The following is a 72,089-nucleotide window of genomic DNA, read 5'->3' on the forward strand; positions in this document are numbered from 1 at the left end:
AATCCAGCATGTGTATGCCTAGGTAGCAGCAGGGCTTTTTAACTGCCTCTTGGCAAAGCTCAGATTGAGTTTCCTTGCGTTTCCTCTTGCCAATGGTGGGCTTTTCTTCTGCCGTGACCTTGTTCCCTGGCTGCTTACACTCCTTAGTTTTCTTAGAGTTTTCACTGGTGTTTTTTATCTTCTCCTGCCCATGGCTCTTTGTCTTGCTGATACTGCTGGAGGCAGCTGTTTGAGATTTGCTGTTAGTTTTGGCTTTGGTCTTAGGACACCTATCACTGACTGCAGCATTACGAAAAATCCCCGCTCCGCTTAGCATGCATTCTCGGACGTTTGGCTGGATTGTGGCCTTGGGTTCTCCCTCCAGAGTTTCAGAAGCCTCCTTTTTGTTGTTCTGTTTTGCATGGGAGGTCCCCTTAGTTCCACTTGAGTTTTCTTGCACCTGCTTCAGAGTGATTGTGTCAGTGGTGTTCATTACCTGCAGATCTTTGCATTGATCTAAGTCTACTGGCATCTGGTAGGTCTCCAGAGGTTTTGAAAGCCCAGTTTTCATTTGATCAAATTTCTTAACTTTTTGTTCCTGAGTTGGAGTTGGGGTCAGCGCCAGGTTACTTTGGCTGGAGATATTATGGGAACTTCCCGAAGCTCAGGTGCTGGATTACACTCAGGTCTTTGAATCCTGCTACTGCAACATGGGGGCAATTCGGAAATTTGTTGGAGACCAAATGTCTTCCCTGAAGGTTGCAATGCCTGGGAAGTCTTCCTCCCCAGAAAATTCAACACTTAAAAGAACCATGGAAGAAATCAGTGCCTGCGAAATGAGATATTCACTCCACAAAACTAATGGTGCAACAACAGTGCACCTACCAGCAATAGGCAAGGCTTTGTTACTGGCTATTCTAAGGAAAATGGACAAGTCCCTGTGCTTGAAGATTGGAGGTAAATATTGTAGTTCTTACTGTTTGTCATGTGGTGCTCTTGTTTTTTGGTTTTCTTTGTTTTTGAAAGTGTTTCTGTGTAAACTAACTTGAAAAATAAGAGACTTGGGACAGAGGGATAGTACAGTTAGTAAGGCAATGGCCCTGCACACAGCTGACCTCAGTTTGATCTTTCGTATCACTTATGATCTCCTAAGCATCTTCAGCAGTGATCCCTAGCACAGATCCAGGAGTAATTCCTGAGCCCTTCGGTCTCTGACACAACTTCAACGTCCTCCAAACAGAAGGTTTTTTTTAAAAAATTATAGATTTTCAAACTAATAAATGCCATACAGAGCTTAGCATTGTAATGTATTGTACTCTCAATTTATTCACTTTCATGGAAAAATAAGAGGACGTTAATATCATAGAATAAGAGTGTGAATGAAGCACTACTTCAGCATGATATTTGTGCTGGAGTACAGATTCTAGGTTTCATGATTTGAGTCATAATCTCTGAACCATAAGTGTATTCAGAACCTTGCTATTCATTAATGGAAGGGAAAGTTAAAGTGTACCATTACAATAAGAGTTCTGAAACTTCTTAAGAAAATAACGAAATACTAGTTTAAGACATGTTTTTTACATTTATTGTGGTAATTCTTGAGGACTGCTGAAATAGAATGTGAAAAATGTGGCATTCCCTGCCACAGAGGTTGAGTGGGATGGGGGTTATGGTGGTCGGAGGAATACTGGGAACCGTGGTGCTGGAGAATGGGCACTGGTGGAGGGATAGGCACTACATCATTGTATAAATGAAACCAAGCACAATAATTTTAAGTCTACATCTGTCCCTCCTTATGTTTAACTAATAAAAATTAAAAAAATAAATGAAATAACTAGGGAAAAATGTCGCATTCTTTTGTGTGCTCCTGAAGTTTCATGATATGAAACCTAGATGTCTATTTAACATCATACCTTCCAATCTCCATTAGGAGCTCTTATGTTGAGAGTGAAAATAACATGCTCTAAAAGGAGTTACGGAAGTAAGCATGAACTGAGTTTAGTTAAGTTCTTTTCATAAACTTAAAAATCTCAGTGTATATGAATACCAACTGTCTAAGGACAGTTTTCCTCTTTTTTGATCCCGATTTTTGAATTTTCCTTCCCTTCTCTCCGTTTTACTCACCTTGATAACTCGATTCTGTGATGGGTTGAGCAGACAGAGAGAAGTCGATTCCAGAGGAGGAGGTTGGTATTTGGTTATTTGGCGGCTGGACCTCCTTCAGAGCCATAAATATTTCTCTAGATGAGTTGTTGTAAGCTTGGGGGGCAGAGCCATTTTGACCTATGTATGACATGGAGTCATAGGACTGCAGGCCAGAAAGGAGAGTTACCAGAGTGCCTTGATGATTGTAATACACCTGGCTTCGTTCCTGGTAGGGAAGTCACAGGCTTCGTCTCTGATGTGGAACCAGACATGGTGTTCTCTCAACAAGACTGGCAGAAATTGATGGGTACACAGACACCGTGTTGTTGGTATCTAGGATTTTCTCATAGCGAGCTGCCATAGACATGGAAGAGACAGCGGTGTCTTGGGCAAGGACAGTCACAGAAAAGTCTCCCATGGAAGACTTCTCTTCAGCACTTCCTGCAAGATCCCATTCCAAAACACTCGGGTAGGAAGCAGCTGAGGTGGATATATGACTCTGGTGAAACACTCCAGATAGCATTGTTGTGCTGAAATGTTGGTAAAGATAGGCACTACCCATCAGTGGTTGGAAAGAGGTGCCAGAGGCTGAGGGCAGGAGCCAAGCAGAAATACCAGCTGAAGCAGATACACTGGAGTATTTGCAGACACTTCCTGTTATGGAAGCTGCATCCTTAACCATGGGAAGGGAAAGCTGCAGAGTATGTGCTTTTCCCAATAAAGATGGAATTTGAAAATTTTCTGTAAGGAACAAGAGGGTGATAAACAAAATCTGTGAGAATAATAATCTCCTTCAACACTGAGAGGAACAATATGAACTTAAATTTTAAGCCATCAAGATGCTTCTAGTACAAACAGTCAACTGAATTTCCAAAATTCCAACAATTTGGGGTGATTCAAAGCCGGGAACATTTTGGCACTTTGTGTATTTGGTATCGTGCTCCCAAAGTGAACACAGAACTGTAGAAGAACCAGGTGATTGTGTCTGTACCTGGATTTCTTGCTTACAGATAGTCTCTCCTTACCCTAGAAAAGCCTGTAGCTTGCTATCCTATTGACTCCTATGATATCTCTGAGAATGGAAGCTTTTTCAAACTAGGAAGTATAAGAGAATGGGAAACATTCTCTGGACAAGAAGAAACCTGAGGCCCAGAAAAGGCAAAAAGATTTCATATATTCCAATAATTTTTATTGGGAGGGGCATGGGGTGGTGTAGAGTATGGACCAATAACTGACAGTGATCTTGGTTCTTCCTGGCTCTACACTCTGGAGTAACCCCTTATAACATTCAGGAGAGTGTATGCTGTGACAGAGATTCAACTGGATTGGCTGTGTACAGGGCAAGTGCATTATCCCCTCCAGTACTATATATCTCTGTCCCTTAGGAATTTCCATGTTACACAAACTAAAGCATGTGTTCTTTTGTCCAGGACCCTGCATGATCACTACAAGGCCAGAAACCGGAAGAAAGATACCTTACATTAATATAAGCATTTGTGGTCTTTACAACTATTACCATTGTAATCATCAGGTTTCCATTTGACTTGTGCGATGAGTACCTGTTACTTTCGGTTCACATACGACTTAATCTTGTGGATGCACTGAAGGTTACCCTCATTTTTGATCCACTTCAAAAATGACTACTTGAGTTTCTCCCAAGAAATGTTTTTGGAAGGAAAATTTTATTTAAACTCTGTGCCTTACGTTGTTTATCTACTGTGAAGTTACTAATAATTCTGAGAATAATAATGCATACATGAATATAATTTTTCTATTTCATATGATTTACATAGGAGGAAGTGTACAGAAAATATCATGAAAAATATGTATCATAGAACTGAAAAAGAAGTATATAGACAGTAATGAAATCTGGGCTCTGTAGCAAGCAGCATAGTACAGTAAGTTATGGAGAGCAGACCCAAGAGAAAGCCCTGAATAACAGTGGATGTGATTCCAAACAAAACCAAATAAAACAGTACAATAAGGTTATTAATAAATTGTTCCACATATACAATATGAAGACAGTATTCTATTTTAGAAAAAACTGCTAGCCAAAAAATGGAACAGAAGGTGATTTTTGAGGGCACACTTTAGCACTCCATTAAAGAGAAAGGATTTACCAGTAACTACATAACAAAAAGAAAATAGGAGTAATCGTGATTGTATTTCAAAGACAAGAACTGTTTGAAATGAGTAAAATACAGAAAGAAATTTCGAAAGTACAAAAAATTATTCTCATCAGAACCTTTGAATATTAACCAGCAAACAACACGTGTTAAACATAGCAGAGGATTTCACTTGATCACACAAGAAACAGAAAAGACCATTTAAAAAGTGATCACAAAATATTGCAAATTTATTTTCAACCCCTAGATTAGAATTATATTCATCAACCAGGAAAACGTTCTTCTCAATGTTTAATAAATGAGCACCAAAATCTAATAAAATATCTTTAATGTAGGAAAAATCATAATTAACAAATATGACAAAAATGTGTAATTAGATATGTGAGACTTGATTTTTCTATTTCCTCTTAGGATCTAAAAACAGAAGTTGACTATTATCAAAATACTCTCATGTTAGGAAGAAAAAATTACATGAAATAATATTTGGAAATATGACAAGCAGCTTTAACCTGGAACCTACTTACCACACAAATGTATCAAATCTCCTGATTCAAGTTAGAATATACCATTTTTTTATTTAACAGGCAGCGCGTACATGTACTTAAAAACCAGAAAGTAATAAAAACATTGAAGATTCTGTATCTTCCACCACCCTAGAGAAGCACTATTAGCTATTCATGGGAAGTATCATTTCTGAAGCATATTTGTACTAAAATTGTCAAGTACCAAGTACTGTGTTCTAAGAGATAATAAGGGAAAAAACCAGCAAGGATGGCTTTCTGATAAACTGCTTTTCCTAATGGTACCCTATTCAAGGCATAGTATCCTTTCTAGTCCTGGCATTTATTGAAGTATATTGCTTGGACTTACCCTCAGTGTATTTATATCAGAATATTTAATATATATTCTTTCTTTGTTGATTTTAAATCTTTGGTTCTCTTCAACATTCTTTCCAAACGTTTTCCCTTTCCTTCATACCTGACGTTCCTATTCTTTCTCTCTTTCTTTCTTTCTTTCTTTCTTTCTTTCTTTCTTTCTTTCCAATTTTATTGTCCCTCATATCATCTTGGATACTATTGGTCAATTCTTGATGAAAGTGATCCCAAACTTTGTTACCTTTGAGGGCTTGCCTCCCTACCACTCAGCACTCCACACCTTTCCAATGCCCCATATTTTTTATTACCTGGTTTAAATAGAAAAATCAAAGGTCAATGATTATTACTATGTAATATCACTATATTTAAAATACTGAAGTATAAATACAAGTGGAGAGACCATTACAGAGAACTCATGCTAGTATATATTGACAGTTTTCCACAGCATCTATATTTTCTGTTTCTGTAAAAATACTGTCTCTGATTTACTTGTTTTCAATGGATATCATGTAAAATTTACTATTAATAGTAAAAAGAAACACAGAGAATCAACACTCATATATATGTGTGTGTGTGTGTTTGAGAATGTGTGTATTTGAGCTCCTACGTATGTCTAAAATATAATGTAATCAATGAGGAAAAACACTTTGTATGTGAGAGAAAGTAAGCTAATGTCTAAAATCACACAGCAAATGTCAAAGTGAAGCTAAAGTGAGGCTTATAAAATTCTACTTGAATACTTTCTTTCATTACTCCGTGCTGTTTTTACTTGACTGCTAAGTTTAGGGATAATAAATCCTTACCTGACATGGTCAGAGAAGAGGAAATACCGATAAAAGGTAGACGAGAAGAGGAGACGGTACGAGAGTGCATCTGAGCACTGAAGCGGCTTAAGACCACAAGAGTTCAGTACAGACGACTGCTCACTGGTGATTGGTCATTGGTCACTCATCTCTTGCCATGATGATTCACATTTGTTTACAAACAACTGCATGGCACCCCCAAGATTCTACCAGTTGGTGGTTGGTTTGGTGAAAAAATGATGTCATAAAGTAGGCAGTTGAAAGGTAGAGGCTTGTCAATCAGGAGGTCAGAATCCCAAGAAGAAGACCGGATTGGATAGAGAGCGGGGTAGAATGAAGCATGCTAGGGAGATGGAATCCTACATGACTGTTATAACAGTTTAACATTCCTCAGACTCTTCTGTTAGAAAAATACTCCCATTATACTCAAGAGCTTAAATATCTCATTAACAAATCAAGAAAATTACTAAATAATCGATTATATTGCACTGCTAAAGAAACACAATTTGGTATTACTAGTATATTTTAGATAACGTTCACAGCACAGCGGGTCAGGCATTTGCCTTGAAGGAGGCCAGCCCTGATTCCGATTCCTCTGTCGGTCAAGCTACCCAGAGTATCTCGTCCACATAGCAAAAGCCTGGCAAGCTCCCCATGACCTATTCGATAGGCCAAAACCAGTGACAACAAGTCTCACAATTTGTTGTAAGATATTACTGGTTCCTGTTTCAGCAAATGGAAGAACCGCTGGAGGACAGGGCTACAGTGCTCTGATTGAAAAAATGGTGGTTTCTTTCAATATGACAACACTTACTAGGATAAGTTGTAGATGAATCGAGATGTGTTAAAAAGTAAATAAAATGAGAAGAAATAGTAAATGCACAGGTATCTTATTTGTACAAAAGAAACAGTTGTTCTCAGTTTAAAACTGTAGAAGATAAAGAAAAACATACACTCATTTGTCTCAAAATTTTACAATCTAAAAGAAAAGGACAAAAACCAAATTAAGTAATCAAAAAACAAGCAAAACCAACAAATACTGGCAATTAATATGATATATGATGGGCCAAGTGTGAATGCTTTGAATAAATTTGTGCTTTAAAAAAATCAGTATTTAGCTATTAAACTTGAATCGAAAAAATAAGCATAAACCATGATCATATAATCTGTATTGAAAAAAGTGTAAATGACTAGTAAACACAAGCGCAATTTTCTTTTTTTTAATTTTTGTTTTGTTTTGTTTTATTAGTGAAAAACCATGAAGTACAGTTATAGACTTACAAGTTGTTGTGCTTGTGTTTCAGTTATACAGTGATCGAGTACGCATCCCACCACCAGTGCCCAATCTCCATTCCCACCAATCCCAGTATCCGTCCCACCCCCCATCCCCCATCCCAGCCTGCCTCTTTGGTAGGGAACTCCCTTTTGTTCTGTCTCCCCCTTTGGGTGCTGTGGTCTGCAGAAGAGACATTGGGTGGCAATCCTGTTCGGTCCATAGACTACTTTCAGCAGGCATCTCCCACCTTGGGCAGATCTTCCCAGCACCCTTTATTGTGTACTCCATTCTCTATCTGCGCTGCCTTTACCCCTAGACAGTGCAGCTGACCTCTAAGCCATGGAGTGAACAACCTGTTATGTATCACAGCTGTTCTTGGGTGTTAGTCTCTTGTTTTGTTCCTTTATGTTACCCAGAAAAATGCAATCTTTCTATGTCTGTCCCTCTCTTTCTGACTCATTTCCCATAGCATAATATTTTCCATGTAGTACCACACAAGAGCAATTTTCAAGCTCACTAGTCGACAAAGAGCACAAAATAAATGAGAAATTAAAATGTCCCCCCAAATTACAAATATTGAAAAATCAGGTGCTATCTTTCCCTAGCAAAGATGCTAGAAAATAGACCTTTTAAAGTTATTTTATTGAGAATTAAATCTGTATAATAGTTAGGCAATATATAGTTTAAAGCAGTTTAATGTTCTTTAAGTCACTGTCACTGGCACTGTCCTCCCGTTGTTCATCGATTTTCTCGAGTGGGCCCAGTTAGGTCTCCAGTGTGAGACTTTGTTGTAAGTTAACTTTTGTGTGTGTCTATGGAAATTCAGGGATCAAACCCATAACCTCAGAAATGTGAGCCAAATACTTTATCACTGAGGCATATTTCCAACCGAAGTTCATGATTTTGCCTTTGTTTCTATAGTGCGAAGAATAGAAACCAAAGTTTCATACATGCAAGCCAAGTTCTTTTGTCCTGAGCGATATATCACGTCACAAGTAAGTTATATTTTAATAATTGATCTTAAGTAAACAATTACAAAAGTAGACAAATAGATATAGAGTTCACATCAATGTTATCTTCTTAGTAAAACATTACAATTATAAAAGCTCAATTAACATTTTATACTAACTGAAATTGGTTATTTAAAAATCATACTTATATATAGACTAATATAAATACATAATTGAAAGACTCCAAAAAATGTACTTCCATTTTACTTATATGTTTATTGTGGTTCTATTTTATTCTTAATATATTTATCCCAGGAACAATACAAATTTGCACTTCTGTGAGATTTTTTTTCAATAATTATATTTTATAAATTTTTGGACATTGATATGGATGTGAAATAATTAAAGATGATCAATATATCCTAGAAATATAAAAAAAATCTAAGGAAAAGTATGCCATGCATGTATAAAATATATGCAGATAGTTTATTTGATTGAAACCCAGATTTAGTATAGGGGTTAAAGCACTTACCATGCACACAGTCAACCCAAATTAATGGCTGGCACCACCAGGAATGACCCTTGAGCACAGAGTCTGAAGTCCCAAGCAACACATACTATGGCCCAAATACCCCACAAAAATAGAATTATAAATTATCACTTACTATCATAAAATACAAATTTATTTTAAAGTCTATTATAAAATCCATTATAAGTTTTTAAATGTATCAAAATTCACAGATTGACAGGCCACACATATCAGTACTTGCAGACAATGGAATTAAATACTATTAGAAAACCATCTTCTTGGTCAATAGCAGACTATCTATTAAATTTGGGGGTTTTCAAACATTATAGAGGAGTTAGCACCCTTTTTTTTGATTTGAAATTTGATCAAGTCTGATCAAATTTTTTTGATTTGATATTTGATCAAGTCTGATCAAATAATTCTGTTATCCAGCAGATGTTTAAGATGCTTACACAAGTGAAAAGAATATTGAGAAAGAAATGAACACTCCAAATTGTCATTGAATTATGCAAAGAATACATGTTGTAATTGACCATATAAAAGAAAGAAAATTAAAGTAAATTCCTTGTTAAATTCTGGTAGTCTTGGAACCATGTTGCCCATGGGGTAATCAGCTAATTAAGTCTTCCTTAATTTGGATGTTCCTTGTTCACATCCTTGATATCACTATTTTCCTCTCAGATCCCATTCCCAGTAAATCATGTGCTCACCAGATCTTGTTGTTTCAAGCTTTGTTTTCAGAGGAACCCAAATGTCAAGTCCTTCCTTTTGCACTTATTGTCTCTTTTCCCATCATTTCAGACTTTTCTCCCAGCATTTTTTCCACATTTTATACAACTTTCCTTCAAGGGAGTTGAAGCTTGTTAATTTTGAGAGTTTACTTGGATCATTTTCCTTTAGCCATACATGAAAGGTAGCAAAACACTTTTCAAGGTTTTCTGTTCCCAGCCAGTCAACTACCCTTTCCTGGGAAAATTTGTTAGCAGTTTATTCTCAAGTCTGTCAGAAACTGTATTCGTTTTCCTCCATTTCCACAAAAGTAGTTACTGGTACCAAGCAGACTTAATTAAATATATGTTCCTGTTAACCCACTTGCATTTGGGATCCATGTGAACACCTTTCACCTGGCTTTTATGAAAGGTGGTCATCCAGTTTGCTTTTCTGGTGGCATTCTGTTTCTCACTATTCCTCTCCACAGCTAAGTAACATGAAAATACCAAATTTCGTAAATGGTATGATTGAAAGCTCCAGAAGGAATGCCAGCCCTTTCAGCTATCTCGATCTTATATGTAACCTGTTCTTTGGAACCTATCTTGTTTTCATATTTTTGTTTTGCTTATCATTTCTGAAAAACATATTATCGTAATTAAAACACATCTACCAACTCTCCTATGATGATCACCAGCTGTCCAGTTCCCTACCCTTCCCGGTTTCCTTGCCATCCATCCATCACCCCATTAACTTTCCCAGGACCATCTCTTTCCACTACCACCTTCCAGGCTTAAGGTTTAGCGGAACCAACCGCTTTGGTCGTGGTGACCTAGTGCGCATGTCTTAGTCCAGTACATCCCCCAAGGCAGTCCCAACGACACTGATAACGTTGGTTCTTGTGTGAGCTCCAGTTAACAGCGATGTTTAGAGAGGGCTACAGGCACCAGGGACCATGGAAGACCACAGAGCAGCCCTTCAAGGTAATATAATTTGAGCTCCCCCTGCCAGAAATGTCCAGATGCCATTGCCTGAAAGCAGGCTTGCCCACAGCGGGAAGGTTACAAATGCAAAGACTTACAGAGGCAATGGACCTCATTGTTGATACTAGCTAGCAAAGTGTCACCGTGATAGCGACTCTGAATATTGTTGGGAATAAAGGAAATGGTGCAGGTAGGGGTGCTGAACAGAGGGCCAGAGGACATGGTGACTTATCTTTGCATCTTCCAGGAGCTCATCTTCAGGCTTCATGCTGCAACAGTTCTCTTGGCTTGGTCCCTGTTAAGAGTCATCCTTGAATGACTCTGAGGCGGTTGACCACTCATCTGGAAGGTTCATTCCCCAGTCTATGTGTTCACAACCCCCAGCCATCATTTATGATTAGACCACCCGAACCTTTTAGAGATGTGTCTCAAATTTCGTTATTTCCCAAAAGTGGCCATGAGGCATAAACACAGACTCCATGAAAGAATTTTAACTTTATTTTCGGTCACCTTTGACTCATCTGCCTTCTTTAGCCTATTCCAAATTTTTTCTTTTAATCCTAATCCCCAGACTGTGCCATTTCTCCCATTTTTTTTTTTGGAGGACACCAGGGTGGGGCATACTTGACTGTGCTCTGGTCTTACTCCTGGCTCTGCGCTCAAGTTTCACATCTGGTGGTTCTCTGAGGACCATAAATGATTGCAAGAATTGAACTGGGTCCTTCTTGCTTGCAGAGAAAATGCCCTGTCAGCAATACTGTTCCTCTGACTCTACCCCACACTTCATCAGGCCCATGCAATTTCTCCTCTTATGGGTTTATAACCCTGTACCAAGTTTATCTTTCTTAGAGTCTTGTGTATTCCCCCTTTGACCTCTCTATAACTCCCCATTCTTTCCCATGCCATTCTTCAACCCCCAGCCTTTCCTCAAAACAACCACAGCATCTCAAACTTCATAACTTTTATTTACAACCAATTAACTACGATGCATCATTTCAATTTGTTAAAATTATATTAGAATAAATAAAATTTGTATGGCATTTCAGTGTTTGTCTAAGGTAACCATCTGGTACCTAAAGTGGAACCCACTATTCCAACTATTGTTCACTGGTCACTTGCCAGGATGATTCAAATTTTTTACAAACAACCGCATGGGAACCCCAAGGTTCTTCCAGTTGGTGGTTGGTTTGGTGGGAGAATGATGTCATAAAGTAGGCAGTTGAAAGGTAGAGGCTAGTCAATCAGGAGGTCAGATTCCCAAGAAGAAGACCGGATTGGATAGAGAGAGGGGTAGAATGAAGCATGCTAGTGAGATGGAATCCTACAAGACAGTTTTAATAGTTTGAAATTCCTCAGAATATTGTGTTAGAAAACTACTCCCATTATACTCACGAGCTTACATATTTCATTAATAAATCCAGAAAATTACTAAATAATCATTTATATTGCACTGTTCACCAATATCATTAGCTCTTATTTTTAGTATATTTTATATAATGTTTACAGCACAGTGGGTAGGGCATTTGCCTTGCAGGAGGCCAACCTAAAGTTTTATACATGCAACCCAAGTGCTTTAGCCCTGAGCCACATACCCTGTCATCAGTAAGTTAGCTTTTAACTACAGATCTTAAGTAAACAATCAGAAAAATAGACAAATATATATATATATATATAAATGTTCACATAAATATAGGCTTAGCAGTACAACATTACAATTAACAAAACTCAAAAATTTTATTGTCACTGAAATTTATTTTTTAAAAATTATACTTGTATATATACTAATATAAATACATAATTTAAAGACTCCAAAGAAATGTACCTTCATTTTACTTGTATGTTTCTTGTGGTTCTATTTCTTCTTAATATAGTTATCTCATGAACAACACAAATTTGAACTTCTATATAATTTTTTTTCAATAATTATATTTTGAAACATTTTTGGTCATTGGTATTGATGTGGAATAATTAAAGATGATCAGTATATCCTAGAATAATCAAAAATCTAAGAAAATTATGGCATGCATGTATAAAATATATGCAGATAATTGATTTGATTGGACCCCAGGCTTAGTATAGGGGTTAAAGCACGTACCATGCACACAGTCAACCCAAATTAATGGCTGGCTCCACCAGAAATGACCATTGAGCACAGTGTCAGAAATCCCAAGCACCACATACTATGGCCCAAATAACCCACAAAGTAGAGATATAATTTATCACTTATTAAACATAAAATACCAATGTATTTTAAAGTCTATTATAAAATCCATTGTAAATTTTTTAAATGTATCAAATTTACAGATTTACAGACCACACATAGCACCACTAGCAGACAATGTAAGTAAATACTATTAATAAACCATCTTCTTGGTCAATAGCAGACTCTCTATTAAATTTGGGGGTTTTCAAACGTTATATAGGAGTTAGCACCCTTAATCTCTATTTTACTCAAGAATCAGTTATATGTTTTCTTTTCTTTTCTTCCTTTCTTGTGGGGAGGGGAGTGCACCTAGATGTGCTCCGGGCTCACTTCTGATTTTCTATTCAGAATTACTTCTGGCAGGCTCAGGGTTCTGGGGATTTAACTCAGATTAGCTGCATACAATGTAAACACCCTCTACACACTGCACTAGCTCATTGCCCCATATGTTTCTTTTTTTAATAAATTTTTAAATTTTTTTAATAGTGAAGCATCATGATGTACAGTTGTAGATTTACGAATCTTTGTGCTTGGGTTTCGGTCATACAATGATCAAATACCCATCCCTCCACCAGTACCCACCATGGATAATATCCCCCCACCCCCCCCACCCTGCCTCTTTGGCAGGGCATCCTCTTTTTTTCTCTCTTTCTTTTGGATGTTGTGGTCTGCAAAAGAGGCATTGAGTGGCAAACATGTTCAGTCCATAGTCTACTTTTAACATGCATCTCCCCTCCTTGGAGGATCCTCCAAACACCCTTCATTTGGTGCCCCTTTCTCTACCTGAACTGCCCTTTCCCCTAGAATACCCGGCTGGCCTCTAAGCTATGAAGTAATCCTCCTGGTGTTGATCTCAGCTATTCTTGGGTATTAATCTCATATTTTGTTACTTTATATCCCCCAGATGAATGCAATCTTTCTATTTCTATCCCACTCTTTCTGACTCTTTTCGCTTAGCATGATACTTTCCATGTTGTACCACTTGTATGTAAATTTCATGACTTCATCTTTTCTAAGAGCTACATAGTACTCCATTGTGTAGATGTACCAAAGTTTCTTTAACCAGTCATCTCTTCTTGGGCACTCAGGTTTCTTCCAGTTTCTGGCTATTGTAAAGAGTGCTGCAATGAACAAATAAGTGCAGATGTCACTTCGACTACACATTTATACCTCTCTGGGATATATTCCCAGGAGTGGTGTCGCTGGGTCAAATTGGAGCTCAATTTCTAATTTTTTGAGAAACGTCCATACTGTTTTCCAAAAGGGCTGAACCAGTCGGCATTCCCACCAACTGCGAAGGAGTGTCCCTATCTCGCCACATCTGCGCCAGTATTGGTTGCTTTTGTTATTTTGAATGTGGTCCAGTCTCTGAGGTGTGAGATGGTATCTCATTGGATTTTGATCTGCATCTCTCTGATGATTAATGATGTAGAACATTTTCTCATGTGCTTTTTTGCCATTCGGATTTCTTCTTTGAGAGAGTTTCTGTTCATTGCATTGCCCCATTTTTGGATAGGGTTGGATGTTTTCTTCTTGTGGAGTTCAACCAGTATTTTGTATATCCTTGATATCAACCCCTTGTCAGATGTGTATTCGGTGAATATCCTTTCCCATTCTGTAGACTGTCTTTGTATTTTGGTCACTGTTTCTTTGGAGGTGCAGAAGCTTCTTAGTTTAAGATAGTCCCATTTATCTATCTCTGTTTTCACTTGCTCAGACAGTGGCGTGACATCTTTGAAAATACCTTTAAATAACATTTTAATAAAACATTTTTTAAAATTTTTTAAAAAAAAATTTTAATAAAACATTCCATTAAAAGTTTAATGTTGGCAAATACTGTTTGAATCATTAAATTAAATATAAAATTAGAATAATACTTCGTAAAGCATAGGAACACAGCAGAAATAGATGGTATATATCTTATTTGTAAATTTGTAAATGTAACACATTGTCGTTTTCCATTTCAAGGATGAGATTAATCCATAGAGTAGATTTGTTCACTCACAATACTATATACTCTCCTTGATGCTTTTTAAAACTAATTGTCAATATGTCTGTTTCTAATTTTTTTGAGTACTATAACTCTCTTTGCTATTGTTAGATATTTCTCTTGTTTTATTTTTACTTTATGTTCCAATCTTAATGGTACCACCATCTACTCAGTCAACCTAGCTATACATAGCTAGCTATACATAGCTAGCTATACAACCTACCTATATATAGATAGTTTCTCCTTACCCTAGCAATGCCTGTAGCTTGTTCTCCTATTGACTCATATCTTATTTCCTATAAGGCAAACTTTTCCAAACTAGGAAGTCTAAGAGAATGGGTAACATTCTCTGGACAAGAAGAAACCTGAGGGTCAGAAATGACAAAGAGACTTCATGTTTTTAAATAATTTTTATTGGGCATTGTAAGGAGTATAGTTTCGACCAATAACTGACAGTGATCTTGGGTTCTTCTGGCTCTGCACTGTGGAGTGACCCCTTGTAATATTCAGAAGAGTGTCTGCAGTAACAGAGACCCAAAAAATTGGCTGTGTACAAGGCAAGTGCCTTATCCCCTCCAGTACTATATCTCTGCCACTTATGAATTTCCAAGTTACGGACCCTAAGCATGTGGACATTTTTCCAGGACTCTGCATGATCACTACAAGGCCAAAAACCGGAAGGAAGATACCTTACATTAATATAGGCATTTGGGGTCTTTACAACTATTACCATTGTAATCATCAGGTTTCCATTTGACTTGTGCAATGAATATCTGCTAGTACGGTTCACTTATGACTTAATCTTGTTGATGCATTGAAGGTTACCCTGATTTTTGATCCAATTCAAAAATGATTACTTGAGTTTTTCCCAAGAAATGTTTTTGGAAGGAAAACTTTATTTAAATTCTGTGTCTTAAATTGTTTATCTACAATGTAGTTACTAATAACTCTAAGAATAATTATGTATACATAAATATAATATTTCCATGTCACGTGGTTTACATAGGAGGAAGTATAAAGAAAACATCGTGGAAAAATATGTATCATAGAATTGAAAAAGAAGTATATAGATATCAATGAAATCTGGGCTCTGTAGCAAGCAGCATAGTACAGTAAGTTATGGAGTGCAGACCCAAGAGTAAACCCTTAATAACTGTGGATGTGGTCTCAAACAAAACCAAATAAAACAGTCCAATAAGGTTATTAATGAATTGTTCCACATATACAATATGAAGAGTGTATTCTATTTTAGAAAGAACTTCTAGCCAAAAAACGGAATAGAAGGTGATTTTTGAGTGCACACTTTACCAGTCCATTAAAGAGAAAGGATTTAGCAGTAACTACATAACAAATAGAATAGGAATAAACGTGATTGTATTTATAGGTAAGAAATGTTCTAAATGAGTAAAATAGAGAAACTTTGTAATTACAAAAAATTATTCTCATCAATACCTCTGAATATTAACCACCAAACAACACGTTTTAAACATAGCATATGATTTCAGTTTATCACACAAACAACAGAAAAGACCATATAAAAAATGATCACAAAATATTGCAAATGTACTTTAAAAACCTAGAGTAGAATTAACTTTATTAACCTGGAAAACGTTCTTCTCAATGTTTAATAAATGACCACCAAAATCCCATTAAATGTTTTTAATGTAGGAACAATCAAAATTAACAAATATGACAAAAATGTGTAATTCGACATGGGAGGCTTGATTTTCCTATTTCCTCTTAGGATCTAAAACAGAAGTTGACTACTATCAAAATACTCTCATATTAGGAAGAAAAAAATCACATGAAATAATATTTGTAAAGATGACAGCAACTTTAACCTGGAACCTAACTACCACACAAATGAATCAAATCTCCTGAATCAAGTTAGAAAATACCATTTTTTTTTATTTCATCAGGCAACACGTAAATGTACTTAAAAACCAGAACGTCATAAAACATTGAAGATTCTATTTCTTCCACCCACCTAGATAACCACTATTAGCTATTTATGGGATGCATCATTTCTGATGCATGTTTATATTCCAAACTGTCAAGTACCATGTACAGTGTTCTAAGAGATAGTAAGGAAAAAAGTCACCAAGGATGGCTTTCTGATATACTGGTTTTCCTACTGGTACCCTACTCAAGGAACAGTATACTTTCTAGTCCTGGCATTTATTGAAGTAAATTGCTTTGACTTGCTCTCAGTGTATTTACCTCATCATATTTAACATATATTCTTTCTTTTTTGATTTTAAATCCTTGGTTTTCTTCAACATTCAATCCAGACAGTTTCCCCTTCCTTGATAATTGCCGTCCATATTTTTTCATTCTTTCTTTCCTATTTTATTCTCCCTCATATCGTCTTGGTTTCGATTGGTCAATGTTTGATGAAAGTGATCCCAAACTTTCTTACCTTTGAGGGCTTGCCTCCCTATCGCTCAGCACTCCACACCTTCCCCATGCCCCAAATTTTCTTATTACCTGGTTTCAATAGAAAACTCAAAGAAAAATGATTATTACTGTGTAATAGCACTATATTTAAAATACTGAAGTATAAATACAAGAGGAGAGACTATTACAGAGAAAACGTGCGAGTATGTATTATCAGGTTTCCACAGCATCTACATTTTCTTTTTCTGTAAAAATACTGTCTCTGATTTACTTTTTTCAAAGGATATTATGTAAAATACACGATGAAAAGTAAAAAGAAACACAGAGAATCAACATATATATATATGTTTGTATTTGAGCTCATAAATATTTCTAAAATATAAAGTAGTCAATGAGGAAAAACAGTTTGTATGTGAGAGAAAGAAAGCCAATGTCTAAAATCACACAGCAAATGTCAAAGTCAACACAAATGAGGCTTATAAAATTCAACTTGAATACTTTCTTTCACTACTACATGTTGTTTTTACTAGACTGCTAAGTTTACGGATGATAAATCTAATGTAAATCTTTGAAAAGTATTATTCCTTACCTTACATGGTCAGAGAAGAAGAAATACTGATGAAAGGTAGACAAGAAGAGGAGACAGTACGAGAGTAAGTCAGTAAACTGCAGCGGCTTAAGACCACAAGTGTCCAGTACAGATGACTGGTCAATGGTGATTGGTCATTGGACACTGGTCACTTGCCGGGATGATTCAAATATTTTACAAACAACCGCATGGGAACCCCAAGGTTCTACCAGTTGGTGGTTGGTTTGGTGGGAGAATGATGTCATAAAGTAGGCAGTTGAAAGGTAGAGGCTAGCCAATCAGGAGTTCAGATTCCCAAGAAGAAGACCGGATTGGATAAAGAGAGGGGTACAATGAAGCAGGCTAGGGAGATGGAATCCTACAAAACAGTTAGAACAGTTTCAAATTCCTCAGACTATTGTGTTAGAAAACTACTCCCATTATACTCAAGAGCTTACATATTTCATTAATAAATCAAGAAAATTACTAAATAATCATTTATATTGCACTGTGAAAGAAACAACATTCGGTATTCCTAGTATTTTTATATACCGTTTACATAACAGCGGGTAGGGCATTTGCCTTGCAGTAGGCCAACCCTGATTCCTATTCCTCTGCCCGGCAAGATACCCAGATACCCAGAATATCTTGCCCTCATAGCAAAAGCCTGGCAAGCTACCCATGACGTATTCAATAGGCCAAAACCAGTAACAACAAGTCTCACAATCTGTTGTAAGATGTTACTGGTGCCCACTCCAGCAAATGGACGAAACACGGGAGGATAGTGCTACAGTGCTATGATTGAAAAAAATGGTGGTTTCTTTCAATATGACAACATTTACTGTGATAAGTTGTAGATGAATCGAGATGTGTTAAAATGTAAAAATAATGAGAAGAAATTGTAAATGCACAAGTATCTTATTTTACAAAACAAACAGTTGTTCTCAATGTAAAACTGTAGAATATAAAGAAAAATATATGCTCATTTGTGTGAAAATCTTACAATCTGAAAGAAAACATAAAAAGAAAATTAAGTGATCAAAAAACAAGCAAAACAAACAACTAATGGCAATTAATATGATAGGCAAATGATGAATGTTTTTAATAAATTACTGCTGTGAAATAAATCAGTATTTAGCTATTAAACTTGTATAGAAAAAATAAGCATAAACCATGATCATATAATCTCTATTGAAAGAAGTGTAAATTCCTCATAAACACAAGAGCAATTTTCAAGCTCACTAGTAGACAAAGAGCACAAATTAAAATGACAAATTAAAATGTGTCCCCAAATTACAAACATTTAAATATCAGGTAACATCTTTTCCTAGCAAAGATGCTATAAATGGATCTTTTCAAGTTATTTTATTGAGAATTAAATCTGTATAATAGTACGGCAATATATACTTGGTTTAAAGCCGTTTAATATTCTTTAAGTAAATTAGCTTTTGTGAGCGTATATGGAAATTCAGGGATCAAACCCATTACCTCACAAATGTGAGGCAAATATTTTACCACTGAGATATGTTTTCAACCACAGTTAGTGATTTTGTTTTTTTTTTCTATAGTGTGAGGAATAGAACCCAAAATTTCATACTTGCAAGCCAAGTGCTTTAGCCCTGGGCTACATACCCAGTCATAAGTAAGTTAGCTTTTTTTTTTTTCTTTTTGGGTCACACCTCGCGATGCACAGGGATTACTCCTGGCTCTGCACTCAGGAATTACCCCTTGCGGTGCTCAGGGAAACATATGGTATGCTGGGAATTGAACCCAGGTCGGGCGCTTGCAAGGTAAACATCCTACCAGCTGTGCTATCGCTCAAGCCCTAGTAAGGTAAAGGTAAAGGTAAAGGCCCTCCCGTTGATCGTCGATTTGCTCGAGCGGGCCCAGTAACGTCTCCATTGGAGACTTGTTGTTACTGTGTCTGGCATATCGAATACTCTCGGTAGCTTGCCAGGCTCTCCGAGAGGGGCGGAGGAATCGAACTCGGGTCAGCTATGTTGGCTGCGTGCAAGGCAGACGCCCTACCCGCTGTGCTTAAGTTAGCTTTTAATATCAGATCTTAAGTAAACAATCAGAAAAGTAGACAAATAGATATAAATGTTCACAACAATATCATCTTAACAGTAAAACATTGCAATTATAAAAAACTCAATAAAATGTTATAGTATCTGAGAATTATATTTTAAAGATTATACTTGTATATATACAGATATAAATACATAATTGAAAGACTCCTGCATTTTACTTGTATGTTTATTGTGGTTTTATTTTCTTCTTAATATAGTTATCCCATGAACAATACAAATTTGGATTTCTATATGATTTTATGTCAAAAATTATATTTTGAAACTTTTTTGGAGATTGGTATTGATGTGAAATGATTAAAGATGATCAATATATCCTAGAAATATCAAAAAATCTAAGACAAAGTATGCCATGCATGTATAAGGTATATGCAGATTATTTATTTGATTGGCCCCCAGAATTAGTAGAGGGGTTAAAGCACTTACCATGCACATAGTCAACCGAACTTAATGGCTGGCATCACCAGGAATGACCCTTGAGCACAGAGTCAGAAGTCCGAAGCACCACATACTATGGCCAAAATACCCCACAAAAACAGAAATACAATTTATCACTTATTACTCTAAAATACCAATTCATTATGAAGTCCATTATAAAATCCATTATAATTTTTTTAAATGTATCAAAATTTACAGATTTACAGGCCACAAATAGCACTAATTGCAGACAATGTGAGTAAATACTATTAAAAAACCAACTTCTAGGTCAACAGCAGACTATCTCTTAAATTTGGGGATTTTCAAAAGTTATATACCAGTTAGCACCATTAACCACTATGTCACTCAAGAATCAGTTATATGTTTTTCTTTTCTTTTCTTTTCTTTTCTTTCTTTTTTGTGGTAGGGGAGCGCACCCAGATGTGCACTGGGCTCACTTCTAACTCTGTATCCAGAGATCACTCCTGGCAGGATCAGGGTTCCGGGGACTGAACTCAGGTTAGCCGCATACAAGGTAAACACCCTCTACATACTGCACTAACTCCTTTGCCTATATGTTTCTTTTTAATAATGACATGTTAATACAACATTTTTTTAATTAAAAATTATTTCCAATCAAAAGCAAACGAAGCTGGCCCGGATGTGGTGAGAAAGGGACACTCCTTCACTTTTGGTGGGAATGTCGACTGGTTCAGGCCTTCTGGAAAACAGTATGGACGATTATCAAAAAATTAGAAATTGAGCTCCCATTTGACACAGCAATACCACTCCTGGGAATATATCCCAGAGAGGCAAAAATGTATAGTCGAAGTGACATCTGCACTTGTTTGTTCATTGCAGCACTCTTTACAATAGCCAGAAACTGGAAGAAACCTGAATGCCCAAGAACAGATGACTGGTTAAAGAAACTTTGGTACATCTACACAATGGAGTACTATGTAGCTGTTAGAAAAGATGAAGTCATGAAATTTACATACAAGTGGTACAATATGGAAAGTATCATGCTAAGCGAAATGAGTCAGAAAGAGAGGGATAGACATAGAAAGATTGCATTCATCTGGGGGATATAAAGTAACAAAATATGAGATTAATAGCCAAGAATAGCTGAGATCAGCACCAGGAGGATTACTCCATAGCTTAGTGGCCAGTCGGGCATTCTAGAGGAAAGGGCAGCTCAGACAGAGAAGGGAGCACCAAATAAAGGATGTTTGGAGGACCCTCCCAGGAGGGGAGATGCATGTCGAAAGTGGACTATGGACTGAACATGTTTGCCACTCAATGCCTCTTTTGCAGACCACAACACCCAAAAGGAGAGAGAGAACACAGGGGATTGCCCTGCCACAGAGGCAGGGGGGGATGGGAGGATGGGGGTGGGGGGGATATTATCCATGGTGGTGGAAAATGGGCACTGGTGGAGGAATGGGTATCTGGTAATTGTATAATCAAACCCAAGCACAAAAAATTGTAAATCTACAACTGTACCTCATGGTGTTTCACTAATAAAAAAATTTTAAAAAATCATTTCCAAAATGTATTTGAAGAAGCAAAGAATTCATGTTTTAAGTGACCATATAAAAGAAAGAAAATTGGTGGGACGGGCACAGAGGCCCAGCTCTGGGCAACAAAGCTGAACGGCTCCAATTCCAACAGGTACAGCCCGCCCCCAAGGGCCTGGGTCCCTCTCTGGGCACGCGCAGCTAGAAACAGCCCCTAGACAGCCGGTTTTCAACCCCTCATCTGTGTGGGACGGGCACAGAGGCCCAGCTCTGGGCAACAAAGCTGAACGGCTCCAATTCCAACAGGTACAGCCCGCCCCCAGGGGCCTGGGTCCCTCTCTGGGCACGCGCAGCTAGAAACAGCCCCTAGACAGCCGGTTTTCAACCCCTGATCTGCGTGGGATGGGCACAGAGGCCCTGCTCTGGGCAACAAAGCTGAACAGCTCCAATTCCAAACAGGAGACGTTCCCAACTCCTCGCCCAGTGCCAGGGACTCTTTCCGGAGCCGCGGCTGCTGACGTGGCCGCGAAATATTTTCCCACTACATATGCCATAGGAACCATAAGCTACCTTCTTAGATGGAAACTTCTCTATTTTAGCTCAGCCACTAGAAACACAGTAGCCAATAACTCATAAGCCTATCTTAACTCACACTGCATATCAAGCAGAATTGTAACAGTGAACGTGAAGGACTAAACCACACCTCTCACAATGGTAAAGCAATGCAAAAGCCCACCAAACTTTCATATTGAAGAGTCTAGCCAAGATGACACCAACAGTACTGTAGTGTTAGACAACCTCTCTGACAAGGAATTCAGGAGGGAGCTACTTAGGATGCTTAGGGAATTAAAAGAAACAATGGAAAGCAATGCCAATAGAAGACAAGAGGATTTGAAGGCAGAAATGAGGAAAATGCAATCAGAAATATCAGACCTGAAAAATCTCGTAGGCGAATTGAAAAGCTCAGTGGAAGGCCTCAGCAGCAGAGTAAGAGCTGCTGAGAACAGAATCAGTGAGCTCGAAGATGAAGTTCAGAGACTCTCTAGAAAAGAGCAGAAAATGGAAAAGAGACTCACAATTCGGGAACAGATGGCAAGAGAAGATCATAATGAAGCCAAGAGGGGTAACATAAGAATTATTGGAGTCCCAGAGGAACAGGAAGAAAACCTCGATGAAGAAGAAACTGTCAAAGAAATCATTGCTACAACATTTCCAGAGCTGAAGAAAACTTGTGACTACATTCAGGAGGCCCGAAGGATACCAGCTAGAAGAAATCCAAATAAAAATACCCCAAGACACATTCTGATCAAAATGACCAAAACCTTAGACAGAGACAAAATTCTGAAAGCAGCAAGATCGATGAAAGAAATCTCTTACAAAGGAGCATCCTTAAAATTCACAGCTGATTTTTCTGATGAAACCCTCATGGCCTGAAAACAGTGGTGGGACATAGTAAAAAAACTCAATGAAATAAATGCCTCCCCAAAAATACTTTTCCCAGCAAGACTCTCATTCATAATAGAAGGAACAACACACAGTTTCACAGACAAACAACAGCTCAGGAACTTCATAGACTCAAAACCATGGTTACAAGAACAACTGAATGGGCTACTTTAAGGCAAGAAAGGCCCCTCAAATACACCAAATTTTAACAGAACAATGGGACAAAATCCCATAACAATAATCTCTCTCAATGTCAATGGGCTAAACGCACCAATTAAAAGACATAGAGTGGCAGGATGGATTAGAAAATTGAACCCAACATTCTGCTGCCTGCAAGAAACGCATCTCAATAGTCAAAGCAAACACAGACTCAGAGTCAAAGGCTGGAAAACAATCCTACAGGCTAACAGCTCCCATAAAAAAGCTGGGGTAGCCATCCTTATATCAGACCACATCGATTTCAGAGTGAGGAAGGTCATAAGAGACAGTGAAGGCCATTTCTTATTGATCAGAGGATCTGTACAACAGGAAGAACTTACAATAATAAATGTATATGCACCTAATGAGAGACCAGCAAAGTACTTAAAACAACTACTCATAGATTTGGAAAAAGACATCAATAGCAACACAATACTAGTGGGAGACTTCAACACTGCTTTGTCACCTCTTGATAGATCAACCAGACTCAAGCTTAGCAAGGACATACCTCATTTGAGGGAAACAATGGAAGAAAGGGACTTAGTAGATATATACAGGACACTTCATCCACAAAAAGCTGAATACACATTCTTCTCAAGCGTACATGGAACATTCTCCAAGATAGACCACATGCTGAGCCACAAAACATGCCTCCATAAAATTAAGAAGGTGGGCTGGAGTGATAGCACAGCGGGTAGGGCGTTCGCCTTACAAGCGGCCAACATGGCCGACCCGAGTTCGATTCCTCCGCCCCTCTCGGAGAGCCCGGTAAGCTGCCGAGAGTATTCGATATGCCAGACACAGTAACAACAAGTCTCCAATGGAGACGTTACTGGGCCCGCTCGAGCAAATCGACGATCAACGGGAGGGCCTTTACCTTTACCTTTAGATATTGTATCAACAACCTTCTCAGACCATAATGCGCTGAAATTAGAAGTAAATCACACACAAAAACAGAAAACTAAATCAAACACCTGGAAATTAAACAGTGCACTATTGAACAATGAGTCGATTAGACAGGAAATCAAAGAGGAAATCAAAAGATTCCTAGAAACGAATGAAAATGAGAACACGAGTTACCAAAACTTATGGGACACAGCAAAGGCTGTGTTGAGAGGAAAGTTTATAGCTCTACAAGCATTCCTCAGGAAGGAGGAGCGAGCACACATAAGTAACCTAACCTCACAGCTTAAGAGCTTGGAGAAGGACCAAAAAAAGGAGCACAACCCGAACAGGAGAAAGGAAATAATATAACTCAGAGCAGAGATTAACGAGATGGAAACCCAAAAAACAATCCGAAAGATCAATGAAACCAAAAGCTGGTTCTTCGAGAAAATTAACAAGATCGATAAGCCTCTAGCAAAATTCACAAAGAAAGGGAGAGAGAAAACCCTAATAAACCGAATCAGAAATGAAAAGGGGGTCATTACAACAGAAATCACAGAAATTCAGAGGATCCTCAGGGAGTACTTTGAAAAGCTTTATGCCACGGAACATCAAAACCTCGAGGAAATGGATAAATTCCTAGATTCCTACAGACTCCGAAGGCTGAACCAAGAAGACCTGGAATACCTGAACAGACCTATCACCATCAAGGAAATTGAAATGGTAAAAAAAAGTCTCCCCACGCACAAAAGTCCTGGCCCGGATGGATTCACTAGTGAATTCTTCCAAATCTTTAAAGAGGACTTACTCCCGATGCTCTTTAAGCTTTTCCACGAAATTGAAATATCAAAAACACTTCCGAACAGTTTCTACGAAGCAAATATCACACTGATACCAAAAGCAGACAGAGATACCACAAAGAAAGAGAATTACAGACCGATATCCCTGATGAACACAGATGCAAAGATCCTCAACAAACTACTAGCAAATAGAATCCAACTACTCATCAAAAAGATCATACACCATGACCAAGTAGGATTCATCCCAGGGATGCAAGGATGGTTTAACATTCAGAAATCAATCAACATAATCCACCATATCAACAAAAGAAAAGATCAAAAGCATATGATCATATCAATAGATGCAGAGAAAGCATTTGATAAGATCCAGCACCCCTTTATGATGAAAACCCTAGCCAAAATGGGTATAGAGGGGACCTTCCTCAACATAATTAAAGCCATCTACCACAAGCCTACAGCAAGCATCATCCTCAATGGGGAAAAACTGAGAGCCTTCCCTCTAAGATCAGGGACGAGACAGGGATGCCCACTCTCTCCACTGCTGTTGAATATAGTACTGGAAGTACTTGCAATAGCGATTAGGCAGGAAAAAGATATTAAGTGCATTCAGGTAGGAAAGGAAGAAATCAAGCTCTCACTATTCGCAGATGATATGATACTCTACTTAGAGAACCCAATAACTTCCACCAACAAACTCCTAGAAACAATAGACTCGTATAGTAAAGTTTCAGGTTATAAAATCAATACCCAAAAGTCCATGGCTTTCCTATACACAAAGAGTGAGAGAGAAGAAAGCAACATGAAAAAAACAATCCCATTCACAATTGTGCCCCAGAAAATCAAGTACCTTGGAATCAGCTTAACTAAGGAAGTAAAGGACCTGTACAAAGAAAACTACAAAACGCTACTTCAGGAAATAAAAGAGGACATGAGGAAATGGAAAGATATCCCCTGCTTATGGGTCGGGAGACTTAACATTGTCAAAATGGCAATACTACCGAAAGCATTGTATAAATTCAATGCAATCCCTATAAGGATACCCACGACATTCTTCAAAGAAATGGAGCAAACACTCTTGAAATTTATATGGAACAATAAGCCCCCACGAATAGCTAGAGCAATTCTTGGGAAAAAGAAAATGGGAGGAATCAACCTCCCGAACTTCAAACTGTACTACAAAGCAGTAATAATTAAAACAGCATGGTACTGGAACAGAGGCAGAACTGCAGACCAATGGAACAGGGTTGAATACACTGACATCTCTCCTCAATCATATGCTCATCTAATATTTGATAAAGGTGCAAGTAATGTGAAGTGGAGTAAGGAAGACTCTTTAATAAATTGTGTTGGCATCACTGGATGGCTACATGCAAAAAATAGGCTCAGAACTCTGCCTAACACCATGTACAAAAGTAAGATCAAAATGGATTAAAGACCTCAACATCAGACCAGAAACCATAAGGTACATTGAAGATAAAGTTGGCAAAACCCTCCATGACATTGAAGCTAATGGTATCTTCAAAGATGCCACGCCACTGGCCGAGCAAGTGAAAACAGAGATAGATAAATGGGACTATCTTAAACTAAGAAGCTTCTGCACCTCCAAAGAAACAGTGACCAAACTACAAAGACAGTCTACAGAATGGGAAAGGATATTCACCGAATACACATCTGACAAGGGGTTGATATCCAGGATATACAAAATACTGGTTAAACTCCACAAGAAGAAAACATCCAACCCCATCAGAAAATGGGGCAATGAAATGAACAGAAACTTTCTCAAAGAAGAAATCCGAATGGCAAAAAAGCACATGAGAAAATGCTCTATATCATTAATCATCAGGGAGATGCAGATCAAAACCACAATGAGATACCGTCTCACACCTCAGAGACTGGCCCACATTTAAAAGAACAATAGCAACCCATGCTGGCGTGGATGTGGCGAGAAAGGGACACTCCTTCTCTGTTGGTAGGAATGTCGACTGGTTCAGCCCTTCTGGAAAACAGTATGGACGATTCTCAAAAAATTAGAAATTGAGCTCCCATGTGACCCAACAATACCACTCCTGGGAATATATCCCAGAGAGGCAAAAATGTATAGTCGAAGTGACATCTGCACTTGTTTGTTCATTGCAGCACTCTTTACAATAGCCAGAAACTGGAAGAAACCTGAATGCCCAAGAACAGATGACTGGTTAAAGAAACTTTGGTACATCTACACAATGGAGTACTATGTAGCTCTTAGAAAAGATGAAGTCATGAAATTTACATACAAGTGGTACAATATGGAAAGTATCATGCTAAGCGAAATGAGTCAGAAAGAGAGGGATAGACATAGAAAGATTGCATTCATCTGGGGGATATAAAGTAACAAAGTATGAGATTAATACCCAAGAATAGCTGAGATCAGCACCAGGAGGAATACTCCATAACTTAGAGGCCAGCCGGGTATCCTAGAGGAAAGGGCAGTTCAGATAGAGAAGGGAGCACCAAATAAAGGATGTTTGGAGGATCCTCCCAGGAGGGGAGATGCATGTCGAAAGTGGACTATGGACTGAACATGTTTGCCACTCAATGCCTCTTTTGCAGACCACAACACCCAAAAGGAGAGAGAGAACACAGGGGATTGCCCTGCCACAGAGACAGGGGGGGGTGGGGGGATGGGGGTGGGAGGGATATTATCCATGGTGGTGGAAAATGGGCACTGGTGGAGGGATGGGTATCTGATCATTGTATAATTGAAACCAAAGCACAAAATATTGTAAATCTACAACTTTAAAAAAAATAAAATAAAATAAATGGAAAAAAATAACAAACAAAAAGAAATAAATGGATCCTATACAAAAAAAAATGATCATTAATTTAAACCACTTGATATTGAAGTGCAATATTCTCACACTTCTCTTCACTGACATTGCACATGGCCTCATTCACTTTAATTGATAAAAATTGTTATCCAGTATTTCACAATTAAATGAATCAATTTAAAAAAAAAGAAAGAAAATTAAAATAAAGTCCTTGGTAAGTTCTGGTAGTCTTGGAACCATGTTGCCCATGGGGTAATCAGCTAGCTAAGTCTTCCTTAACCTGGATGTTCCTTGTTCACTTCCCTGACATCACTCTTTTCCTCCTCAGATCCCATTCCCAGTAAATCATGTGCTCACCAAATCTTGTTGTTTCAAGCTTTGTTTTCAGTGGAACCCAAATTTCAAGTCCTCCCTTTTGCACTTATTGTCTCTATGCCCATCATTTCAGACTTTTCTCCCAGCATTTTTTCCTCACTGAATACACCTGTCCTTCAAGAGAGTTGAAGCTTGTTAGTTTTAATAGATGCCTGGGATCATTTTCCTCTAGCCATATATGAAAGGTAGCAAAACACTTTTAAAGTTGTTCTGTTTCCAGCCAGTCAACTACCCTTTCCTGGGAAAATTGATTAGCAGTTTAGTCTCAGGTCTGTCAGAAACTGCATTTGTTTTCCTCCATTTCCACCAAAGAAGTTTCTGGTACCAATCAGACTTAGTATAATGTATGTTCCTGTTAATCCACTTGCTCTTGGGATCCATGTGAACACCTTCCACCTGGCCTTTATGAACCGTGGTCATCAAGTTTGCTTTTCTGGTGGCATTCTGTTTCTCACTATTCCTCTCCGCAGCTAAGTGATGTGAAAATACCATCTTTAGTAAATGGTATGATTGAAAGCTCCAGAAGGAATGCCAGCCCTTTCAGTTCTCTCGGTCTTTTATGTAACCTGTTCTTTGGAACCTATCTTATTTTCATATTTTTGTTTTGCTTATCATTTACGAAAAACATGTTAACGTACTTAGAAAATATCTACCAACTCTCCAATGCTGATCACCAGCTGTCAGTTCCCTACCCTTCCCCTTTTCCTTCCCATACATCCTTCACTCCATTAACTCTCCTAGGACCATCTATTTCCACCACCACCTTCCAGGCTCAAGGTCAAGCGGTACCAACCCCAAGATTCTACCAGTTTGTGGTTGGTTGGGTGGGAGAATGATGTCATAAAGTAGGCAGTTGAAAGGTAGAGGCTAGCCGATCAGGAGGTCAGATTCCCAAGAAGAAGACCGGATTGGATAGAGAGAGAGGTAGAATAAAGCAGGCTAGGGAGATGGAATCCTACACGACAGTTATAACAGTTTCACCTTCCTCAGACTCTTATGTTAGAAAACTGCTCCCATTATACTCAAGAGCTTACATATTTCATTAACAAATCAGGAAAATTACTAAATAATCATTTATATTGCACTGTTCACCAACATCATTAGGTTTTATTATTATTATATTTTATATAACTTTTACAGCACAGTGGGTAGGCCATTTGCCTTGCAGGATGCCAACCCAAAGTTTCATACACGCAAGTCAAGTGCTTTAACCCTGAGCCACATAATCAGTCATCAGCAAGTTAGCTTTTAACTACTGATCTTAAGTAAAGAATCAGAAAATTAGACAAATAGATAAAAATGTTCACATCAATATAGACTTAGCAGTAAAATATTACAATTATGAAAAACTCCAAAATTTTATGGTCACTGAAATTTATTTTTTAAAAATTATGCTTGTATATAGACTAATGTAAATACATAATTGAAAAACTCCAAAGAAATGTAGCTTCATTTTACATGTATGTTTCTTGTGGTTCTATTTCTTCTTAATATAGTTATCCCACGAACAATACAAATTTGAACTTCTATATGATTTTTTTCAATAATTACATTATGAAACATTTTTGGACATTGGTATTGATGTGGAATAATTAAAGATGATTAATATGGGGACGGGCACTGAGGCCCAGCTCTGGGCAACCAAGTTGAACGGCTCCTATTTCAACCAGGCACAGCCTGCCCCCAAGGCCCTGGACCCTCTGTGCGCATGCACAGCTAGGTCCACCTCCTAGAAAGCCGGTTTCACCCCTGATCTGCGCGGGACGGGCACGCAGGCCCAGCTCTGGGCAACCAAGCTGAACGGCTCTTATTCCAACCAGGTACAGTCCGCCCCCAAGGGCCTGGGACCCTCTCTGCGCATGCAAAGCTAGCTCCATCGTCGTTCCCAACATCTAGCTCAGTGCCAGGGACTCTTTCTGGAGCCACGGCCGCATTAGCGGCCGCGAAATATTTTCCCACTACATATACCATAGGAACCATAAGCTAACTTCTTCGATGGAAACTTCTCTAGTTTAGCTCAGTCACTAGAAACACAGTAGCCAATAACTCATAAGCCTATCTTAACTCACACTGCATATCAAGCAGAATAGTAACAGTGAATGTTAAGGACTAAACCACAGTTTTCACAATGGTAAAGCAACGCAAAAGCCCACCAAACTTTCTTATTGAAATGTCTAGCCCAGATGACACCAACAGTACTGCAGTGTTAGACAACCTCTCTGACAAGGAATTCAGGAGGGAGCTACTTAGGATGCTTAGGGAATTAAAAGAAACAATGGAAAGCAATGCCAATAGAAGACAAGAGGATTTGAAGGCAGAAATGAGGAAAATGCAATCAGAAATATCAGACCTGAAAAATCTCGCAGGCGAATTGAAAAGCTCAGTGGAAGGCCTCAGCAGCAGAGTAAGAGCTGCTGAGAACAGAATAAGTGAGCTCGAAGATGAAGTTCAGAGACTCTCTAGAAAAGAGCAGAAAATGGAAAAGAGACTCACAATTCGGGAACAGATGGCAAGAGAAGATCGTGATGAAGCCCAGAGGGGTAACATAAGAATTATTGGAGTCCCAGAGGTACAGGAAGAAAACCTTGATGAAGAAGAAACTGTCAAAGACATCATTGCTAAAACGTTTCCAGAGCTGAAGAAAACTTGTGACCATATTCAGGAGGCCCGAAGTGTACCAGCTAGAAGAAATCCGAATAAAAATACCCCAAGACACATTCTGATCAAAATGACCAAAACCTTAGACAGAGACAAAATTCTGAAAGCAGCAAGATCGATGAAAGAAATCTCTTACAAAGGAGCATCCTTAAAATTCACAGCTGATTTTTCTGATGAAACCCTCATGGCCCGAAAACAGTGGTGGGACATAGTGAAAAAACTCAATGAAATAAATGCCTCCCCAAAAATATTTACCCAGCGAGACTCTTATTCATAATAGAAGGAACAACACACAGTTTCACAGACAAACTACAGCTCAGGAACTTCATAGACTCAAAACCATGTTTACAAGTACAACTAAATGGGCTACATCAAGGCAAGACAGGCCTCTCAAATAAACCAAATTTCAACAGAATAATGGGACAAAATCCCATAACAATAATCTCTCTCAATGTCAATGGGCTAAACGCACCAATTAAAAGACATAGAGTGGCAGGATGGATTAGAAAATTGAACACAACATTCTGCTACCTGCAAGAAACACATCTCAATAGTCAAAGCAAACACAGACTCAGAGTCAAAGACTGGAAAACAATCCTACGGGCAAAGAGCTCCCATAAAAACGCTGGGGAAGCCATCCTAATATCAGACCACATCGATTTCAGAGTGAGGAAGGTCATAAGAGACAGTGAAGGCCATTTCTTATTGATCAAAGGATCTGTAAAACAGGAAGAACTTACAATAATAAATATATATGCACCTAATGACAGACCAGCAAAGAACTTAAAACAACTACTCATAGATTTGGAAAAAGCCGTCAACAGCAACACAATACTAGTGGGAGACTTCAACACTGCTTTGTCACCAATTGATAGATCAACCAGACTCAAGCTAAGCAAGGACATACTTCATCTGAGGGAAACAATGGAAGAAAGGGACTTGGTAGATATATACAGGACACTTCTTCCACAAAAAGCTGAATACACATTCTTCTCAAGCGTACATGGAGCATTCTCCAAGATAGACCACATGCTGAGCCACAAAACATGTCTCCAAAAAATTAAGAAGATAGAGATTGTATCGACAATCTTCCCAGACCATAATGCGCTGAAATTAGAAGTAAATCACATACAAAAACAGAAAACTAAATGAAACACCTGGAAATTAAACAGTGCTCAACTCAACAACGAGTGGCTTAGACAGGAAATCAAAAATGAAATCAAAAGATTCCTAGAAACGAATGAAAATGAGGACACGAGTTACCAAAACTTATGGGACACAGCAAAAGCTGTGTTAAGAGGAAAGTTTATAGCTCTACAAGCATTCCTCAGGAAGGAGGCGTGAGCACACATAAGTAACCTAACGTCACAGTTTAAGAGCTTGGAGAAGGACCAAAAAAAGGAGCACAACCCGAACAGGAGAAAGGAAATAATATAACTCAGAGCAGAGATTAACGAGATGGAAACCCAAAAAACAATCCGAAAGATAAATGAAACCAAGAGCTGGTTCTTCGAGAAAATTAACAAGATTGATAAGCCTTCAGCAAAACTCAAAGAAAGGGAGAGAGAAAACCCTAATAAACCGAATCAGAAATGAAAAGGGTGTCTTTACAACAGAAACTACAGAAATTCAAAGGATCCTCAGGGAGTACTTTGAAAAGCTTTATGCCACAGAACATCAAAACCTCGAGGAAATGGATAAATTCCTAGACTCCTACAGACTCCCAAGGCTGAACCAAGAAGACCTGGAATACCTGAACAGACCTATCACCATCAAGGAAATTGAAATGGTAATAAAAAGTCTCCCCAAGCACAAAAGCCCTGGCCCGGATGGATTCACCAGTGAATTCTTCCAAATCTTTAAAGAAGACTTACTCCCAATCCTCTTTAAGATTTTCCATGAAATTGAAATATCAAACACACTCCCGAACAGTTTCTATGAAGCAAATATCACACTGATACCAAAAGCAGACAGAGATAACACAAAGAAAGAGAACTACAGGCCAATATCCCTGAAGAACACAGATGCAAAGATCCTCAACAAACTACTAGCAAATAGAATCCAACTACTCATCAAAAAGATCATACACCATGACCAAGTAGGATTCATCCCAGGGATGCAAGGATGGTTCAACATTCGGAAATCAATCAACATAATCCATCATATCAACAAAAGAAAAGATAAAAAGCATATGATCATATCAATAGATGCAGAGAAAGCATTTGACAAGATCCAGCACCCCTTTATGATGAAAACCCTAGCCAAAATGGTCATAGAGGGGACTTTCCTCAACATAGTTAAAGCCATCTACCACAAGCCTACAGCAAGCATCATCCTCAATGGGGAAAAACAGAGAGCCTTCCCTTTAAGATCAGGGACGAGACTAGGATGCCCACTCTCTCCTCTGGTGTTCAATATAGTACTGGAAGTACTTGTAATAGCGATTAGGCAAGAAAAAGATATTAAGTGCATTCAGGTAGGAAAGGAAGAAATCAAGCTCTCACTATTCGCAGATGATATGACACTATACTTAGAGAACCCAATAACCTCCACCAAAAAACTCCTAGAAACAATAGACTCGTATAGTAAAGTTGCAGGCTATAAAATCAATACACAAAAGTCCATGGCTTTGCTATATGCAAACAGTGAGAGAGAAGAAAGCAACATGCAAAAAACAATCCAGTTCACAATTGTTCCCCAGAAAATCAAGTATCCAGGAATCATCTTACTAAGGAAGTCAAGGACCTGTACAAAGAAAACTACAAAACGCTACTTCAGGAAATAAAAGAGGACATGAGGAAATGGAAAGATATCCCCTGCTCATGGGTCAGGAGACTTAACATTGTCAAAATGGCAATACTACCAAAAGCATTGTATAAATTCAATGCAATCCCTATAAGGATACCCACGACATTCTTCAAAGAAATGGAGCAAACACTCCTGAAATTTATATGGAACAATAAGCCCCCACGAATAGCTAGAGCAATTCTTGGGAAAAAGAAAATGGGAGGAATCAACCTCCCGAACTTCAAACTGTACTACAAAGCAGTAATAATTAAAACAGCATGGTACTGGAACAAAGGCAGAACTGCAGACCAATGGAACAGGGTTGAATACACTGATATCTCCCCTCAATCATATGATCATCTAATCTTTGATCAAGGTGCAAGTAATGTGAGGTGGAGTAAGGAAAGCCTCTTTAACAAATTTTGCTGGCATCACTGGACGACTACATGCAAAAAAATGGGCTCAGAACTCTGCCTAACACCGTGTACAAAAGTAAGATCAAAATGGATTAAAGACCTAAAGATCAGACCAGAAACCATAAGGTACATTGAAGACAAAGTTGGCAAAACCCTCCATGACATTGAAGCTAATCGTATCTTCAAAGACCCCACGCCACTGGCAGAGCAAGTGAAAACAGAGATAGATGAATGGGACTATCTTAAACTAAGAAGCTTCTGCACCTCCAAAGAAACAGTGACCAAAATACAAAGACAGTCTATAGAATGGGAAAGGATATTCGCCGAATACACATATGACAATGGGTTGATATCCAGGATATACAAAATATTGGTTAAACTCCACAAGAAGAAAACATCCAACCCCATCAAAAAATGGGGCAATGAAATGAACAGAAACTTTCCCAAAGAAGAAATCCGAATGGCAAAAAAGCACATGAGAAAATGCTCTACATCATTAATCATCAGGGAGATGCAGATCAAAACCACAATGAGATACCTTCTCGCACCTCAGAGACTGGCCCACATTCAAAAGAACAAAAGCAACTGATGCTGGCGCGGATGTGGCGAGAAAGGGACTCTCCTTCACTGATAGTGGGAATGTCGACTGGTTCAGCCCTTCTGGAAAACAGTATGGACGATTCTCAAAAAATTAGAAATTGAGCTCCCATTTGACCCAGCAATACCACTCCTGGGAATATATCCCAGAGAGGCAAAAATGTATAGTCGAAGTGACATCTGCACTTGTTTGTTCATTGCAGCACTCTTTACAATAGCCAGAAACTGGAAGAAACCTGAATGCCCAAGAACAGATGACTGGTTAAAGAAACTTTGGTACATCTACACAATGGAGTACTATGTAGCTCTTAGAAAAGATGAAGTCATGAAATTTACATACAAGTGGTACAATATGAAAAGTATCATGCTAAGCGAAATGAGTCAGAAAGAGAGGGATAGACATAGAAAGATTGCATTCATCTGGGGGATATAAAGTAACAAAGTATGAGATTAATACCCAAGAATAGCTGAGATCAGCACCAGGAGGATTACACCATAACTTAGAGGCCAGCCGGGTATCCTAGAGGAAAGGGCTGTTCAGATAGAGAAGGGAGCACCAAATAAAGGATGTTTGGAGGATCCTCCCAGGAGGGGAGATGCATGTTGAAAGTAGACTATGGACTGAACATGTTTGCCCCTCAATGCCTCTTTTGCAGACCACAACACCCAAAAGGAGAGAGAGAACACAGGGGATTGCCCTGCCACAGAGACAGGGGGGATGGGGGGATGGGGGTGGGAGGGATATTATCCATGGTGGTGGAAAATGGGCACTGGTGGAGGGATGGGTATCTGATCATTGTATAATTGAAACTAAAGCACAAAAAACTGTAAATCTATAACTGTAAAAAAAAATAAAATAAAATAAAGGGAAAAAAAATTCTAAGGAAACCCAAGCACAAAAATTTGTAAGTCTACAACTGCACCTCATGGTGTTTCACTAATAAAAAAAATAAATTTATTAAAAAAATAAAAAAATAAATAAAAAAAAAGAAATTGAGCTCCCATTTGACCCAGCAATACCACTCCTGGGAATATATCCCAGAAAGGCAAAAATGTATAGTCGAAGTGATATCTGCACTTGTTTGTTCATTGCAGCACTCTTTAAAATAGCCAGAAACTGGAAGAAACCTGAATGCCCAAGAGCAGATAACTGGTTAAAGAAACTTTGGTACATCTACACAATGGAGTACTATGTAGCTCTTAGAAAAGATGCAGTCATGAAATTTACATACAAGTGGTACAACATGGAAAGTATCATGCTAAGCGAAATGAGTCAGAAAGAGAGGGATAGACATAGAAATATTGCATCCATCTGGGGGATATAAAGTAACAAAATATGAGATTAATAGCCAAGAATAGCTGAGATCAGCACCAGGAGGATTACTCCATAGCTTAGTGGCCAGTCGGGCATTCTAGAGAAAAAGGCAGCTCAGACAGAGAAGGGAGCACCAAATAAAGGGTGTTTGGAGGACCTCCCAGGAGGGGAGATGCATGTCGAAAGTGGACTATGGACTGAACATGTTTGCCACTCAATGCCTCTTTTGCAGACCACAACACCCAAAAGGAGAGAGAGAACACAGGGGATTGCCCTGCCACAGAGGTAGGGGGGGATGGGGGGATGGGGGTCGGGGGGGATATTATCCATGGTGGTGGAAAATGGGCACTGGTGGAGGGATGGGTATCTGATCATTGTATAATTGAAACCAAAGCACAAAAAATTGTAAATTTACAACTGTAAAAAAAATAAAATAAAATAAAGGGGAAAAAAAGTAGACATAACTTCAGGCATATAATATAAATATAATCCTAATAAGAGTAAGTAGATCTATAGCACTGTCCTCCAGTTGTTCATCGATTAGCTCTAGCAGGCCCGGTAACATCTCCATTGTGAGACTTGTTGTTACTGTATTTGCAGGAATATTTTCAGTATATCCTGAGAGCCTCATTCTCTTAAATGCCTTCTCTGGCAATATCAGGCTCCAGAGGAAAGAACTTTTTCCTGGGAGGATTGCGAGATTCATGGAATCTTCTATGAAGGCTTTGCAAAATCATATTGAATACGTCATGGGTAGCTTACCAGGCTTCACCATGCTGGCGAGATACTCTCGGTAGCTTGTCGGGCTCTCTAAGAGGGACAGAGCAATTTAACCCAGATTGGCCGGGCCGGCCACTTGCAGTGCAAATGCCCTACCGCTGGGCTATAGCTCCAGCAATAAGTATATAATGTAATAGTTCATGTTAAAAAAATTGCAAAAAAAATACAAAAGTGCATAAATTTGAGGGAATTTTTACTATGCAAAAAGTTTGCAGTTGTTAAAAATCAAATAAAATCCTAATAGTGAAAAAAAAAGATGCCACGCCACTGTCTGAGCAAGTGAAAACAGAGATAGATAAATGGATAAATGGGACTATCTTAAACTAAGAAGCTTCTGCACCTCCAAAGAAACAGTGACCAAAATAAAAAGACAGTCTACAGAATGGGAAAGGATATTCGCCGAATACACATGTGACAAGGGGTTGATATCCAGGATATACAAAATACTGGTTAAAATCCACAAGAGGAAAACATCCAACCCCATCAAAAAATGGGGCAATGAAATGAATAGAAACTTTCTCAAAGAAGAAATCCGAATGGCAAAAAAAGCACATGAGAAAATGCTCTACATGATTAATCATCAGGGAGATGCAGATCAAAACCAAAATGAGATACCATCTCACACCTCAGAGACTGGCCCACATTCAAAAGAACAAAAGCAACTGATGCTGGCGCGGATGTGGCGAGAAAGGGACTCTCCTTCACTGTTAGTGGGAATGTCGACTGGTTCAGCCCTTCTGGAAAACAGTATGGACGATTCTCAAAAAATTAGAAATTGAGCTCCCATTTGACCCAGCAATACCACTCCTGGGAATATATCCCAGAAAGGCAAAAATGTATAGTCGAAGTGATATCTGCACGTGTTTGTTCATTGCACCACTCTATACAATAGCCAGAAACTGGAAGAAACCTGAATGCCCAAGAATAGATGACTGGTTAAAGAAACTTTGGTACATCTACACATTGGAGTACTATGTAGCTCTTAGAAAAGATGAAGTCATGAAATTTACATACAAGTGGTACAACATGGAAAGTATCATGCTAAGAGAAATGAGTCAGAAAGAGAGGGATAGACACAGAAAGACTGCATTCCTCTGGGGGATATAAAGTAACAAAATACGAGATTAATAGCCAAGAATAGCTGAGATCAGCACCAGGAGGATTACTCCATAGCTTAGTGGCCAGTCGGGCATTCTAGAGGAAAGGGCAGTTCAGATAGAGAAGGGAACACCAAATAAAGGGTGTTTGGAGGATCCTCCCAGGAGGGGAGATGCGTGTCGAAAGTGGACTACGGACTGAACATGTTTGCCACTCAATGCCTCTTTTGCAGACTACAACACCCAAAAGGAGAGAGAGAACACAGGGGATTGCCCTGCCACAGAGGCAGGGAGGATGGGCGTATGGTGGTTGGGGGGATATTATCCATGGTGGTGGAAATTGGGCACTGGTGGAGGGATGGGTATCTGATCATTGTATAATCAAACCCAAGCACAAAAAATTGTAAATCTGCAACTGTACCTCATGGTGTTTCACTAATAAAAAAAATTTTAACAAAAGATGATCAATATATCCTAGAAAAATCAAAAAATCTAAGAAAAAGTATGCTATGCATGTAGCAAGTATCAGGCTGTTTTAATTATTACTACTTTTAGTAAAGTTTGCGGTTCAGGAGGTTAATTCCTCCCATTTTCTTTTTCCCAAGAATTGCTTTAGCTCATCATGGGGGTTTATTGTTCCATATAAATTTCAGGAGTGTTTGCTCCAATTCTTTGAAGAATGTCATGCGTATCCTAATAGGGATCACATTGAATTTCTACAGTGCTATTGGATGTATTGCCATTTTGACAATATTAATTCTCCAGATCCATGAACAGGGGATATTTTTCCATTTCCTCGCATCCTCTTTTATTTCAAGAAGCAGCGTTTTGTAGTTTTCTTTGTAAAGTTCCTTTACTTGCTTAGTTAAATTAATTCCTAGGTAGTTGATTTTCTGGCACACAATTGTGAATGGGATTGTTTTCATCTTGTCATTTTCTTCTCTCTCACTATTTGTGTATAGTAAAGCCATGGATTTTTTGGTATTTATTTTATACCTTTAACTTTACTCTCGAGTGTATTATTTCTAGGAGTTTCTTTGTAGAGGTTTTATGGTTCTTTAAGTATAGTATCATATCATTTGCGAATAGTGAGAGCTTGATTTCTTCCTTAACTATTTGGATGGCCTTAATCACTTTTGCTTGCCTAATTGCTATTGCTAGTATTTCCAGTACTATGTTCAACACCAGTTGAAAGAGTCGGAACCTTATCTCGTTCCTGATCTTAGGCGGAACGCTCTCAGATTTTCCCCTTTGAGGATGATGCTTGCTGTATGCTTGTGGTAGCTGGATTTAAATATATTGGGGTAAGTCCCCTCTATCCCCAATTTGGCGAGGGTTTTCATAATAAACGGATGCTGGATCTTGTCAATTGCTTTCTCTGCATCTATTGATATGATCATATGATTTTTATCTTTTCTTTTGTTGATATGATGGATTATGTTGATTGATTTCCGAATGTTAAACCATCCTTGCATCGCCCGGGATGAATCCCACTTGGTCATGGTGTATGATCTTTTTGATGAGTTGTTGAATTCTATTTGCTAGTATTTTGTTCAGAATCTTCTCATCCGGGTTCATCAGTGATATCGGCCTGTAGTTTTTTTTCTCTCATGGTGTCTTTGTTTCCATTTGGTATTAGAGAGATATGGGCTTCATAGAAACTGTTTGGGAGAGTTTCTGTTTTTTCAATTTCCTGGAAAAGTTTGAGAAGGACGGGCAGTAGATCCTCTTTAAAAGTTTTGAAAAATTCGGTAGTGATTCCATCTGGACCTGGGTTTTTGTTTTTGGGAAGAATTTTGATTACAGTTTCAATTTCATTTATGTGACTAGGTCTATTCAGGTGTTTTATATCTTCTTGACTCATCTTTGGGAGATTTTAGTAATCCAGGAAGTTATCCATTTCTTCTAACTACTCTTTTTTATTGGCATACAGACTTTCAATGTAGTATCTGATGATCCTTTGAATTTCTTTGGATTCCATTGTGATATCTCTATTTTTATTTCTGATTCGGTGTATTAGTGTTTTCTCTCTCTGTTTCTTTGTGAGTGTTGCTAGTGGTATATCTACCTTGTTTATTTTCTCAAAGAACCAGCTCTTGGTTTCTTTGATCTTTCGGATTGTTTCTTAGGTTTCCATGTCGTTGATTTCTGCTCTAAGTTTTAGATCTTTTTCCTTCTGCCCAATGTAGGATCCTTTTCTTGATCCTTTTATAAGAACTTGAGCTGTGAAATAAGTTGCTTATGTGCATCTTTTCTTCCGTCCTTAGGTATGCTTGCAGAGCTATGAATTTTCCCCTTAATAGGGGTTTAGCTGCATCCCATAAGCTCTGGTAGTTCGTGTCTTCGTTCTCATTTGTTTCCAGGTATCATTTGATTTCTTCCTTGACGTCCTTCCTGACCCACACATTGTTCAGCAGTGACTTGTTTAGTTTCCAGGTGTTCGATTTGGTTGTCCGTGTCTGTGTGTGATTCACATCTATCCTCAGTGCATCATGGTCTGAAACGATTGTTGATACTCTTTCTATCTTCCTGATTCTATTGAGGTATGTTTTGTGGCCTAGCACATAGTCTATTTTGGAAAATGTTCCATGCGCACTGGAGAAGAATGTGTATTCTTTCTCTGGGGCGTGTAAAGCCTTGTATAGGTCTATAAGTCCTATCTCTTCTATTACTTCATTCAAAGACAATGTTTCCTTGCTGAGTTTTGTTCTTGTTGATCTATTCAGAGGTGATAAGGCGATGTTGAAGTCTTCATCTACTATGGTGTTGCTAGCACTGTCCTCTTTAAAATCTGTTAGCAGTTGTTTTAAGTATCTAGCTGTTCCTTCATTAGGTACATATACATTTAAGAGTATGATTTCTTCATGTGGAATGTATACCTTGATGAAGAGAAAGTGGCCCTCGCTGTCCCTTCTAATCTTTTTCAGCCTGAAATTAATGTTGTCGGATATTAGTATGGCCATCCCAGCTTTTGTGAGGGAGCTGTTTGCTTGCAGGATTGTTTTCCATCCTTTCACTTTGAGTCTGTGTTTGCTCTGATTGTTCAGATGAGTTTCTTGTAGACAGCAGAATGCTGGTTTCAGTTCCTGACCCCATTTTGCCACTCTGTGTCTCTTTGTAGGTGCATTTAGACCATTGACATTAAGGGAGATTATTGTCATGGGGTTTTGTGCCATCTTCCTTTAGGAGTTGATTTACACGTGTTTTCCTTCTTATCTTACAGGAGCCCCTTTACTTCTTCTTTTAGATTTGGTTTTGAGTGTATGAAGTTCCTGAGTTTGTGTTTATCTAAAAAGTGGTGTATCGTTCACATCGAATTTGAGTTAGAGTTTAGCTGGATAGAGTATTCTCGGTGAGGCGTTCATTTCTTTGAATTTTTTCACTATATACAACCATTGCCTTCGGGTTTGGAGGATTTCCACTGATAGGTCTGCTGTGAATCTAAGGGGTGCTCCTTTGTATGTAATTTCCTTCTTTGACCTTGCTGCTTGTAATATTGTGTCTCTGTCCACAGCATCCATCGTTCTGAATATGATATGCTTGGAGTGTTTTTTTCTGGGGTCTCCTTTAGCTGGTACCCTTCTGGCTCCTTGGAACTGGATGTCTGCTTTCCTTAACTCTGGGAACTTTTCAGCAATGGTTTCTTTTACTCTAGCTTTTTCATTGGGGTTGTTTCCCTTTCCTTCTAGTACTCCAATGATTGTAATGTTGTTCCTCTTGGCGTCATCCCCTAGGTCTCTGATTCTCCTTAGAGCCATTTTGATGTCTTTTCCTATTGCTTATTCTTCCCAGTGGGAGTTCTGTTGCTCATCTTCAAGCTCGCTGATCCTCTCTTCAGCTGCACTTATCCTATTGCTAAGGGCACTTACTAACTTTTTAATTTCATCCACTGAATCCTTTATTTGTGACTCTTCTTTTTGTAGCTTTTTAAAATTCTGTTCTCTTTTCTTCCTGTATTTTCTTGACTCTCTGTTCTATTGTTTCTTTCATTTCTTATTTTAGTCATTGGATATCTCTTCCATTGATTCTTTGAGTAGATCCTTGAACACCCTCTGCATTTTATCCTGGAATTCTTTATCAATGAGAGCGCAATTGTGGACAACCTCGATTGAGAATTTTTCTTTTCTTCATATTCTCCTTGTGGTGGAGATTTGCGCTTTGGAGGAGGTACTTTTTAGTTTTGAGCTTGTACAGCACATTTCATACAGGTCTTTTCTTAGAAATGGAGTAGGCGAGTGGAATGTTGTTGTATTCTAGTAGAGGTGGTCAGACATTTTTAGTCGGTATTAGGCGACAAAGTGAGAGATGAAAGTCCTGAGTGCCCAGATTGTGAAATATAACTGCGGCTGGCCACCCAGGAGAAGGCCACGCCCACTTCTGGGAGGACACACCCCCTATATGGTGGCCACGCCCCTGGCCCATCCCAGGGTCACTCCCACCCAGGTTCCTGGAATGTAGGAGGAGGGATGGAAAATCCCATGGAGCTGCCTCAAGTGTCCCCTTCTGTAGGGTGTCCAGTTCTGCAGGAAAATGCGGGGAGCTGGGGGTGAGGAGTGGTGAACCAGGCTTGTGCTCCCCCTACCCACCTGGAGGGGAGGCGCTGATTTGGTGATGGACAGTTCCAAGGAGCTGCTGCAGGTGTTCCCTGCAGGTGTCCCCCTGTGGAGGGTGTCGAGTTCAGCGGGAAAAGGCATGGGGCTCTTGTTTTATTTTTACTTTATGTTCCAATCTTAATGGTATCACCAGCTACTCAGTGAACCTAGCTAAACCCTAAAGTCTCTTCCACTTTCTCCTGCACAAGTCTCTGCTTTCTGACAAAAGGGAGGACCTCAGAATGCTGACATAAATCTAATACCCAGGGCTGCAGGAGATAGTGTAGTGCTTATGGAACTTGTGTCACATGCACTCAATTTGACTCCCAGCACCACATGATTGCCAGAGTATCAAAGGCTGTATAGCATAGGAGGACCCCAAGCACCATGGCCACGTTTTCTGAGAATTGTCTGTAGGGCCCCCACACCTCCTGAGCATTGCTTTAGAGACTCTCCCAGCAACCAAAAAATATGTAATGTCCCAGAAACATGTACTTGTCTTAAATAGGGAGCCTCACTTGAAGTGAGGTTCACAAGGAAATATTGCATGAAAACATAAATCAAAGAGCAGGGGAGACAGTGTAAAACATGTGAGTACAGATCATATATTTGGTGAAATGAGTTAAGATTCAGATGCCCTAGTCCTCGCACCAGGGATATTCCTTCAAAAATGCCCCAATATACTGGAAAGGTTCTAGAACATTAGATGACTGAAACTCAGTTATGAGCAACTTTGTAACTGTGTATCTCTTAGTGATTCTAATCGATAAAGTAAATTTTAAATATACCCATCAAAGTAACCTTTTTACCACTAAATGGGAAAGATACTTTCTAATACTTATCCTCACGAAAAGCTCAACAGAGTGTGACACTTGCCAGGAAATATTCTCCCTTGCATTTTTCTCATGATACTTATTAGTACTTCACTCTTCTGTTTCTTCCCTTTTCTCATGCCAAAGCTTCGCATCTCCCTTGCAAGCTCCTGAAACATTATCCATTCAACATTGATGCACTTTGCCACTGCTCCTCTTGGCGTCTTGTCCACGAACTGATTCTAAAACATAACATAGCTGCAATTACAGTATTCATGCCAAAGACAGTCATTGATATATCTTTGGGTTTAGCTTTCTACAAGCTATTGGCACACAGGTGAGTAACATTTTTTTTCCTACAGAGAACACAAAAATAGTTATGCTGGGTTTTAAAGTTCCATCAGTATTTTTAATGTTTTATTGAATATCTGTGATATAGACCATTACAAATCTATTCATAATTTGCTTCCAGTCATACAACGATCCAACTTCCATCCTTCCTCTAGTGTACATTTCCCAAAACCAATATTCCTGGTTCCCTAAAACCATCCCCCAAGAAACTACCCCCACTCCCAGCCTGTCTCTATGGCAGGATCTTTGATTCTTTCTCTTTGTTTCCTTTTTATTTTGTGCATTAAGGGTCTCATACAGGTACTAAGAGGTCATCATCTTTGTTCAAGGAATTGAGCATTTTTATCAGGAAGGTAAGGTTGGAGTAGCTTTGAGGTATGGAAATGACTGCTGAGGCTTCCATAAGTACAGGGCAGTGAGTGTAGGATGCCCATCCTGCCCAGAGAAAGCCTGGAGATTTCAGTCACAAAACACACATATCCGAATTTTCAGCTGTTATGTTTCAGTGAGAGCCATCCTGAGATGGTGGAAACCAGAGGAGGGCATGGTGGCGATTTTGTATTGTGGGAGAAAGTGGCTGCACTGGGTTCTGGTTGGGTGGGCACCAAACTAACCTGCCTCCCTCCGATTTACCCTAGTGTCTTCAGCCTTTTGCAGTTCCAAGGTTAACTGTGACTGTTGATATCTTCCAGATTTGTCTATGGGTCTCTGAAACAAGACCAATCCATTAGCTTGTATAGCTGAGCCAGGGGTGGTTTGTTAACATGGCTCCCACATATCTTTCGGGAGTTTAATTTCTCGGGAAATGTAGTCCTGAGTTGTTGGGAGCCAGCCAGAGGCACAGTGGCCATTTGAGGTTATCGGGAAGCATGAAGACACCATCAGACTGTTGATGCACTCACCTGAGGGTACAGGTTGACTTTCTGCAGGCACTGCACAACCAGACTACAAACATTCATTGAATGAATGAACGAATAATCAACATTTTCAAAATGTGTCTCTTTCTTGCATTTTAGAAGGGTAACTTCTAACATGAAAATAATCTTCACGGTATAATCAAGACCTATGATTTATTCTTAATATATTTAATAAAAGCTAAACATTTTGGAAATTTATACAAAGAAATTCTTTTAAATTAACTGTCTTCATAATTTACTTGTAAATTACTAAGATATCACTGTTTCTTCCACTGTTCTTAGCATAGAAATTTACAGACAGAATGTGCTAAGTAAAAATTCATTTTGGCACTTCTGTTCAATGTAGTACTGGAAGTACTTGGAATAGAATATAGATAAGAAAAAGATATTTAGGGTTTTTCATGTATGAAAGGTAGAAATAATCTCTCACTATTCACAGAAGATATCATACTATATTTAGAGAATACTAAAATCTCTACGAAAAAACTCCTAGAGGCAATAGACTTTTATAGTAAAATTGCAGGCTATAAACTCAATACCCAAAAGTCTATGGCTTATTTATATGCAAATAATGAGAGAGAAGAAAGTGACATGAAAAAGCAATCCCACTCACAATCGTGCCTCAGAAAATCAAGAACCTTGGAATCAGCTTAACTAAGGAGGTAAAGGACCTATACAATAAGAAATTAAAAAATGACACGAGGAAATGGAAACATATCTCCTGCTTATGGAATGGGAGAATTAACATTGTCAAAATGGCAATTCTCCAAGAAGCATTGTAAAAATTCAACTTGATCCCTATAAAGATACCCATGACATTCTTCAAAGAAATTGATCAAGCACTCCTGAAATTCACATGGAACAACAAACGCACACGAATAGCTAAAGCAATTCTTGGGGAAAAGACGATGGAGGCATCACCTTCCCCAACCTCAAACTCTACTACAAACGATAATAATGAGAACAGCATGGGACTGAAACAAAGGCTCAGCTGCAGACCAATGGAAAAGGATTGAATATACTGACACACACCCTCAAATATATAATCATCTAATCTTTGATAAGGGAGCAAGAAATGTGAAGTGGTTCAAGAGAGTCCTTCTAAACAAACGGTGCAGAAAAAACTGGACAGCTATATGCAAAAAAAAAAAATGGCTCAAACCTCTACCTAACACCATGCACAAAAGTCAGATAAAAATAGGTCAAAGTCATCAACATCACACCAGAATCCCTCAGGTACAGTGATGACAAGGTCGGCAAATCCCTCCACGACATTGAAGCTAAAGGTATCTTCAAATATAACATGCAACTTGCCAAGCAACTGGAAACAGAGATAAACAAAGGGAACTATCTTAAATTAAGCAGCTTCTGTACCTCAAAAGAAACAGTGACCAGAAACAAAGACTCCGCCATGCGGGCAAGATACTTGCAGAAGCCTACCAGGTTCTATGAGAGTGAGAACTGGACAATCAGAGTTACTCTCTTCTAAATAAGATCCAGTCTCTGGATGTTGGCTATTGATGGCATTACATGGATCCAGGGGTAGATCGTGGTTTTAACACTTAATTACTAGAAGATGGAGGATCTGGAAGGAGGGGACACAGTCTTGATATGAGCAGCCATGGAGATCTCATCCCCCGGTCCCGCACATTTGGGTTCCTCTTCCAGTTCCTTCATGCATGAGGCTCCTTCAAGCTTGGGAAGAGTGGTCTTAAGCGTACCTATGGCTGGTTGCAGAGGTCTTCAGCTGCCGGGTCTATGCTCAGGGCGGTGAGGGAATCTCACCCCGCCATCTCCAAGGGGCCCCAGTGAGGAAAGCCAGGTGCGAGGTCAGGAGACTGTTGTTTTAGACATATTTGGAATTAATTTTAGATCGAAAAGTACGCATCATTGAAAATACTTATGTGCTTAGTAATAAATTACTACAAACTTGTTCAATCACGTCAGAGACCTCACTCTGCTCAGAGAACTAGATTTTAATTACAGATCCGTTTTGCCCATGTGTCATGACTGAGAATCTCTATCAGTAGATATGAAACTCACTATACACAAAGATGCACACAGGTTACTATGAGTCATCTATGTTGTTAATGTGAGTTGGCCATTAAACTTCACTGAGACCCTTTGTTCTGTCCTTTATAGGAGCCATATGAGTCTCACCTTCCGTTCAAGTTGAACTTGTAATAAGGTGGAATGAAATCATCAATATGCTTCTCAGCTCATCCTTCAGGAAAAAAATCCTACATACATTCAAGGTGGTCAAAGTGCAGACAACACCATCCACCTTTTCCTGGAGAAGTACACGGGACTGAGGTGAAAACAGCAAAAGGCTCTAGTTTAATGGTCTTAATTAAGGTTTCAGGGAACGACATTAAACAACCTCATATACCATCTTCCAAAAGAATTATTTTGTAAAACTGATGCCTAGGGTATGGTAAAAGATAATATGGTAAAAACCATATTTTTCTTTCTGGGACATTAAATTTCTAAATCTATTTATTCATGCTGCTTTGAAATACATTCCTTGATTAGGAATCATTGTCTGCCATAGGAGTGAGGAAGGACAACACTCAAAGTAATAAGAAGAGAAAAATATGGAAAAATTAACTCCTACTAAGTTTAACACATATACTAAAATTGAAATGATAAAATGATGAGCATGGTCCTTGCACAGAGATGATATGCAAACTTGTAAAGCATTCCATATTTTTGTTGCAAGAAGAATGAACAGGTCTACTTTAAGCTAAGACAATCCCCACAAGTACAAAAATTCTACATAAAGAGAGCACAAATCCACACCACAACAATCTCTCTCAATGTCAATGGACTAAATGTGCCAATTCAGAGGCACAGAATGGGAAGATGAATTAGAAAACTGAAACCAACATTCATTCTGCTGCCTGCAAGAAACACGTCTGAACAATCAAAGCACCCATGGGCTAAAAGTAAAAGTCTGGGAAACAAGTTTTCAAGAAAATATCACCTCCACAAAGCTGGAGTGGCGATACTAGTATCAGACCACATGGACTTCAGGCTAAAGATTATCAGAGACAGTGAAGGTCATTTCTTAATGATCATGGGATATGTACATCAGAAAGAACTCACCCTCCTCAATGTATATGATCCTAATGACAGACCAGGAAAATACTTAAAAACAACTTCTAATTGACTTATAGAAAAACATTGATAGCAACACAATACTAGAAGGAGATTTCAACACTTCTTTGACACTTCTCCATAGATCAAACAGACTGAAGCTCAGCAAGGAAATATTTTCTTTAAGGGGAGTAATGAACAACCATTGGCTTAGGGAAGAAATCAAAGAGGAAATAAAAAATTTCCAGAAACAAATGAGAATGAGGACACGAGCTACCATAACTTGTGGGACACAGCAAAAGCAGTGTTAAGAGGAAAGATTATAGATCTGCCAGAATTCATTAGGAAGAAAGAAAGGGCCTACATGAATAAATTAGAGGTCAAGATTTTGTAAAATGACCAACAAAAGTAGTCCAAAATAGGCTGGAGGAAGGAAATAATAAAACTTGTACCAGACATCAATGAGCTACAATCCCAAAATACAATCCAAAAGACCAATAAAAGCAAAAGCTGGTTCTTTGAGAAAATAAATAAGATCAATAAACCATGAGAAGCCTCTCAAAAAAACAAAGAGAAAGAATTCTAATAAATCAAATCAGAAATGCAAAGGGGGTTATCCTAATAGAAACTACAGAAATACATAGGATCATCAGAGATTATATTGAGATTCTTTGCAGCAGGAAATGAGAGAATTTTGAATAAATTGATAAATTATTGGATTCCAATTACCTCCCAAGGCTGAACCAAGAAGATTTGGAATACTTGAACCTATCACTAACAAGGAAATTGAAATGATGGTCAAAAGTATCCCTGCAAACAGAATCCATGGCCCAGATGGATTCAATAGTGAACTATTTCAAACCTTTAAAGAGGAACTGCTTCCAACATTTTTAAGATTTTCCAGGAATTGAAGAAACAGAAATACTCCCAAATAGTTTCTATGAGGCAAAGATCACCCTAATACTCAAATCGATAGAGACACCACAAAAAAAGAAAATTACAGACCTATTTCCTTGATGAATACAGATACAAAGATTTTCAAGAAAATACCAGCAAAGAGAATCCAGAAACTCAACAAAAGATCACACACTATGACCAAATAGGTTTAGCTTGGGGATGCAAGGATGGCTTAACATTCTCTAGTCAATCAACAGAATACACCATCTCAATAAAATAAAGATAAAAGTCATATGATCATATCAATAGATGTAGATAAAGCATTTGATAAGATCCAGCACCCATTCATGATGAAAAACTCTCAACAAAATTGGATTTGAAAGTACTTTCCTCAATCTAGTCAAAGCAAATTACCACAAACCCACGGCAAGCATTATTCTCAAGGGGGAAAAACCAAAGACTTGGAGCAGAAATCAATGAACTAGAATCCCAGAATACAATCAGGCACAAAACAAGTTACCCACTCTCACACCTCCTATTCACCATAGTACTTAAAGTACTTGCCATATGATTTCGGTAAAAAAAAAAGATATCAAGGGCATCCAGATAAAAAAGGAAGAACTCAAGCTTTTACTATTTGGAGATGACATGATACTATACTTATAAAATCCCAAAGAATCTACAAAAAAGCTCCTGGGAACAATAGATTTGTTTAGTAAAGTAGCATATTACAAAATCAATATCTGGTACTCCATGGCTTTCCCATATATTAATAATGAAAGAGAAAAAAGAGATAGAGAAAAACAATCCCATTCACAATAATACCTCAGAAAATAGAGTATAATAGAATCAACTAAAAAGGTTAAGGAACTATACCAAAAAAAAAAAAAACCTACAAAACACTACTTCACGAAATAAGAGAGTATAGGAGGAAATGGAATCACATCCCATGCTCATGGATTGAGAGGTTTAACACTGTCAAAATGGCAATCCACCCCAAAGCTCTATAAATATTTAATGCACTTTCTATAAGAATACCCATAACATTTTTCAAAGAAATAGATTAATCACTCTTAAACTCATACATACCATAAACTCCCATGAAGAGCTAAAGCAATCTTTGGTAAAAAGAAGAAGGGAACACCTTCCCCAACTTCAAACCCTACTACAAAGTTTTAGTAATCAAAATACCATGATATTCAGATAAAGACAGGTCTCAGATCAATGGAATATAGTCAAATATCCTGACGCTGGCCCTCAGATTATTATTACCTAATCTTTCTTAAAGGCTCAAGAAATATGAAGTTGAGCTAGGAAGTCTCTTCAGCAACTGGTGCTGGGAAAACTGGAGAGCAATATGCAAAAAAAATGAACTCAGACCTCTTTATAGTGCCAGGCACAAAGTCAGATCAAATGTATTAAAGACCTCACTATCATACCTGAATTCTTAAGATATATGGAGAAAAATGTGGGAAGATCCCTTCATGACATTAAAGCTAAGGGAAACTTCTAGAATGAAACACCACTGACCAAGGAAGAGGAAGTGAAGATAAACAAATGAGACTAGATTAAACTAAGAAGTTTCTGCAACTCAGAAAAAATGGTGACCATGATCGAAAGACAGCCCACATAATGTGGAAAAATTATTTATGCAATACCCATACAATTAACCTCAAAATTCTGACTCCTGTATCATTAAGAACACTAAATAGTTCCTGTGAATTTTATTCTTCTTCACATAAATTTACTCTAAAATATTTTAGATACACTTTTAAACCACAGGTAAAAAGGAAAAATTATAAGTTTTTTTAAAAATAAAAAATAACCCCTATACATAGCCAGGTGCGACCCAAAAAACAAAAAAGCAAGCAAGCAAGCAAGCAAGAAAAAATTTAAAAATTAAAAAATAATGCCGTTTGCAATGCTAAGGATCAATCCCAGATCATCATTCTTTGCGTTTTTGGGTCACACGTGGCGATGCACAGTGGTTACTCCTGGCTCTGCACTCAGGAATTACTCCTCACGGTGCTTGGGGGGACCATACAGGATGCTGGGAATCTAACCTGGGTATGCCGTGTGCAAGGCAAATGCCCTACCTGCTGTACTATAGCTCCAGCTCCCCCCCTCCCTGTGATTCATCATCTTGAGGGCCTCAGATTTTTACCTTCCATTTGGAAACTTCATCTTTACATTGACACAGTAAATTGAAACCACAGAACCATTGAACGGCATGTTATAATGGTAGCAGCCATGAGCAAACATTGATAACCCATAAGTTGGCATGAATGACTTCTGTCTCAGAGGCTTCACTTCTGAGGATACCGGTCACTATCTCCTTTCTGTTACATATCCCAGGATCAGAACCTACATCAGGCCATCAGTAGAAACTGTCCACCCGAAAGCTAGCCTTCCACTGGGATCAGAATCCTTGATCCATCTAACTTGAAATTTTTCATTCATGACTTGTTGACCTTGTTTCAGGTGGATGCATCCAGAGCATAAACTCAGCTTCCCGTTGTTTCCACAGGAAACCCAAATACCTAAGAATTTTATCATTTCTGACGCCACTCTTAAATATTTTTTTGGAATCCCACGGTAAGATACTATCATTCGTGTTATAATATTACTGTTATCTATAGTTCGGTCTTCCCAAAGAACTCTCTACCCTCCTCACTCCAAGTGCAGACTCCAGTGTATCATGATCCTGAACGTACTTATAATAGTTTCACTCAGGTTCTCCCCTAAAGTGTACAAGTTAAGTTCATACCAATCCAAGTTCTTATTCCTAAACTACCAGAGTGGGCTTGTTCCTCAAGCTTGTGTTCTCCCTTGAAGAAATACCGTGCTTCCTTTCTCTATGTCTCTCTTTGCTTGTTTTGTTAAATGACTGTTCTCGCTTGAACATATATTCCATTCCACCCTACAACTGTTTCACAAGTTTCTAAGAGTTTTTCAATAAAATATATTTTGTTTCACTAAACTAAAACTTTGAAAACACCAGAGCATTGTTAAAACCAGTATTTGTATCTTTTAAACCACAAATTTTGAAAATGAAAGGTGGTAAAGCAATGGAATACTACTCAGTTGTATGAAGTGAAATCTTCTTATTATTTGTATATAAAATGTATAACATGAGGAAATTATGTTTAGTGACAAAAACCAGGCAGAGAAAGATAGGCATCCTACAAGTTCATGCCTATGTGGCATATGGAGAAAACAAATTAAAAGAATAAAATGAGACAGACAAACGTCTAAAACATTATTTATATTCTATGATTTATAATTCAATTAACAATGGTTTCTCATACACATAATTCCAACAAGACACTCCTCATTCTCTCAAAGAACAAACCCTCCCTCTCCCCCAACCCCCCAGAATCCCTCCCTCCTAATCCCCTGACCCAATTGTGTGGATCAGTTCTCCCCTTACATTGCTCTTGAACATTTGTTGCTACCTTGCTGTGTGTCTTTACATCCCACATATGAGAAAAATCTCTCTGTATCTGTTCCTTTCCTTAAGGCTAACTTTACATGCATGATATCCTCTAGTTTCATCCAATGTTGAAAATTACATAATTTTGATCTTTTCAAAGCAATAAAAACAAACTTTAGAACTATGAGACTATTTAGTTACCAGATCGAAAAGTATAATCAAAGTGGGAAAACTAAACAATGGTGAATGACAGAGTAGGCCTTTCAGTAGTGAGTGTAATGTGATACATGCAAGTAGATTCTGCATAATCCTAAAATTTATGAAATTCTATAATGTAATTCTATAAGGTAATTTTAAATAATCAAAAAAGTATTTAAATAATTTACATTTATCTATGATTATGACGTATCTTTTGTGTCAAACTATCAGAAATAAAAAGAATGTGAGATAGAGATATGGTGTATCACTATAATTTTAAACAAGAGAAGCGCTAAAAATTTCTGTGTCTTGATGAACTCTCATATAAATTGACTCCAAAATCAAATTAATATACTCAAGGAAAAATAAAAGTCAACCAATTTAATCTTTTGCCTTCACTCAGGTTCCCATCTGCTGATCTCTGGCAGACGAAACAATTTTTATTTTATTTTATTTTTTTAAAATTTTTATTAGTGAAACACCATGATGTACAGTTGTACATTTACAAATTTTTGTGCTTGGGTTTTGATTATACAATGATCAAATGCCCATTCTTCCGCCAGTGCCCATTTTCCACCACCATGTATTCCAGTATCCCTCCCACACCAATCCCCCCCCCATCCCACCCTGCCTCTGTGGCAGGGCATTCCCTTTTTTCTCTCTCTCTCTTTTTGGGTGTTGTGGTCTGCAAAAGAGGCATTAAATTGCAATCATGTTCAGTCCATAGTCAGAATTTTTATTTTCAAAGTATTTCTTGGCAGAGGTTTGGCATTCTTTGCTAGCAACCAACTCATTTTCTTCTGCATTTTTTTTCTAGAAATATATACTTATACTAAGACTGATTAGTTATGGCACCAAATTGACAAATGTCCCTGTTTTTACTTCAGTTCTATTTCCTAATTATCACAAATTATTAGCAGTGGATAGAAAATAACTAGCCCAAAATTCGTGGGGGAAATGGAAATGTTTATGCTTTCCATAGTTTGGAAAATCCCTGTCACTAGTATAGTGACATACATCTAAATTTGTAAACAAAATGATTAAGAAGAGGTAAACCATGACTGCCACTTCAAGGAAGAATGGGCCTTCAGCAAATATCCTTGGTTTCAGAAGGATGGCTCTGACTTGGATTGGGGGCAAACATGAGAGCTGTGAGCTACCTGCAGTTAACACATGCTCTGAGGCTATGTGGTGACACTGCTGAGAAATGTCGAGAGCCCTGATTAGGTAGGGTCATGGGGGAGAATGGAATGATGACAAGAAAACAGAGAAACAGGACAAGATCATAGATTCCTTTGAATAAAAGTTTTCATCTCTAATGTATTAATCTGTGAAAAAGAGAACCAACTTCTTCTCATTCTTCCTGGCAATATATTATCCTTACATAATGCTTCAGGAAAAAAACGCTTCCCTTGTTAGTTATTATAGCCTGAATATCTGTGAGGTCTTTGAACTCTTTCTATATATACAGTGCTGATGACTGAAACCAATCTCACTATTCAAGTATCTAAACTGCAATGTTCAGACCATTTAGCTCTCTAAACTCTGATGGCTCCAAATCTTCTAAGATCAGCTTTCATCTCTTCCATGATATCCAGGCTTCTCTTCTGAACTGTCAACTCTCCCTTTCTTTCTCCCTCTCTCTACCAACTATGGTCTCCCTGCCAAAATTTGCCAAGACAAGCCTTCTTGAAATATAGACATAAGTTGACTTCTCCTTTTTTTTAAATTTAGGCAATTTTGATTTTCAAAGTCCTTTATATTGGAGATTTGTCATACAATATTCCAATTCTAATCACACCACCAGTGTCTGCATCCCTCCACCAACAAATTACCCATTTTTCCCTGCATTCCCACCGATTTCCTTGACAAACACATTTTGAAGTTTTACTATTGTACTTTGGGTTGATACATACAGTAGTGTTGGCATTGGTGGTTAAGACATAAACCTCAACTTTTTCATGCTGGCCTTACTGGATCAATGCCCACTGACACCATGTAGGGGAAATATATGAGAACAAATCATTTAGCTCCAAATTTTTCTAATAATCTTTAAACAGTTCTGATCGAAAAGAAAATAGTGAGAACTGGAGGAGACAACCCCTTGTCAGCCTGCAAAGTCTTTTCATTTTTCCACATTACAAAAGAAGAAATCAGTGAAGGAGGTCTGTCATCACGCAACTTAGGTGACCCTGCTGAGATGTGTTCAACAGGGTGTTTTGTGCTCTTCTCTCCTTCCACCAGAAGTCCCAACCCTATGATTTTTGTCTCTTCAGTCCGCATAAAATGAAAAAGTTTTACCACACAGACATCCATGCAATGAGCCCAGCCAAGGTGATAAAAATGAATTTCAGCACATTCATAGGTTATTCATGGTGGTAGAATCTAAATATCATATTTTTGTATTGAATATGCAGGAGACACATATTACAAACCTTTTCATGATTCAGTTTCAATCATAGGATATTTTAACACCTAACCTCCACTAGTATACATTTCCATTGCTAATGTCCCCAGTTTCTCTCCCACCACTCCCTCTCCCAACCCCAAACCCCACCTGACAGCCTGCTGTCTCTACACTATGGCAGGCACCTCTCTCTCTCTCTCTCTCTCTCACACATACTTTTGGCATTATGGATTGTAATACAGAGAGGGAGAAGTTCTCACGTTTATTCCTTTACCTACTTTCAGGACTCAGTTCTCACCCAGAGTAATCACTTCCAACTATCATTGTCATAGCGGTCCCTTCTTCGGCTACATGCAAAAACATAGGCTCAGAACTCTGCCTAACACCATGTACAAAAGTAAGATCAAAATGGATTAAAGACCTCAACATCAGACCAGAAACCATAAGGTACATTGAAGATAAAGTTGGCAAAACCCTCCATGACATTGAAGCTAATGGTATCTTCAAAGATGCCACGCCACTGGCCGAGCAAGTGAAAACAGAGATAGATAAAGGGGACTATCTTAAACTAAGAAGCTTCTGCACCTCCAAAGAAACAGTGACCAAAATACAAAGACAGTCTACAGAATGGGAAAGGATATTCACCGAATACACATCTGACAAGGGGTTGATATCCAGGATATAAAAAATACTGGTTAAACTCCACAAGAAGAAAACATAGCGGTCCCTTCTTTATTCCAAATGCTCGCCTTCAGCACTTGTGGCAAGCATCCAACCATTGACCATTTCTCCTGGCCGGTGTTTCTGCTATCCTTGGGTATTAGTCTCACATTCTGGTTTTTTATATCCAAAAAATGGGGTAGTCCAATCAGTATACCCCTTTCCTTCTGACTGATTTCATTGAGCATGATATTCTTCCCTGTACATCCATTTGTAAGCCAATTTCATGATGTCAGTTTCCTGCCAAATGCGTAGTATTCAATTGTGTAGGTATACCATAGTTTCTTCTGGCTATTGTGAATGGTACTGCAGATGGTATTTCTGTTGTAAATATCTTGTTTAATGTAAATTACATAGGAAAATACTTCCCACGTTCCAAACATACAGAATCCACTCACTAACAGAGCTTTTTTTAATTTTTTAAAAAAATATAATTTATTATGATGCTTTCTAAAAAAGGGAAGCTATTAACAAAAATTCAGGGAAAACATATTCTATAAAAGCGAAAAAATATAACCTTAAGAAAGGACAACAGGTACGTGTTCTTGCTCCTCAAAAATCCATGTGTTTCTTGATATATTGTCAATATCTTTCGATAGCCTTAAAATTCTTCAACTTAATTTCTAAACACTATTTAAAATTATATTAATTTAATAGGTGTAATCAGCTTTATAGAATATTTATTTGATTCTTTCATATTTTACATAAACAACGTTTGAATTAACCAGAGCACTGTAGCACTGTCCTCCCATTGTTCACTGATTTGCTCGACCAGGCACCAGAAACGTCCCTATGGTGAGACTTGTTGTTACTGTTCTTGGCATGTCGAATACTTCACAGGTAGCTTGCCAGGCTTTGCCATGAGGGAGGGTTATTCTCAGTAGCTTGCTGGGCTCTCTGAGAGGAGGAGAGCAATCGAACCCAGGTTGGCCATGTGTAAGGCAAACGTCTTACTCACTGTGCTATGGCTCCAGCCCATATATATATTTATACATATATATGTGTATTTACAGACACATACATATTGATATATTCCTCTTACACGGCTCTTAAGCTCCAACTCATATTTTTTCCTCCTCCAATTCTTTACTACTTCTCTCCCCATACTTGGGGCTCAACTAATTTTCCGAGTCCCCTCAGATGCATTTCTGAGGCCATGATAAAGGAATGCATAACACATACATGCAAGGAAGGCACAAAGCATATGTAGATAAATTTCATATGGACATATAATTGTGATGACAAGTTTACAAACTGTATTCGCTTCAAGTACAGAGTTCCTGATCTCTGGAACTGTGTATTCATACTCCATGCACCGTCAAATATCCAGCTACTGTCCACAACTAACAACAATCCCCTACCCATTTCAGTCATTTACTTCCCCTCATATAAGGACGATTTTGATGTCAGAGTGTAAAGGTTTTATTTTACTTTTGTTTTATTAGTCCATAAGCTCAGGTGGTGGATTACTCAAATGTCTTTATTTGAGCTCCTAAGTATGTCTAAAATATAATGTAATCAATGAGGAAAAACACTTTGTATGTGAGAGAAAGTAAGCCAATGTCTAAAATCACACAGCAAATGTCAAAGTCAAGCTAAAATGAGGCTTATAAAATTCTACTTGAATACTTACCTTCATTACTCCGTGCTGTTTTTACTTGACTGCTAAGTTTATGGATGATAAATCTAATGAAAAGCTTTGAAAAGTATTATTCCTTACCTGACATGGTCAGAGAAGAGGAAATACCGATGAAAGGTAGACGAGAAGAGGAGATGGTAGGAGAGTACGTCTGAACACTGAAGAGGCTTAAGACCACAAGTGTTCAGTACAAATGAGTGCTCACACGTGATTGGTCATTGGTCACTCGTCACTTGCCATGATGTTTCAAATTTGTTTACAAACTACTACATGGGACCCCCAAGATTCTACCAGTTGGAGGTTTGTTTGGTGGGAGAATGATGTCATAAAGTAGGCAGTTGAAAGTTAGAGCCTAGCCAATCAGGAGGTCAGAATCCCAAGAAGACCACCGGATTGGATAGAGAGCATGGTAGAATGAAGCAGGCTACGGAGATGGAATCCTACAAGACAGTTATAACAGGTTCATCTTCGTCAGACTCTTGTGTTAGAAAAATATTCTCATTATACTCAAGAGCTTACATATTTCATTAACAAATCAAAAAAATTACTAAATAATCGTTTATATTGCACTGTTAAAGAAACAACATTTGGTATTACTAGTATATTTTAGATAACTTTTACAGCACAGCAGGTAGGGCATTTGCCTTGCAGGAGGCCAACCCTGATTCCGATTCCTCTGCCCGGCAAACTACCCAGTGTATCTCATCCACATAGCAAAAGCCTGGCAAGCTCCCCATGACCTATTCGATAGGCCAAAACCAGTGTCAACATGTCTCACAATTTGGTTTAAGATGTTACTGGTTCCCGCTCGAGCAAATGGATGAACCGCGGGAGGACAGTGCTACAGTGCTATGATTGAAAAAAATTGTGGTTTCTTTCAATATGACAACACTTACTTGGATAAGTTGTAGATGAATCGCGATGTGTTAAAATAAATAAAATGAGAAGAAATAGTAAATGCACAGGTATCTTATTTGTACAAAACTAACAGTTGTTCTCAATGTAAAACTGTAGAAAATAAAGAAAAACATATGCTCATTGGTTCAAAATTTTACAATCTGAAAGAAAAGGACAAAAACCAAATTAAGTGATCAAAAAACAAGCAACACCAACAAATAGTGGCAATTAATATGATAGGCCAAGGATGAAAGGTTTTAAAAAATTAGTGCTGTGAAATAAATCAGTATTTTTCTATTAAATTTGAATAGAAAAAATAAGCATAAAACATGATCATATAATGTCTATTGAAAGAAGTGTAAATGACTAGTAAACACAAGAGCAATTTTCTTTTTTTTGAATTTTTGTTTTGTTTTGTTTTGTTTTATTAGTGAAACACCATGAGGTACAGTTGTAGACTTACAAGTTGTTGCACTTGGTTTTGAATTATACAGTGATCGAGTACCCATTCCACCACCAGTGACCAATCTCCACTCCCACCAATCCAAGTATCCCTCCTACTCCCCATCCCCCATCTCACCTGCCTCTTTGGTAGGGCACTACCTTTTGTTCTATCTCTCCTTTTGGGTGCTATGGTCTGCAGAAGGGACATTGGGTGGCAATCCTGTTCGGTCCTTAGACTACTTTCAGCAGGCATCTCCCATCCTGGGCAGATCTTCCCAGCACCCTTTATTGGGTGCTCCCTTCTCTATCTGCGCTGCCTTTTCCCCTAGACAGTGCAGCTGACCTCTAAGCCATGGAGTGAACAACCTGGTATTTATCATAGCTGTTCTTGTGTGTTAATTTCTTATTTTGTTCCTTTATGTTACCCAGATGAATGCAATCTTTCTATATCTGTTCCTCTCTTTCTGACTCATTCCCCATAGCATAATATTTTCCATGTAGTACCACACAAGAGCAATTTTCAAGCTCACTAGTAGACAAAGAGCACAAATTAAAAAGAGAAATTAAAATTTCCCCCCAAATAACAAATATTGAAAAATCAGGTGCTATCTTTCCCTAGCAAAGATGCTAGAAAATAGATCTTTTCAAGTTATTTTATTGAGAGTTAAATCTGTATAATATTTAGGCAATATATATCTTAAAGCAGTTTAATGTTCATTAAGTCACTGTCACTGTCACTGTCCTCCCATTTTTCATCGAATTTCTGGAGAGGGTCCAGTTAGGTATCGAGTGTGAGACTTTGTTGTAAGTTAGCTTTTGTGTGTGTATATGGAAATTCAGGGATCAAACCCAAAACCTCCCAAATGTGAGGCAAATATTTTACCACCGAGCTATTTTTCCAACCACAGTTAATGATTTTGCTTTTGCTTCTATAGTGCGAAGAATAGAAACCAAAATTTCATACATGAAAGCCAAGTTCTTTTGTCCTGAGCTACATATCGGGTCATAAGTAAGTTAGTTTTTAAGAATTGATATTAAGGAAACAATTAGAAAAGTAGACAAATAGATATAAATGTTCACATCAATGTCATCTTAGCTGGAAAACATTACAATTATAAAATCTCAATAAACATTTTATAGTAACAGAAATTGTCTATTTAAAAATCATACTTGTATATAGACTAATATAAATGCATAATTGAAAGACTCCAAAGAAATGTATGTCCATTTTAATTGTATGCTTATTGTGGTTCTATTTTCTTCTTAATATAGTTATCCCATTAGCAATACAAATTTGGACTGCTATATTATATTTTTCAATAATTATATTTCGAGAATTTTTGGACGTTGATATGTATGTGAAATAATTAAAGATGATCAATATATCCTAGAAATATAAAAAAAATCTAAGAAAAAGTATGCCATGCATGCATGTATAAAATATATGCAGATAATTGATTTGATTGGACCCCAGACTTAATATAGGGGTTAAAGCACTTACCATGCATACAGTCAACCCAAATTAATGGTTGGCACTACCAGGAATAAACCGTGAGCACAGATTCTGAAGTCCCATTTACCACATACTATGGCCCAAATACCCCACAAAAATAGAAATATAAATTATCACTTAATAAAATCAAATACAGATGTATTATATAGTCTATTATAAAATCGATTAAAGTTTTGAAGTATACCAAAATTTACAGATGGACAGGCCACACATAGCACTAGTTGCAGACAATGGAATTAAATACAATTAGAAAACCATGTTCTTGGTTAATAGCAGACTATCTATTAAATTTGGGGGTTTTCAAACATTATAGAGGAGTTAGCATAGTTAAGCTCTATGTTACTCAAGAATCAGTTATGTGTTTTTCTTTTCTATTCTTCCCTTTATGTGGGGAGTGCAGTGCACCCAGATGTGCTCCGGGCTCCCTTCTGACTCTGTATCCAGAGATCACCCCTGGCAGGCTCAGGGTTCTGGGGATTGAATTCAGGTTAGCTGCATACAAGGTAAACACCCTCTACAGGCTGCACTAGCTCTTTGGCCTATATGTTTCTTTTAGAAAATTACATGTGAATAAAACATTTTAATAATTAAAAATCACTTCTAATAAAACATTTAATTAAAAAGTTTAATGCAGGCAAATACTGTTTTAATCATTAAAGTCAATTTAAAAATTAGAATACTATTTGGTAAAGCATAGAAACATAGCAAAAAATAGATGATATATATCTTTTTTGAACGTTGGTAACTGGAACACATTGTCCTTTTCCTTTTCAAGGATAAGATGAATCCATAGCGTAGATTTGTTCACAAAAAATGCTATATTCTCTCCTGAATGCGTATTTAAAAATACTTGCCAAAGTGCCTATTTCTCAACATTTTGAGTACTATAGGCCTCTTTGCTATTGTTAGATCTTTCTCTTGTTTTATTTTTACTTTATGTTCCAATTTTTTTATTTTTAATTTTCAAATTTTTATTAGTCAGACACCATGAGGTACGGTTGTAGACATATGAATTTTTGTGCGTGGGTTTCATTTATACAATGATCAAATACCCATCCCTCCACCAGTGCCCATTTCCCACCACCAGGGATCCCAGTATGCCTCCCACCCCCCATCCCCTCATCCTACCCTGACTCTGTGGCAGGGCATTCCCCTTTGTTCTCTCTCTCCTTTTAGGTGTTCTGGTTTGCAAAAGAGGCATTGAGTGACAATCATGTTTGGTCTCTAGTCTATGTTCAGCATGCTCTCCCATCCTGGGAGGATCCTCCCAACACCCTTTATTTGGTGCTCCATTCTCTATCTGAGATGCCTTTTCTGCTAGCGTGTGTGGTTGGTCTCCAAGCTACGAGGAAAAATTCCTGACACTAATCTCGGCCACTCTTGGGAGTTAGTCTCCTGTTTTGTTATTTTATGTTCTCCGGGTGAATGCAATCTTGTTCTTTCTGTCCCTCTCTTTCTGACTCATTTCGCTGAACATGATACAGTCCAGGTAGTACCACTCCTATGTAAATTTCATGCTCTTCCTGCCTGAAGACTTCTCTCTGGCTTCCTGAAAGAACAGGGAGGGGAGAGACAATGTGCTGTCCTAAGCAAACACAGGAGGGGAAGAATTATCTAAAAAACATACGAAAAGAGGCATTGAGTGGCAATCATGTAATTGTGATGACTAGTTAACAAACTGTATTCCCTTCAAATACAGACTTCCTCATCTCAGCAACTGTGTATTCATACTCCATGCACTTTCAAATATCCAGCTACTGTGCACAACCAACTAACAGCAGTCCCTTACCCATTTCAGTCATTTACTTCCCCTCTTGTAAGGACTATTCTGATGGCAGAGTGTAAAGGTTTGATTTTGCTTTTGTTTCATTACTCCATTCAGTTTTTTTCTTTATATTCCAGAAACAAATCAAATGTTTTTTTTTTTTTAAAAAAAATAAAGGACAGGAGGTGATATCAGGCAACAAATGAAATAGTTGATCTGGCTGAGAATCAGCAAGAGTCTTTCAGGTCAGTGTGAGGAAAGGAACATCCAGTTGTCCTTCCCAGCATATTTCCAAAGGGCGGGCTTGGAGCAGGGTACATGCTGGGAAGAAGCCCAGGACACTAGCAGTGTCTTGAACATCTTGGGGCCTATTTTCTTATTTGAAAATGTAATGGTATTGACCTCAATTGCAAACCACAACACCCCAAAGCAAAGAAAAACCAAAAGGGAATGCCCTGAGGCGGGGCGGATTTGGGGAGATGGGGGGTGGGAGGGTCACTGGGTTCCTTGGTGTTGGAGAATGGGCACTGGTGGAGGGATGGGTACTTGACACTTGTATAACTGAAACCCAAGCACAAAGGTATGTAAGTCTACAACTGCACCTCATGGTGTTTCACTAATAAAAATAAATAAATAAAAACAAAAAAATTAAAAGTGCTATCAGCTGGTATAAGAAAAAAATATAATGGTGTTGACTACATTACATCAAGATCATTTTTAGCTATATGATGCTATGATTCATCTTTGATTCACTGATTGATACTTTGAAATGTCCCAGTTCATTCTCATTCAGAGAAGTCATTTATTTCTTCGAGTATTGATTTGTACAGGGAATTTCTCAGAAAATTCTTTATATAATGTATATTCAGGGACTCAATAATAATGTTCTTATTACCATTTTCAAAGAATACAAAAATACACTTTTAATAAGATTTTCTTGGTTCTCTATCTAAAAGATAAATGACAAGAAATAAGTTTAACTCAATATTTTCTAAAGCGCATTACATTAGTACTTGAAAAGAAATTTTAAAAGATTCTTGGAGATGGGAGGAGGAAAAGTCATGGATCCATAAGGATTAGTACAAGTCTTTGGGTGTGTGTGGGGTAGGGGAGTGTCTAGAAAAGTTGAGATCACACTCAGCTATGTGATCTAATCTCTATATATCTATTCCCTAAATTAGATACCAGCGATGTTTCCACACAGATGTATTCATATGAATATCATGTACACTAGTGAGATCCAGGGAAATAATTCTTAGGACTGACATTCTTGTAAATTTAAGTAGTAATCAGGTTTTTATGATTAAGTTGTTATGATTTCATAGGCAGTGTTTGTTTCCTTAACCTATGTGGAATGTCTTTAAAAGACCAAATATAGGAACATTCTTTCATTTTTAATTTAATATAGAAAATGCTGAAATTAAAGGTTAAATAGAGATGAATATCTTTTTCAATAATCTATTTGGGACACTGTCCTTTACTTGTTTTATTAGGAACTGAATGTGTTAACCTATGATCTCTAATTCCATGCCTAGACCTCCATTCTCTACTTGTACCAATGAAGACAAACTTCAATTTAGGCCCAGTTTTCAGTAATCTCAACTAAATATTTGCTGGAGCGATAGCACAGTGGGTAGGGCGTCTGCCTTGCACGCAGCCAACATGGCCGACCCGAGTTCAAGTCCTCCACCCCTCTCGGAGAGCCCGGCAAGCTACCGAGAGTATTCGATATGCCAGACACATTAACTAAACATTAAAGTAAAAAATAAGTCTGCTCATATAATTCTGTTATCCAGCAGTTGTTTAAGATGCTTACACAAATGAACAGAATATTGAGAAAGAAAAATTCTGTTTGAAGAAGGCACAGAATACATGTTGTAATTGACCATATAAAAGAAAGAAAATTAAAGTAAATTTCTTGGTAATTTCTGGTAGTCTTGGAACCATGTTGACCATGGGGTAGTCAGCTAACTATGTCTTCCTTAACTTGGATTTCCCTTGTTCACATCCCTGATATCACTCTTTTCCTCCTCAGATCCCATTTCCAGTAGATCATGTTACCCACAGATCTTGTTGTTTCAAGCTTTGTTTTCAGAGGAACCCAAATTTCAAGCCCTCCTTTTACACTTATTGTCTCTTTTCCCATCATTTCAGACTTTTCTCCCAACATTTTTTCCTCAGTGAATACAACATTCCTTCAAGAGAGTTGAAGCTTGTTAGTTTTAAGAGATTACTGGGATCAATTCCCTCCAGCCATACATTAAAGGTAGCAAAACACTTTTCACGTTTTCTGTTCACAGCCAGTCAACTACCCTTTTCTGGGAAAAATCTATTAACTGGTTTGTCTCAGGTCAATCAGAAACTGCGTTCATTTCCCCCCATTTTCAACAAAGTAGTTACTGGTACCAAGCAGAGTTAGTTAAATACGTGTTCCTGTTAACATATATTTTCACTTGGGATCCATGTGAACACCTTCCACCTGGCTTGTATTGAAGGTGGTCACCCAGATTGCTTTTGTGGTGGCATTCTGTTTCTCACTATTCCTCTCCACAGCTAAGTGATGTGAAAATACCATCTTTAGTAAATGGTATGATTGAAAGCTCCAGAACGAATGCCAGCCCTTTCAGCTCTCTCGGTCTTATATGTAACCTGTTCTTTGGAAACTATCTTATTTTCATATTTTTGTCTTGAATCTCATTTAGAAAAAATATTTTACCTTATTTGAAAAATATCCACCAACTATCCCATGATGATCACCAGATTTCCACTTCCCTACCCTTCTCAGTTTCCTTTCCATCCATCCATCACCCCATTAACTCTCCTAGGACCATCTCTTTCCACCACAAACTTCCAGGCTCAAGGTCAACCGATACCAACTGCTTTCGGAGTGGTGACCTAGGACGCATGTCTTAGTATGGTACCTACCGCAATGCAGCCACAATGCCATTTATAAAGTTGATTCTTGTGTGAGCTGCAGTTAAAAGCGATGTTTAGAGAAAGCTACAGGAACCAGGGAACATGGAAGACCAAAGACCAGCCCCTCAAGCTAATATAATTTGAGCTCCCCCCACCAGAAATTTCCTGAAAGCTGGCTTGGCTACCTTGGGGAGTTTACAAATTCAAAGACTTACAAAGGCAATGGACCGCATTGTTAAAACTCCCTAGTAAAGTGTCACCATGATAGCAACTCTGAATATTGTTGGGAATAAGTGAAATGGTGCAGCTACGGGTGCTGAACAGAGGGCCTGAGGACATGGTGACTTATCTTTGCATCTCCCAGGGGTTGATATTCAGGCTTAAAGCTGCAACTGTTCTCTTGGCTTTGTCCCTGTTAAGAGTCATACTTGAATGACTCTGAGGGCGTTGATCACTCATCTGGTAGGTTTATTCCCCAGTGTTTGTGTTTGCATCCCCCAGCCATCATTTATTGATAGACCACACAAACCTTTTAGTGATGTGTTTCAAATTTGGTTATTTTCCAAAGGTGGCCATGAGGCGTAAACACAGACTCCATGGAAGAATTTTTACTTTCCTTCTGGTCATCTAAGACTCATCTTACTTTCTCAGCCTATTCCAAATTTATTCTTTTAACCGAAAACCGCAGACTGTGCCATTTCTCCCATTTTTTTCCGAGGACACAAGGGATAGTCATACTTGACTGTGCTCTGGTCTTACTCCTGGCTCTGTGCTAAAATTTCACATCTAGTGGGTCTCTGGGGACCATAAAAGACTGCAAGAACTGAACTGAGTCCTTTTTGTTTGCAGAGCAAATGCCCTGTCAGCTATACTCTTCCTCTGACCCTAGCCCACTCATCATCAGGCCCATGCAATTTCTCCTCTGATGGGCTTTATAAACCTGGATAAGTTTGTATTTTGGAGAGTCTTGTCTATTCACCCTTTTTCCTGTGTCTAACTTCCCGTTCTTTCCCATTCCATCCTTCAACCCCCAGCCACTCCCAAAAACAACCACTGTTGGCAGCATCTCAAAACTCAGAACTTTTATTAACAACCAATTAACTGTGATGCATCTCTTTACTTTGAAAAAATATATTAGAATAAATAAAAGGTGTATGGCATGTCAGTGTTTACCTAGGAAAAACATCTGGTACCTCAAGTGGAACCTACCATTCCAGCTACTCCCATTACGTAGCCATAGTAGAGAGAGATGTCCATCTCTTTTCCCTCTCAATAAAGTACTGCACTTTCCCCCAAAAAGGTGTGTTTGGCAGGCTTCTCACGCTCCTGCAGAGCCTTCTTTTTCATAGCCTCACGCTCTGGTCTCTGCTCTTTGGTGATGGGCTTTGACATGTGTGGTTCAGGAACATTGGGCTTTCTCCATGGAATCGGTTGGAAACGGAAATCTTGGAAAAGAAACTGACTCTGACATTTGGGTGGCAACTGTCGCTTGTTCACAGAGACTGGAGGAGGTTCACGCTGGAGAGAAGTGCCAGGTGCTGTTGTAGGGAGCAGGTCTAGAAGCTGTGGGGAGTCGAATAGGTCGGCTACTAGGGTTCTGCAAACCTGGTCGAGATGGGTTGGTTGAAATGGACTTAGCAGGTTTGGCAGAACCCAAGAAAAATGCAGTGGTTGACTGGGAAGAATTGGCAGTAGTTGGCTGTTCTGCATTGGTAGAGCCAGGCTTGGCATGGTAAGCTGCAGCAGGACCATGTGAGGACACAGATTGTCTTCTCAGAGGAACAGGTCGAGCTTGCAGATTCTCCATGGTAAGAAAAGGCAAAGGTACCAATTTGACCTTCCCAGGATGTGCAGCTCACACTTTGCTCGAGATGAGCGTTTTTCAGCACTGCTACTTGGTTTGTTGTCTTTGACCTGAGTTTTCTCAAGGCCTGTGTAGCACCTAGCCATAGCTTGACTGCTGAGGATATCTTGACATCTTTAGGCTTCTTTGAGTACTCAGGACCTGGGAGGAAGAGATTCCAAGTTTTGGATCACTCTCCTTCCCCAGAGCATGAAAAACTTGTACAGAATCCAGCATATGTATGCCTAGGGAGCAGCGGGGCTTTTTAACTGCCTCTTGGAAAAGCTCAGGTTGAGTTTCCTTGCGTTTCATCTTGCCAATGGTTGGGTTTTCTTCTGCCTTGACCTTGTTCCCTGGCTGCTTACACTCGTTAGCTTTCTTAGAGTTTTCTCTAGTGTTTTTTATCTTCTCCTGGCCTTGGCTCTTTGTCTTGCTGATACTCCTGGAGGCAGCTTTGTGAGGTTTGCTGTTAGTTTTGGCTGTGGCCACAGGACACGTATCACTGACTGCAGCATTACGAAAAATCCCCGCTCCGCTTAGCATGCATTCTCGGATGTATGGCTGGATTTTGGCCTTAGGTTCTCCCTCCAGAGGTTCAGAAGCCTCCTTTTTGTTGTTCTGTTTTCATGGGAGGTCCCCTAAGTTCCACCTGAGTTTTCTTGCAACTGCTTCAGAGTGATGGTGTCAGTGGTGTTCATTACCTGTAGATCTTTGCATTGATCTAAGTCTACTGGGATCTGGTAGGTCTCCAGAGGTTTTGAAAGCCCAGTTTTCATCTAATCAAAATTCTTAACATTTTGTTCCTGAGATGGAGTTGGGGTCAGCGCCAGGTTACTTTGGCTGGAGATATTATGGGAACTTCCTGAAGCTCAGGTGCTGGATTACTCTCAGGTCTTTGAATCCAGCTACTGGAAGATGTGGGCAATTCGGAAATTTGTGTCAGACCAAATGTCTGACCTGAAGGTTGCGATGCCTGGGAAGTCTCCATCCCCAGGAAATTCATCACTAAAAAGAACCATGGAAGAAATCAGTGCCTGCGATATGAGATATTCGGTCCACAAAACTGGTGGTGCAACAACAGTGCACCTACCCGCAATTGGCAAGACATTGTTACTGGCTATTCTAAGGAAAATGGACAAGACCCTGTGCTCGAGGATTGGAGGTAAATGTTGTAGTTCTTACTGTTTGTCATGTAGTGCTATTGATTTTTGGTTTTCTTTGTATTTGAGAGAGTTTCTGTTTAAATTGAATTGAAAAATAAGAGACTTGGGACAGAGGGAAAGGACATTTGGTAAGGCAATGGCCCTGCGCACAGCTGACCTCAGTTTGATCTTTCGTATCACCTATGATCTCCTAAGCATCTTCAGCAGTGATCCCCAGCACAGATCCAGGAGTAATCCCTGAGCACTTCGGTCTATGAGACAGAATCAACTTCCTCCAAACAAAATGTTTTTTTTAAAAAAAATTATAGATTTTCAAACTAATAAATGCCATACAGAGCATAGCATTGTAATGTATTGTACTCTCAATTTATTCACTTTCATGGAAAAATAAAAGGGCGTTAATATCATAGAATAAGACTTTGAATGAAGCACTACTTCAGCATGATATTTGTGCTGAAGTACAGATTCTAGGTTTCATGATTTGAGTCAGAATCTCTGAACCACAAGTGTATTCAGAACCTTGCTGTTCTTAATGGAAGGGAAAGTTAAAGTGGTACAATTACAATAAGAGTTCTGAAACTTCTTAAGAAAATAACAAAATACTAGTTTAAGACACGTATTTTACTTTTAGTGTGGTAATTCTTGAGGACTGCTGAAATAGAACAGTGAAAAATGTGGCATTCCCTGCCACAGAGGCAGAGTTGGAAGGGGGTTATGGTGGTGGGAGGAATACTGGGAACCGTGGTGCTGGAGAATGGGCACTGGTGGAGGGATAAGTACTCCATCATTGTATAAATGAAACCAAGCACAATAATTTTAAGTCTACATCTGTCCCTCCTTATGTTTAACTAATAAAAATTAAAAAATAAATGAAATAACTAGGGAAAAATGTGGCATTCTTTTGTGTGCTCCTGAAGTTTCATTATATGAAACCTAGATGTTCATTTACTATCATACCTTCCAATCTCCATTAGGTGCTCTTATGTTGAGTGTGAAAATAACATGCTGTAAAATGAGTGAGGGGAGTAAACATAAACTGAGTTTATTTAAGTTCTTTTCATAAACTTAAAAATCTCAGTGTATATGAATACCACCTGTCTACGGACAGTTTTCCTCTTTTTTGACCCCAATTTTTGAATTTTCTTTCCCTTCTCTCAGTTCTACTCACCTTGATAACTCGATTCTGTGATGGGTTGATTAGACAGAGAGAAGTCGATTCCAGGGGAAGGGCGGGTATTTGGTTATTTGGCGGCTGGACCTCCTTCAGAACCATAAATATTTCTCTAGATGAGTTGCTGTAAGCTTGGGGGGCAGAGCCATTTTGACCTATGTATGACATGGTGTCATAAGACTGCAGGCAGGAAAGGAGAGTTACCAGAGTGCCTTGATGATTGTAATACACCTGACTTCGTTCCTGGTAGGGAAGTGACAGGCTTCTTCTCTGATGTGGAACCAGAGGTGGTGTTCTCTCAACAAGACTGGCAGAAAGTGATGGGTACACAGACACCGTGTTGTTGGTATCTAGGATTTTCTCATAGCGAGCTGCCATAGACATGGAAGAGACAGCGGTGTCTTGCTCAAGGACAGTCACAGTAAAGTCTCCCATGGAAGACCTCTCTTCAGCACTTACTGCAATTTCCCATTCCAAAACACTCTGGTCGGATGTAGCTGAGGTGGATATATGACTCTGGTGAAACACTCCAGATAGCATTTTTGTGCTGAAATGTTGGTAAAGATAGGCACTACCAATCAGTGGTTGGAAAGAGGTGCCAGAGGCTGAGGGCAGGAGCCAAGTAGAACTACCAGCTGGAGCAGATACACTGGAGTATTTGCAGACACTTCCTAGTATGGAAGCTGCATCATTCACTATGGGAAGAAAAAGCTGCAGAGTATGTGCAGTTCCCAATACAGATGGATTTTGAAAATTTTCTGTAAGGAACAAGACGGTGATGAAAAAAATCTGTGAGACTAATAATCTCCTTCAACGCTGAGAGGAACAATATGAACTTAAATTTCAGGCCATCGAGATGCTTCTAGTAACAACAGTCAACTGAATTTCCAAAATTCCAACAATTTGGGGTGATTCAAAGATGGGAACATTTTGGCACTTTGTGTATTTGGTATCGTATTCCCACAGTGAACACAGAACTGTAGAAGAACCAGGTGATCGTGTCTGTACCTGGATTTCTTGCTTACAGATAGTTTCTCCTTACCCTAGAATTGCCTGTAGCTTGCTATCCTATTGACTACTATGCTATTTCCGAGAATGGAAGCTTTTTCAAACTAGGAAGTCTAAGAGAATGGGAAACATTCTCTGGACAAGAAGAAACCTGAGGCCCAGAGATGGCAAAGAGATTTCCTATATTCCAATAATTTTTATTGGGCGGGGCGTGGGGTGGTGTAGAGTTTGGACCAATAACTGATAGTGATCTTGGGTTCTTCCTGGCTCTGCACTCTGGAGTGACCACTTAGAACATTCGGGAGTGTGTATGCCGTGAAAGAGATTCAATTGGATTGGTTGTGTACAAGGCAAGTGCCTTATCCCCTCCCGTACTATCTCTCTCTGTCCCTTAATAATTTCCAGGTTACACATACTAAAGCATGTGTTCTTTTGGCCAGGACCCTGCATGATCACTACAAGGCCAGACACCGGAAGAAAGATACATTACATTAATATCAGCATTTGGGGTCTTTACAACTATTACCATTGTAATCATCAGGTTTCCATTTGACTTGTGCCATGAATACCTGTTACTTTTGGTTCATATACGACTTAATCTTGTTGATGCACTGAAGGTTACCCTCATTTTTGATCCACTTCAAAAATGACTACTTGAGTTTTTCCCAAGAAATGTTTTTGGATGGAAAACTTTATTTAAACTCTGTGCCTTACTTTGTTTATCTACAATGTAGTTACTAATAATTCTGAGAATAATAATGCATACATGAATATAATTTTTCTATTTCATGTGATTTACATAGGAGGAAGTGTAAAGAAAACATCATGAAAAATATGTATCACAGAACTGAAAAATAAGTATATAGACATTAATGAAATCTGGTCTCTGTAGCAAGCAGCATAGTACAGTAAGTTATGTTAGAGAAGACCCAAGATTAAGCCCTGAAAAAACAGTGTATGTGATTCCAAACAAAACCAAATAAAACAGTACAATAAGGTTATTAATAAATTGTTCCACATATACAATAAGAAGACAGTATTATATTTTAGAAAAAACTGCTAGCCAAAAAATGGAATAGAAGGTGATTTTTGAGTGCACACTTTACCACTCGATTAAAGAGAAAGGATTTACCAGTAACTACATAACAAAAAGAAAATAGGAGTAAACGTGGTTGTATTTCATAGACAAGAAAAGTTTTAAATGAGTAAAATACAGAAAGAAACTTCGAAAGTACAAAAAATTATTCTCATCAGTACATTTGAATATTAACCAGAAAACAACACGTGTTAAACATAGCATAGGATTTCACTTGATCACACAAGAAACAGAAAAGACCATTTAAAAAGTGATCACAAAATATTGTAAATTTACTTTCAACCCCTACATTAGAATTATATTTATCAACCAGGAAAACGTTCTTCTCAATGTTTAATAAATGAGCAACAAAATCCAATAAATTATCTTTAATGTAGGAAAAATGATAATTCACAAATATGACAAAAATGTGTAATTAGACATGTGAGGCTTGATTTTTCTATTTCCTCTTAGGATCTAAAAACAGATGTTAACTATTATCAAAATACTCTCATGTTAGGAAGAAAAAGTCACATGAAATAATATTTGTAAAGATTACGAGCAGCTTTAACCTGGAACCTACTTACCACACAAATGAATCAAATCTCCTGATTCAAGTTAGAATATGCCATTTTTTTTATTTTAACAGACAGCGCGTACATGTACTTAAAAACCAGAACGTAATAAAAACATTGAAGATTCTGTGTCTTCCACCGTCCTAGATGAGCACTATTATCTATTCATGGGAAGCATCATTTCTGAAGGATGTTTATACTCAAATTGTCAAGTACCAAGTACTGTGTTCTAAGAGATAATAAGGAAAAAAGACAGCAAGGATGGCTTTCTGAGAAACTGCTTTTCCTACTGGTACCCTATTCAAGGCATAGTATCCTTTCTAGTCCGGGCATTTATTGAAGTAAATTGCTTGGACTTGCTCTCAGTGTATTTATCTCAGCATATTTAATATATATTCTTTCTCTTTTGATTTTAAATCTTTGGTTCTCTTCAACATTCTTTCCAAACTTTTCCCCCTTCCTTGATACTTGACGTCCCTGTTCTTTCTTTCTTTCATTGTTTCTTTCTTTCTTTCTTTCTTTCTTTCTTTCTTTCTTTCTTTCTTTCTTTCTTTCTTCTTTCTTTCATTGCAATTTTATTGTCCCTCATATCGTCTTGGTTTCGATAGGTCAATGTTTGATGAAAGTGATCCCAAATTTTCTTACCTTTGAGGGCTTGCCTCCCTACCGCTCAGCACTCCACACCTTCCCCATGCCCCATATTTTCTTATTACCTGGTTTAAATAGAAAACTCAAAGGTTAATGATTATTACTTTGTAATAACACTATATTTAAAATACTGAAGTATAAATACAAGTGGAGAGACCATTACAGAGAACTCGTGCGAGTATATATTGACAGTTTTCCACAGCATCTATATTTTCTGTTTCTGTAAAAATATTGTCTCTGATTTACTTGTTTTCAATGGATATCATGTATAATTCACTATGAAAAGGAAAAAGAAACA

The 72,089-nt window shown here is 38.3% G+C and overlaps 1 pseudogene; it reads left to right on the forward strand.

The window, feature by feature from the left end:
* Positions 1-47,000: 47,000 nt before the first annotated feature.
* Positions 47,001-47,094, forward strand: LOC130037090 (uncharacterized; annotated as a pseudogene).
* The last annotated feature ends 24,995 nt before the right edge of the window (positions 47,095-72,089 follow it).

The sequence above is a fragment of the Sorex fumeus genome, unplaced genomic scaffold (genome assembly GCF_029834395.1).
Source record: "Sorex fumeus unplaced genomic scaffold, SorFum_2.1 ptg000070l, whole genome shotgun sequence".
Lineage (NCBI taxonomy): Eukaryota > Metazoa > Chordata > Mammalia > Eulipotyphla > Soricidae > Sorex > Sorex fumeus.